The 72,089-nt window shown below is 36.2% G+C and overlaps 1 pseudogene; it reads right to left on the reverse strand.

Annotated features, from left to right (window-relative positions):
* Window positions 45,309–45,615, reverse strand: LOC100525923 (annotated as a pseudogene).

A 72,089-nucleotide genomic window follows, 5' to 3' on the forward strand; every position in this document is an offset into this window, starting at 1 on the left:
TTGGAACTAGAAGATCTAAGCTGGAACATTTCCTCTTCAAGTTTTGGGTCAAAGCCTGGTTTCAAATCTTAGCTACGCCAACTGCTGTTTGACTGGCTTGGGATAAATTGTTAGCCTTTACGAAATGTTACCATTTTTATCTGCAAAATTGGGAAATGCACCTGCATGCTCATAAACATTTGGAAGAAGCACTCTAAATTAAATTTAGATTAAAACAATATATGCATCACAATTTGCACATAACTAGGACAGATAAGAGAGAGAGTCTCAGAGGAAGAGTAGATTAAGAACTGGAAATCAGAGTTGAGATGAGAATTGGGAAGACCTCTAAAACAGAAATGGTTGCACTGAGTACAAACTAGCAAAGAACTGTGTGTAAGATAGGATATAAAGGACAAAAACAAAGCAGAGGTTGGAGATTGGGTAAACCATGGGAAAACTCTAAGAAGTGAGTTGAATGATCCTTCAACAAACACAGACCAAAAAACAAAAACAACATCAAAAAGAAATGTGGGGAAGAAAATGAAGGGGGCCGTCTAAATAAATGACAATAAGAGCAAAGGGAGATTATCTGACAGAGTGCTTCACTCCATTTATTCTTCTCCTTTCCTGCCTCCCTTTCCTCCTTACCCCTCTTTTTATTTTTTGTTGTTATTTGGTTTTTCTTCTTTTTCTCTTCTATGTATCTTAAAGATTCTCAGAATTATTGGACACATTTATTAAAAGAAAACTCTCAAAAACTTTTGTATGCATAAGTGTATTATCATCTTAGTAATTTGTGGTTAATTTTGCATGGGATACACGTCAAGTTACATAGGCTTTAGCTCTAAGGAAGCAGTGACAAATGAGTTTTAAAAATGTCTTTCATATATTAGCACTATCATAATTGTGTGCATTATCAATGATAGAAAAGAGTACAGTTAATTTCCTGTTCCTTATTGACCAGAATCTTCATTCATCTCCATGGATATTTTAATGGGAAAATTGCTCACTCTTCATGACCCACTGGAAAAAAAAAGTTGCTAGAGATATAATTATAGTTAGGTGACATGAGTTTTTGGAAACAGAACAAAACAGATCTGAGTCCCATCTCTGGCATTTACTATTTGCATAAACTCATGATCTTATATGTTTTGTTTGACATTTCTGAGCTTTGAATCCCTTCCTTCTAAGGAAAAAATGTGAATTGGAAGCTCACAAGAATATAATAAAAATTGCATATATTACTGTTCATATAGTATATAGCATAGTCTCTGGCATGTAATAATTGCTCAATAAATGATAGCTATCATTATCTAATAATCTAGCTGATTTATTTTTCTGGGACGTGTGCCTGATGAAATAATTATTGGCTATAAAAAAGATTTCAAGAACTTTTCTTGTGGCACAGCAGGTTAAGTATCAGACATTGTCACTGTGGCAGCTTGAGTTGCTCCTGTGGCATGGGTTCCATCCCTGGCCCGGGGAACTTCCACATGTTGTGGGCTCAGCCAAAAAAAAAAGGTAGAATTAAATAAATAAATAAGATTTCAAGAAAAACTAAGACAATTATTTGTTTCCACAAATAATTTTCAGTCAAAACACCTTGGAAGTTTTACAAATTTACTTCTATTACACTGCAGGTTAATGCAAATGAACAGAGCAAAAAAGAATGATTTTAGGTTTGTGAAGCTCCCTAGTGACATAAAATCAATGAGTTTGCTGTACATCATCTTTCTCCTGCTCATTGTACATACCAGTGGCCTGAGACAGCTATTAAAATCTATTAGCCTGATATTCCTCTTTAAACTGAAGATATATCTGGAATGAAGGATAAAGACTATTTAAGGAGACCTTTACGCAGAGTTCAGGTGGTCCGTTTCCTCAGGTTTACTTTTTCATGGCTAGAGATTTCTTTCCTTGTCATGTTAAGCAGTGCCTCCAGGAGGGAAATGGATTAATTGCAACTTCTTCAGCAAAAGGCATATTGTGAGTCTGAAGCTCCTCAATGTGGTTTAAACGTTCCTTAGGGTGATGTCCTCCAATTAAAATAAGTTGTTTAGAGAGTTCATCTGAAACATTAAAAAAAAAAAAATTAGCCAGTAGCAAGGACCTTCTGGGATTTTCAAACTAAATTTGAAGAAATGGATTTTTAAAAAGAACTTATTACTGGTGAGCTGTGCTCTAACATCACTTGGTTAAATTTGTAGATTTTACCCATTTTCATTACCAACTGCCATGTTCTTTGTAGTCTTGACATAAGTGTGATTTTATGATAGATCATAATACAACAGATTCGTGATGCCTGTACTTCAAGCTTAATTCTGAATTGTTCTATGATGTCAAGCGATAATAAAGTTGATATGATAAATAATAGAGAGTAGAGTGGGAGAGGAATTGAGACAGGTAATCAGGGGAATAAAAATATGTTTTCGTTTGGAAATTAATGGAGCTTGAGATGCTAAAATATATATAGGGAGAGAGATGATACTGGTAACAGGAGCAGTGGAAGATGAAATGTTATGCTTACTGTGATAAAATAGCAGAGAGGATGGAAAAGAAAGACTTCTCTGTGCTGGGAGGAAGTACAGAAGATAGGCTGTAGGAAGTCTATACACACTTGCAGTTAGTCTCCCAAAGAGTCAAGGCTGTGTTTGGATCAAAGTAGTAAGTTTACTGCTCAGCAATAAAAGAAAAAAGAAAGTTTACTATAAATACTAAATTCTAAAAAATACCCATGCTTGAATTTCACAAACATTATGCTTAGCCAGAAGCCGTATATGTAAGAGAATATATCCTTTGATTTCATTGGTATGATTTTCAAGAACAGAGGAGACTAATTGGTGATGTAATTCAAAATATTAGTTACCTTTTTGGGACTAGGTGTCAGCAACCTAGTGGAAAGATGTGGGTTGGAGCTTCTGGGCTGGTAGAACGTTTAAAAATGTTGATTGTTAGTTGGATAAATGGTTGTAGACATATGTAGAAATTCATAGATACTTAGAGCTGTTTACTTTATTCTATGTAAAATAAATACAAATTAAAAAGAAAAAAGAATGAAATTGTAAATTTTAAAAATCACATTCTATATTTTGGTATACATTGTCTTTTTTTTGCTATACATTTTCTGCTTTGAATATTCTTACCACTGATACAGTTTTTCATTTGATGCTTGCAACAAACTGAATGAATGTTTTGTGACTGCATAGAATCTTGGGTGTCTGTTTGTCATTTGTGGAATTAAAGGAGAAAAACAGGCGAGCATCTGTTTATTGCCAGGAAATATATATTGATTATATCAATCAGCATGAGTACCTTATAAAGTTTCTGAGAGAATCCCTCTACGCAGAAGCAGTGAGGTTAAAAAGCATAGCTCGGGAGTTCCCGTCGTGGCACAGTGGTTAATGAATCTGACTAGGAACCATGAGGTTGCGGGTTCGATCCCTGCCTTTGCTCAGTGGGTTAACGATCCAGCGTTGCCGTGAGCTGTGCTGTAGGTCACAGACGCGGCTTGGATCCCACGTTGCTGTGGCTCTGGCGTAGGCCAGTGACTATAGCTCCGATTAGACCCCTAGCCTGGGAACCTCCATATGCCGTGGGAGCGGCCCTAGAAATGGCAAAAAGACAAAAAAAAAAAAAAAAAAAAAAAATCATACAATGTAAGTCCAAACTGAAACCAATAGTTTCTTGCACTGCCGCCTCTCTGTACAGATGATGTCAGACACATAGTTCAATAATGTTCTCAGTCTCTGCGTGGAGAAAGAGGATTTAATTTTGTTCTTTTCATGGATGGGCATATTATGGGATTTTAAAAGTTGACATGTTTACTCATTATTTGTTCATTTTCAAAAAGGACTTGAGGCAAACAGGGATTTCAAGAGACTTGGTTTTTAGATGGTTAGCCCTTTGAGGTTGATGAGAAGATTCATTTTTTTTGGGTCAATGTCTTTAACATCACTCATTAGATACATTTAACTACTTACTAAAACTCTTAAATAATTTTTCAGCCTGGTGGACATAAAAGCTTGAAGGCATGAAACCCTGCATTTTTAGGGAAGACAGGAATGTCAATGTGTACTATTGGCTCTCTATTTCTGTTTGGTCAGAGGAAAAAAGGGAAAATAATTTTGTTCACACATTTGATAGCAGCCTTGATTAAAGTAAAAGACAGTCTAGGGAGTGATAGACAAGTCAGTATAGAATAAAAAGGGTCCCTTTGACAGACATCTCTTCCATTTTGAACCAAACCTGTTTTAACTTTAACTTCCGCCTTCTGGGCCCTATTCTACTCTCTGAAGTCAACCCAAACAAGCTTTTGGTTTTTCCTTGAAGCCCTTGAAAAACAGAGTGGCTGGTATCATTGGGGTGAATGATGCTGAATACTCACTCACTGGTATTCTTGAAACAGTGTCTAGGGAATCCTTCCTCAGTGATTGGCCAGCAGAGATTTAAGCAGTTTAATCTGGATAAAGACTTGTGTGATATATTGCCTTCTAAGGCCTTATAAGGGATTTAGTAAGAAGGCAAAACTGTCATATTTTAGTCTTCCTATCCTCTCTGTAAGAATGTTGCTTGGGTAAAAATGGATCTCCCTGGGTAAAAATACATAGCATAATAAGGTTTTGTTCATGCCTTTTATAGCTTTACTCATACATGGCCATACATTTCTTAAGGAAAGTTTGAGCTGTTATCATCACCCTTCAGTGATGCAGTAAGACACTAAATTTAACATAGATCTCATCAGCTTCTTCTGCAATTGCCATGATTCTGCAATACCACGATTAACCTGTAGCATCACAGGTTAATGTAGAACTAGATATCCTCTTCTCTTATGTAGAACATTCTTGCAATAGTGAGCACGCTCTATCTTTTCTTCCCAACTTTCCCTTAGTTTGTAGCATTTATAGAAAATTATATTAACTGATTTGTATATGGTAGACACATGGGAGGGAGGGGCCATGTGATAGACTTGGTGCCAGTATATCATGATAAGGGTTACGAGAACACTCACAAAATGAAGACACGAAATATCCCAAATTAAATGCATCGATGAAAAGGGAAGATGCCAACGGTTAAACTAACCTTATTTTCCCCATGACTTGGGCTACTATGGATATGGGGGTGGGAGTTCCAAAGAGTAGAGGCCTCATTACAATCTAGCAATACCTAAGGGTATTTTATCTTTGTTACATTAGCCTTATTCAGAATGTACTCTATTTAGGTAAATTTGGGATAGCCATATTGAAATCCTTGTGAGATTCAGACAATATGGCATCTGTAAAACCTTCTAAAATTTTGTAAGTTACATTACCCTAAGATTCAAGGGATTCGTATAGAGGAAAAAAGATACTGGTATTAAAATGGAAATTGATGCAGATTTATAACACACAGTGACATACGAACATTATTTAAAAGCAATGTAGACGAAGTGTTAGGATCTAGTATAAAAATGTGTGTGGCAATAATAATGTTACAGTGATACCTCATGATACTGGACTTTAGATACTCTAGATATCATCATAATTACCATTTATTTGTGGAAGTTGCATTTGCTTGGCAAAAGAAAAGTAAATCATAATCATAAGTGTATGTTCATTCAGTTGATTTCAAACATTCTACCTCTCTCTTATAAACAGGGCCATGTGCTATCAAAGGAAATAAAAATCAGGAAAAAAATGCGTTGGCATCACTAAGCTCACATAGCTACAGCTGCTCATTGAGAAGACAAGTTATTTTACAATGAATATTCTCAGCTTGTATGCATGTGTTGGTATCTCTAGCACAAGGTATCAACAAGCACTGACCTTACTTATTCTTTGTCAAAATTTGGAATCTGTATTCTGTCACATGAGTGTAAACATTGTTAACACAGTGTTATTAAAAAAAATTAGCAGGATCAAGAAAAGAAGCTTCTTTTTTCATTTAAAAATGATTCTGGAACCTGAGTAATCAAAAAACAGGGGCACTGGGTTGCTGGCCTGTAGACTGTGGATCTCTTGTGGTCCACATCCAGATGCATTCTTCCCTGACTCTTGGAGAGTCCATTACCCAGCCAGATCATGCATCAATTTGCAGGAGACGCTGTGCCTGGAACCATTTCACCAGGTTTTTTGTTTGTTTGTTTTGTTTTTTTGTCTATAGATGTAGAGAGGTTATGAAGAAGGCACCTTTGACCTACCTCCAAGATACCAGAAAATACTGACTAATCTTTCAGTGGAACATCATTGCACATGACCATGGCCAGTATTGTGTTCTAATAAGGAAGAGAGTAACGTAGCCACTGTCTAAAGGACTTTCTGTTTGCTGCCTTTGACTTCCTAACTGGAAACGTGCAGTGGAACACACAGTTGACTATGAATGGAAGCACTTAAAACATGATAGTGAAGGAGAAGGTGCAGTATGTCTGCTATTCCATTTATTCCGGTAGATTTCTTTGGGAAGAACTTCATTGAAAGCATTAATGCTTGTGTATGCTATGTATGTATCTACTGTAAGCAGACTGATATTGGTGGTGGTGGTGGTCATGGTCTTTTTTAGTAGCGCCCGTGAGCGTCTCACATCTTTTCTCTCAGGATGCTTTTGGGTCTGTGCTGCCTGTTGCATTCATACTTTCCTGGACTGAGATCTGGTTCTTGGATTTCAAAGTCCTGACATAAGACTTGGAAAGAACAGGTCGTTGATGGTTAAGAATGCTTCAGGGAGAGTAATACCTATACAACCTGTTGGCTTTTAGCATGGGTGGTTTCATTTTCTCCACCTGATGGTGAAAGAGAGTTCAAAGGAGAACTTGAAGAAAAACAGGATACTGCGAATTATGAGTGTTACTTTTGTTGAAGAGGAGAACTCTACATTGACGGTCATTAAAAGTAAGAAAAAGGTCCAGGGCAAGTGTCTTTTGGTTGAAAGGTGATTGTAAAAAGGAAAATAAAAATGTTTCTAGGGATATGTGTCTAAAAGAATAAGGCTTTGCCCTAAATGGTTGAAGTGTAATAGTATCTATTAACAGAGGCCAGCACACTTTCTCATTTACACGCCAGTTAGTACATAGTTCAGTCCAACAGACTGTCGCCACTGCTCAGCATTGATGCCATGGCATGAAAGCAGCCATAGACAACACACAAATGAATAGGTGTGGCTGTGCTCCACTAAAACTTCATTAATTTTTTCAGTTTTATGCCTCTTTTTATTTTTATTTTTAATTTAATTGGAGTACTAACTTACAAAATTGTGTTGTTTCAGGTGTACAGCAAAGTCAATCAATTATACATCCATGCATTCCTTTTCAGATGCTTTTCCCATATATGTTATTACAGAGTATTGAGTAGATTTTCCTGTGCTATACCGTAGGTCTTATTCCTGACCTATTTTCTATATAGTAATGGGTATATGTTAATTGCTTATTTATGCCTCCTCCCCATGTATCCCCTTTGGTAACCATTAACTGTGATTTTCAAATCTTTGAGTCTGTTTCTTTAAAAAAACTTCTTTATAAAAAAATGTAAATTTCATAAAAAATTAACTTTTCACATATAAAATAATCTTAATATTTTCAGCTAGTTAAAAATATTAAAAAAATAGTCTTAGTTCATGGACTAAGGCAGATGATTGATCTGATTTGTCCCATGGCCCATGGTTTGCTCATCCCTGGTCCATAGTAACTGTCTGAAGGGAATATCACAAAGTAAAAGACACAAAAGAAAATGGAAAATAAAGAGCATTTTGGGCCTCAGCTTACTATCCTCAATTAGGTGGTCTTGCCTTTAGAATTTCACATGTATTCTTTGAAATACTTGACATCTGCAAAGTAGCAACTTGCCTTGGTTGACAAAGACTTGTTTGGGGTGTTTTTGGTATTTATGCTTTTCTGCATTAAAGCCAGTATATTTACAACTCAGTAAATTGAATACTTAATATATGCCAGGCAATGTGCCCGGGTTGGACACAGAGAAGTAAGGATGTATTTCCTGTCTTAAAAGAGCTTTGACAAAGTGCGTTTTGGTGTATTGTCTCCCTGCTTACTATTATCAAGGGCCTTCCAACTGTCTCAAGTCAAGTGTTCCTAATAGGATTTTCATTGCCCTTCCAAACTCAGCCCCTGCCCTCCTTTTTGGGTAAAACTTAGGCTACCACCTATGTCTCAATCTATAGGAGGTTTCTCTAAGTTTATTAAACACAACATTCTCATTCTCTACTAGCATCTTTTAGTGTGCTTTCTTCAAAGAGCAATATGCTCTGTCTGGCTAACAACAATTAATCCTTAAGTCACAGTTTAAGTATTCGGGAGGGCTTCTGTAACGTCTAGATAAGATTAAATCTCCTTTCTGTATGTCCCTTTAGCACTCTATACATTTTCTTTCATTCTCATTTGTAATTAATGAGTTAACATACATCTTCTTGACCTCCCTCTGAGCTGAACACTTCCAGATAAGGACCTTGTCTGTCTCACTCCGCCTCGAAGCAGGGCCCAGTATAGAATAGGGAACACGAGAACTGCTCAAAGGTGTTTGTTGAATTGTATTCAGTTAAAGACATCCCCTCCGTTTAATGGTACAGACTAGTGAGTAAACAAAACATCATAAAAACAAGATAGTAACTGTAAAGTCCTGGAATAGTCTGCAGTGTGGAAACCAGGCTTTAAATTATCCTAATAAAGTGACATTCATGGAATTGATGAGACTTGGTCAAGAATCAGTGTTACTATAATTTGACTATATTAAATAATGTCATAAGAATAATCATTTCAAATTGTAAAGTATTTTAAAATTCTGAATTTCATAAAATTAGAGAGGTGTCACACTGTATTACTACTTTCATTATTACTTTCCTCTGCCCAGCAATTCAGATACCAAAAGTAAGTTATACACATTGTTAACTTTTGTTGTGTATCATTTCAGACAAGTCCCCACACATTTATGAAGCTATGTTTAATGGCAATATGAAAGGTTAAGAATCAGTTACCATTCCTTTTAAAATGATGTCCTTTTTAAGGTAGGGAAGTTTATACCACATTAAGTACTTTTTATTTCATTTTTAATATTTAGCCTGAAAATTTTCTCGCCTGATGAGCAACCAGCTTGAAGAAACTCATAGCTGTTGAAAAGAATCACATTTATATGGATTACAAAATTGAGAGGAAAGGACTAAAATGGCATACTTGTTTTGTTTCAGATATGCCTAGCCTTAAAAATCTAAAATCATTTTTTTGGAAATTTTTGGAGAGAGTATCATTTTGAATATATTTATAGTGCACTTGCATAGTGTTAGATAGATTTCATGCAGTTTTCTTTATATCTGTAGGTTAAGTAAATGATTACTATAGTGTCCATGCCTTGCTAGAGTTTAATAATATTATAATATTAAAAAAAATAACTATGTTGCCGTTTTTTAGATTTTATTTATTTTAAGCCATTTACTTAATGCTCCAACTTGTACTTTTTTTTTTTTTGGTCCTTTGGTCTCTATTATTTACTCTTTGATGTACAAAGAAAAACCGATAACTTTTTTATCTTTTCCTTTTTAAAAAATTATTTATTTTTTATGATTTTTATTTTTTCCATTACAGTTGATTTACAGTGTTCTGTCAATTTCTACTGTACAGCAAAGTGACTCAGTCATACATATATACATACATTCTTTTTCTCACATTATCCTCCATCGTGTTCCATCACAAGTGACTGGATATAGTTCCCTGTACTGTACAGCAGGATCTCATTGCCCATCCACTCTAAATACCGTATTTTGCATCTGTTAACACCAGACTCCCAGTCTGTCCCACTCCTTCGCCCTCCACCTTGACAATCACAAGGCTGTGCTTCAAGTCCATGAGTTTCTTTTCTGCTGAAGGGTTCATTTGTGCCATGTATTAGATTCCAGATATAAGTGATATCATATGGTATTTGGCTCTCTCTGAGTTTCTTCACTTAATATGAGTCTCTAGTTCCATCCATGTTGCTGCAAATGGCATTATGTCATTCTTTTTTCTGGCTGAGTAGTATTCCATTGTGTATATATATGTGTACCACATCTTCTTCATTCATCTGTTGATGGACATTTAGGTTGATTCCATTTCTTGGCTATTGTGAATAGTGCTGCAATGAAATTACAGGTGCATATATCATTTTAAAGGAAAGTTTTGTCTGGATATATGCCCAAGAGTTGGATTGCTGGGTCATATGTGAGTTGTGTATTTGCTTTTCTGAGGTACCTCCATACTGTTTTCCATAGTGGTAACAATTTACATTCCCACCAACAGTGTAGGAGGGCTCCCTTTTTTCCACACCCTCTCCAGTGTTTGTTATTTGTTGATTTGTTAAAGATGGCCATTCTGACTGGTTTGAGGTGGTACCTCATAGATGTTTTGATTTACATTAATCAGTGATGTTGAGCATTTATTCATGTTCTTGTTGGCCATCTGTATATCTTCTTTGGAGAAACCCAGAAATAAATCCAGGCACCAATGTTCAATTAATTTTTGAAATTAAGTTGTTTATCCCATTTTTCAATTGCTTTGTTGGTTTTTTTTGCTGTTGAGTTGTATAACTTGTTTGTGTATTGCGGCTTTTAAGCCCTTGTTAGTTATATCCTTTGCAACTATTTTCTCCCATTCTGTAGGTTGCCTTTTTTTTTTTTTCTTCCCTTTGCTGTGCAAAAGCTTGTCAGTTCGATTAGGTCACATTGGTTTATTTTTGCTTTCATTTCTGCTCCCTTGGGAGACTGACCTAAGAAACATTTGTATGGTTGATGTCAGAGAATATTTTGCCTGTGTTCTCTTCTAGGAGTTTGATGGTGTCTTGTCTTATGGTTAAGTCTTTAAGCCATTTTCAGTTTATTTTTGTGCATGGTGTGAGGGTGTGTTCCAGGTTCACTGATGCACATGCAGCTGTCCATCTTTCCTAGCACCACTTGCTGAAAAGACTCTCTTTTTGCCATTTTATATTCTTTCCTCTTTTTTCAAAGATTAATTGACCTAGGTGGCTGGGTTTCTATTCTGTTCCATTTGTCTGTATGTCCGTTTGGTACTACTACCAAACTGTCTTGATTACTGTAGCTTTGTAATACTGTCTGAAGTCTTGGGAGAGTTATGCCTCTTACCTTTTTTTTTTTTTTCCTCAGGATTGTTTGGCAATTCTGGGTCTTTCACAGTTCCATATAAATGTTTGGATCATTTGTTCCAGTTCTGTGAAAAATATCATGGGTGGTTTGATAGGGATTGCACTGAATCCATAGATTGCTTTAGGTAGTATGGCCATTGCTATGATATTAATTCTTCCAACCCAGGAGCATGAATATCTTTCCATTTCTTTGAATCCTCTTTAATTCCCTTGATTAACGTTTTATAGTTCTCAGTATATAAGTCAAGGAGTTTAATTTTTTGGGTTCAATTTTAAAAGGTATTCTGTAATATTTAATTGTCAGTATACAGAATTGCTGTCAGTTTATGAATGTTAATCTTGTATCTTGCTACTTTGCTGAATTTGTTGATAGTTTGAGTAGTTTTTGTGGAGTCCTTAGGGTTTTCTATATATAGATCATGTAATCAACATAGAGTGACAATTTTACCTCTTCTAATTTGGATACCTTTTATTTCTTTTATTTGATGACTGTGACTAGAACTTCCAATACTATGTTGAATAAAAGTGGTGAGAGTGGGCATCCTTGTCTTGTTCCAGATTTTACAGGGAAGGCTTCAGCTTTTCTCCATTGAGTATTATGTTTGTTGTGGGTTTGCCATCAATGGCTTTTATTATGTTAAGATGTGTTTTTTCTATACCCACCTTGGTAAGAGTTTTTATCATGAATGGATGTTGGACTTTGTCAAATGCTTCTTCTGCATCTTTTGAGGTGATCATGAGGTTTTTGACTAAATGTGAGTGTATACAAACCCACATACTCAGAGAAGCCATGTATATGCAAGTGCAGTTTGACTGAACAGTTGAAAATACATATATATATCTTATTAAAATCATTGTCATTAACATAAGTTGAAGCAACTTGTATTTGCATGCTCTCATCAAGAGTATTCAATAATTGTAAAAAAGTGAGGAAATTGAAACCATTTGATTTACTTATAAAGCCTTTAAGGTAGAAAGACTAATAAATGAAACCCCAGAATCTTTAGGACAGCATTCCTGGTAACTAATAATAGATAGGGTCCTATAGTCCTTTATCAGGAAAAAAAAAAATAGATGTTCATTTCTTATCCATTTATTTAAAAATAATTTCATCATTGTCCTTAATACCCTACAACAGTAACCAGTTAAATTACTGAAATTTGTAAAATGTTTAAGGGTTTGAGGATTTTCAAAAAATGTAGTAGTAACAAGATAATTAACGTACCCATTTAAATCATAATGAAGTAGAAAGTGAATATTGCAGAGGGAGACAGTTAAGGAGCAGTTCTCACTAAATATCCAGACTTAACTTTTCATTGTGCTTTATTTGTTTTTTGTTTTTTGTTTTGCTTGTGTTTGTATACACATTACATAAAAGAAACTGTGTTATGCTGATATTTTAGAATTTGCACCTCAAACATCACCAGATAAATAGACTTCTGGTATTCATTAAAAAAAAAAAAAACTATTTTAATGGTTTTCCTTATGAGAATTCTGAAACACTTTGCTTGAGTCATTTCCCCAAGGATTGCTAATGGATGTAGAGATTGGTAGTAAACTACTTTGACTTTCTTCGGAAACTTGATATACTCTTCCTAGTATTAGATGCTGATCTTTGGGCTCACGTTAGGCAGGTAATCATAATATACCATACTCCTGCAACAGTGCTTGATGCAAGAGCTAGGTACATCCCTTAAGCATGATTGATGAGTGTTGTTCCTTCAGGTCAAAATGTGGATACCAGGAGAGAATTTTCGCGATTGCAGGAATTTCTAAATTATAGCTACTGTGTCCTATTCATCATCTGGAGAGAATTTATTGAAGTGCAGAGGATTAGACCATCACTCAGAGAAACGGAGAGAATTATAGAGAAGAAACATAGGCTGAAGGAGATGTATTTTTTACCTGGATGTTTTGAGTCTTCAGATTGCTGTCTCTATGACTTTGATTCCCATCTGTTTTCCTTTGATTTGTGAAAGCTATTACTATGATAATTGAGCCAGAGAAAACAATGAAGTATGAAATGCACATTGTCCTCATCCTTAAGACCATGTTTAAAAGAATTACATTCATTTTAATTATTTTAAAGACTGTATTTTTTAGAGTATGGAGACTTTATTTTATATGGGCAGCGAAGTTGAGAAGAATATAGAGTTTTCCCATATGTCTTCTCCCCCTGCATATGCATAGCCTCCTCTCCTGTCAACACCTTTGATCTTTTTATATGTTATAATGAGGCTAAGGTTGTTTTTTTTTTTTTTTTTCTTTTTAGGGCCACAACTGTGGCATATGGAAGTTACCAGGCTAGGGGTTGAATTGGAGTTTCAGCTGCTTGCCTACACCACAGCCATAGCAACGCCAAATCCGAGCCACATCTGCAACCTAACCACAGCTCACAGCCAGCTCACACCCATTGAGTGAGGCCAGGTATCAAACCTGCATCCTCATGGAAACTAGTTGGGTTCATTACTGCTGAGCCATGATGGGAACTCCAAGGCTAAGCTTTTTTTTTTTTTTGGCATTGCTACAGCATGTGGAAATTTCTTGGCCAGGGAACAAACCTGTGCCACAGCAGTGATGCAAGCTGCTGCAGTGACATTGCCAGATCCTTAACCTATTGTGTCACAGGAGAACTCCCTAAAGGTTTAATTTTAAAAAATTTTTAGTAAGTTTTTTCAACATAATCACAAAGCAGTTTAATTCAGATTGGTCTTGTTCCTTTTCAGATATTGATTTCTAGGTGATAACTGCCTTTCAACTTTAGAAAACAGAAATTTGGATTCATCACATGTTGTTTTAAAGCTTTCTGGTGATACTAGAGCAGTGTAGTTGTCTAATATTGAAAAATAAGAAGCATAAAACTGAAGACATTCTTGAGATTCCTTTGTAGCCAAGGAGTGGATGAATAAATTATAAAGGAGATGTAAAAGAAAGGCTTGAAAAATTAATGGAGGTGTAAGTGATCAAACTAGCTGTGATCTGATGTGGGATCATTTAATTCTGATCATATCAGAGGAATAGCACCCATTTGTATTACCGAAAGGTGCCAGGCAACACCATCTTAAAACACCCATATTTATAGCATGTTTTACAACTATATAAATTCATAAACAGAAAAATGATACATCTTAAAAAATCAAAGTTACAAGCTCATTGGTTTGATTAATTAAAAATTGCTTTATCCCCATAAATTTATAAACTGATTGTCTTAGTACAGAAAACATCAGTGGGAAATTCCCAGTAAAAATAAATGAAAATTTGTAGATCTTCACTGTTTCGTGATTTAAACAAAGGTCCATATTAATCTTGATTTTTTCATGGAGAACTCACATGGATTAGATGGTGCCTTGGCAGTGGAGTTCCCTCTAGTTCTGCATCCTCCAACAAATATGTCAGTGTGGGAGTTCCTGTTGTGGCGCAGTGGAAAAGAATCTGACTAGTATCCATGAAGATGTGGATTCGATTCCAGGCCTCCCTCAGTGGGTTGGGGGTCCAGCATTGCTGTGAGCTGTGGTGGAGGTCCCAGATGCGACTTGGATCCCTCATTACTGTGACTGTGGCGTAGGCTGCCAGCTGTAGCTCTGATTCGGCCCCTAGCCTGGGAACTTACATATGCCAAAAGTGCGGACCTTAAAAAAAAAAAAAAAAAAAAAAAAAAAAAAAGTCAATGAAATGAACATTGAGTTTTTATTTATGCAAACAGAGTGCCAGTGCCATTCTGATGTTGGGATGAAGAGCAAGTGTGCTAATAATGAGCAAGCCTGGAGCAGCTGTGTGTGAATGTGTGTGTATGCCCACTCGTATGTACATCGTGCATAATTATCTATAGCTTTCATTCTTGTTCTGAGAATATTAAGTCTAAGGTACTGATGCCTGTGAATGGTATTGGAGCCAATCAGGAAGTTCAAATGTGAGTTACAAATCTGCCCCAAGAGCCACCTGGCTGGTGGTGACTAAAACATAGGTAGATGTTAGAACGCTGAGTATCAGGTTCAGGCTGGGTAAAATGAAAACTTAAGGGCCAAAGTCTAGATTCAGTGATGAGAAATCCCAGAAGCTTGCAGATACAGTAAAACTGGGTTCCAAATGATGAATCATCAGTATCAATGCTGCAAAGAACCAAGGCATTTAATTTGGGGCCTCAAGAATTGCAATCTGGGGGACAAAGATTCAGGTAAACCAAAAGAGTGTTCCAAGGAAAAGTCAGGGGCTTACAAAGGCAAAAAGCCACCACATTACAAAATTGTCTTATAAGAATAAGGATGGGCTTTGATAGCAAAAGAAAAACTTTGTTCGTAAAGGATAGGCTATTGTGGGGTTACTTGGGATAAGAGTCATAAATAGATAATGTATCATGAGTTATTTAGAATAAGGATCTACTAAGTATCTTGAGTTTGTGGAATGTGAGGTGATGTTCTGGAAGCTTGCAATAAGATACTATGTGGTCAAACGTTCTGGTTCTGTTCAGGTGGAGATGTGCACAAGGCCTCCTTCTTTCATGGCCTTACAGCTCCATGTTTGAAACCTCACTTAGCAATACCAACTACGTTTTGATATTTTTCATGCAAGAGATCTAGAGTCAGGGAGTACAGCAAATTGTGGGTCAGAATTCAGATAATTAGGCATGGTTTCTTTGGAGTCACAACAGGAAAAAAAACTTGGATGCACAAGTCCTACTCACGCAGTGGAGAGTATGTAAGGTTTCATGATTTGGTGTGTTGGGAAAGGGAATGGGCAGTAGATGAAGTGACTGCGCTTGAATCTGTAAATGGCCCAGACATCTGATATTTAACAATGCCGACAGGCAAAAAAAAAAAAAAAAAAAAAAAAAATCAACTGGTCAGCTTCATCACCTTTTTGGGTCATTAGATTTTGCTTTGTATTATGAACACTACCTCAGTAATGAAACGTGAGACCATGGAGTGCACAGTTGTTTCCCTGCCCAGTCTCTCAGTTTTGATCATACTTTTATGTTGAAAATACATAAGCCCAATCCATTTGTTTCTCTTACCTGTCTCTTGATTTCTAACTATTCCCTTTCCAAGCTGTCTCGAATGAGAATTAATTTGGATGGTGCCTTTCCAGAGATGGCAGAGAGAATGTCTTCATGCATGAGATTTCTGCAGTTATTTTCAAAGTCCCAACATTATTGCTTCTCAGCCCTCTTGCAGCCCTTGAGTCTTTGAAGGAAGGAGGGGATGTTACAGAACAGGCACTGTGTATCAAGCAAGTAGAACTCTGGGTGGTTTTGTCATCTTCCTGAGGAGAGAAAGAAAGAGCTGATGTTAGCCCCCTCAGTAAGATCGGGTGAGAAGGCTTTTGCCCCTTTCCACAGCCCCAAGTCCCAGAGAATGTGTGGATCATATAAAGAAAGTTCAGCCAGTTCAAATAAAGAATAATTCATTTTTATTAAATCTTCAAAGCAAAACCTTTTGCTGAAAGGTTTGACAAAGACAGCAACACTTTGTTCCTCAGTAAAAGTTTTTAAAAAATATATCTCAGGAGATCCCTTTGTGGGTGGCTCAGTGGAAACAAATCCGACTAGTATCCATGAGGATGCAGTTCAATCCCCAGCCTTGCTCAGTGGGTCAGGGATCCGGTGTTGCCATGAGCTGCGATGTAGGTTGCAGATGTGGCCCAGATCCCACGTTGCTGTGACTGTGGTGTAGGCCATAGCTGTGGCTCTGATCCGACCCCTAGCATATGTGGAACTTCGATATGCTGCAGGTGTTACCCTAAAAAGAATAAAGAAGCAAAGATTCACAAGTAACCTTTCCTTTGCCTCTAGACCTATGAATTCATCTTTGACGGGCTTCTCCACCTAGAGCAATAAAATCAAACTTGAATATTGGATATTTCAGTGTGATTAAATGTAAATAATAGAGCACTTATCTTCCTCAAAGTATGGAATAATATATAGAATATTTTGTGCAAAATCAGGTGAATCAAAAGAAGAAAACAACTAAATTTTTTCTTTCTTATCTTCTAAGTAAGTATTAATAAGTTTAAATATGCATGTTTTTATTGCATATATATTTAATGTTAATTTCATATGTATATGTATACATACAGATGTAAAAATATATGAACAAGAAGGAAGAAACTTTCTCATGCTAACAAGAAAAGGTGATCTTCAACTAAATAAGGAGGAATATTAAGTGGTTTTGGAACTAAGCTTTTCATTTAATGTAAGATCAGAATCTACACAAATATATGTGGAGTTTCTTTAAAACCAAAGCAATCAAATCACACTAAGATACAGATATGAGGATGGATGAAAAAGGCATGAGGATGACTTTCCTTTTTACTTGGCCGCTGTAATTTTGAATTTTATATCAGATATGTGAAACATTTATTTTAAAATTAAATATGTTAATTTTAAAAGAGACTAAATGAGGTTTAGGGGGTCAGTAATTCTGAGAATGATTCCTGACTCTACGATTGCATTTATAATCACAGGTCCCTAAAAGGGTACAGATTAGACAACTGAGAAAACCAACAAAAAGTATTATTGGTAGAAAAATGCTTTTCACAACGAAAGTGAAAGTATTGTGAGGTAGAAAACGGTTAAGATTCTGGCCAGTATTGCTGGAGCCGTTGCACAGGGTTGATGAAACTCAATCAAAACAGTTTGAAATTGCTTTGTTGCCCTTCCTTTTATTATCCTTTTTTTAACATAATTAATTATAGCCCTGGATTTAAACCCAAAACTTTACCAACTGTACATCTCCAACATCACAGCTAAAGATAGCTCAACTGAAACCCCCAGTGCTGACTCTTTCGTCTTTAAATTCCTGGTCCCAGCCCCAGTGGGCTTCCTGGCACTCTTTCCCCTGATTCATTAATTATCCCATCATCCAAAGCAATTATTTCACATCTTCTCCTCTTTGCTCAACCTTTAGTCCTCACTCTCAATTTATGACCTGGGTTCCTGGATTCCTATTTCACTGAGAAAAGTCTAACAATTAGAAGGTAACTTCTACATACTGGCAATTTCACAGCTGCTAATCCTGTATATCTGCATCCGTATACTCTGTTTTTTGTTTTTTGTTTTCTCCTATATCCTGTTCTGTGAATAAAATCCTCATTGTCCTCAGGTCTGTCGTTTTTTTAATGCACAAATTCCCATGTCCCTCATTATTCAAGAACATAAATAACTCACTCCAGCAATTGCTCTGTCACTCCTTCCACCACCAATCCCTCCCTCTTTATTAGGTAATTCTCAGTGGCATATGAAGAGCTATAATTTCTTCACTCTAAACAGAAATATAATATCTCTATATACTTAATCTCTCTCCAGCTACCACACTATTTATCTTCTCTCTTTAAAGGTAAGACCATTAAAAAGGTTCAGCTTTTGATGCTAACTCTTGTAGTCATCTCTTAAACCCACTTTGATGAGGCACTCATCTCCACGATTTCATTGAGAAACCTCTTACAGTAAACATAATGTAAATCCCAATTATCAATCAAATTTAACTTATTTTTATTTGGCTTATCTTTAACAAACAATCCTATATAATTATAGTACAAAACTCTTTGGACTATCCTAACTAGTTGCTAGCTGCTGATTCTCGATATCCTTTGCTACATCTTCCAAATAGGTACTTAAAAATAGTATAAAGGATTGAGGCATTGAGTCTCTTTTCTATCTGTAATTACTCTCCAAGTTCCACATCCACTCTCATACCTTAAAAAATCTTACATTGATATATACATTATATATTATTATATACATTATTATATCCTCACCACTGACATTTTTCTGGGCTAAATGTACAACTTCTTTCTGTACATTTCCACTTAGCTTGCTAATAGATACTTCAACAATAACTTATGAAAATCTCATGTTTAGATTTTTTTTTTCCCAAGCATAATCCTGCTTCATGCCACACCATGTTAGTAAATGGCAATTCTGCCTTTCAGGGGATTGTATTCTTAGAACTTGAAAACATCACTGAAGTATTTTTATCCTTCACAAAACACACCTGAATCATCATCAACTTCTCTGTGTTATACTTTGAAAAAAATCTGAAGTTTCACTATTAATCTCCTCCTTTATTGCTACTATCCTTCTCCAATCCATCATCAGTGGTATCTGGCTCACTGCTGTCATCATATAGGTGGTTTCCCTCTCTCTAGCCAGAGGGTATGGGACACATTTTAACTCTTCCTAAGATCGCTATGACTCTGCTAAAACAATTTTTTTCATGTTTCTAAAAATTTATATATTGCCTGTGGTCAAATAAAACAAACTCAGGTTTTTCATACTATATTGTCGTAACAATTTTGTTATTCAGCAAGATTTTCCTAAGACTGAGTATCAGATTTGTAAGAGTCAGTATCACAATGGAGACAACACATAGGTGTTGTAGCAGAATGGGGGAGGGCTTGAACCTGTGATAGGTAAGAACCCACTGACCAACATATTATGCTTAGACTGGAGACAGGGCTCATGGAGGAAAGTGTTGTCAGTTTCCATATGAGCAAAGTAATGAAAAGAAATTTAGCTTGTCATAAATAGCCAAGTTAGTTCGTTTACTGATGAGTGGAATTAGAAATTTTCTTTATATTGATCTGTGGTTCCTTCCTGACATGCAGCTGCCAAAGACTAGATGAGGACTACCCCAATAGATGGTGGATTCCTTAACATGAAAAATGTTCAATAGATAATGAATTCTTAGTGCTGGAAATATTCTCAAACACTGGAATAGCAGGATGTTTCAAATGAGGTTTAAGCATTAATATTCAATCAGACAACATACAAATTCCTTTCTACCTTGTAATCCAATGTTAGGACTCCACTCATGGAAGTATTAACTATGGCAGCAAGTTGTGTGTCCCACACTTGCTTTCAAGAAGCTGACAGTCTGGTCATTAGATCAATAAAGACATCACCATACAATAAAAAATGCGGTCATGTTTTAATTTTCTGTTCTTTGCATAACAAGTACCAACATTTGCAACACAAGCAGAAAAATATTATTATCTTACAGCTCTACAGGCTAGAAGTTTGCCACAGATATCACTACATTGAAATCAAGGTAATAAAAAGGCCATATTACTTGCTGAAAGATGTAGGGGAGAAAACGATAGTATCACCATAGTCAAAATATGCCTTGTTGCCCCAGAGAAGTAACCTAGGGATATTGGCAGCAATTATCTATGAAACTTTAATAAAGCTAGCACTACACTGTTTGTTTTATAGACTACAATAAGAACTTCAGTGTAATTTAATAAATACTTAATATTTTCAATGACTAGGGACAGAATGATCAACCCAAGCCATGATCTCTACCCTCCATTGGCTTATATAGCAGAGGGAAATGTAGGCAATTAAATGAAAACCATTACAGAGTAAGATGATCAGGGAACACAAGTGAAGACAAAATAATGGATAGTGGGCTGTGTTTCCAAAGAAACCATTACTACATAAAAGGAAGGAAAATGATACTCCAGATAGAGGAGATCTCTGAAGTGTGTAAGGTGATAAAGGTTCTTAGGTTTTTCCAGCTGGAAGTGGATGGCTGGTGTAGAAACTATGTGATACAGGGAGGATCATGCCAATGAATGCTGAGAAGTAGATTAAGATTGACATAGCATTAGGATTAAAGCTTAGAGGCATTATTTTTCCAAACATAAAGAGCTATTGGGTAACATCTTTGCCAACACAAGCATTTTGCTAAAATACAGACTCCTTTACATGGTGACCCAAGTTCTGGACTATGGAAGTCACTTAGCTTGGTGTCAACAGTGTAAGAGATAACACACAACAGAGAAGAAATCAAAATGTTACTTTTTTCTCCAGTCTACATAGAATTTATAGTTAATCCAGCGGAGTTAATGCTTCAATGACAACATCTGTTCATTCATTTGTTCATTCATTCTTCAGATAGCAAGGATGTTAAAATAATCAGAGACTATTTTTCTCACCTCACTTGAGAATATGATATGCCAAATAACCTACCATTAAGGAAAGGTTTGTCTGGATATATGTCCAGGAGTGGGATTGCTGGATTGTATGGTAGTTCTATGTATAGATTTCTAAGCTATCTCCATATTGATCTCCATAGTGGTTGTACCAGTTTACATTCCCACCAGCAGTGCTGCAGGGTTCCATTTTCTCCACAGCCCCTCCAGCACTTGTTATTTGTGGACTTATTAATGATGGCCATTCTTAACTGCTGTGAGGTGGTATCTCATGGTAGTTTTGATTTGCATTTTTCTAATAATCAGAGATGGTGAGCATTTTTTCATGTGCTTATTGGCCATTTGTCTATTCAGGTCTTTTGCCCATTTTTCCATTGGGTTATTGGCTTTTTTGCTGTTGAGTTGTATAAGTTGCTTGTATATTCTAGAGTTTAAGCCCTTGTATTGCATCATTTGAAGCTTTTTTCTCCATTCTGTAAGTTGTCTTTTTGTTTTCTTTTTGGTTTCCTTTGCTGTGCAAAAGCTTGTCAGTTTGATTAGGTCCCATTGGTTTATTTTTTGGTTTTATTTCTGTTGCTTTGGGAAAACTTTCCTTAAAAAAGATACATGCACCCGCATGTTCATTGCAGCTCTATTCACAATAGCCAAGACATAGAGACAACCCAATGTCCATTGAGAAATGATTGGATTAGGAAGATGTGGTATATATATACAATGGAATATTACTCAGCCATAAAAAAGAATGGCATAATGCCATCTGCAGCAACATGGATGGAACTAGAGACTTGCATACTGAGTGAAATAAGTTAGAAAGAGAAAGACAAATACCATATGATATCACTCATATCTGGTATCTAATATGCAGCACAAATGAACCTTTCCACAGAAAAGAAAATCAAGGACTTTGAGAACAGACTTGTAGCTTACCTGGGCGGGGGAGGGAGTGGGAGGGATTGGGAGCTTGAGGTTAATGGATGCAAACTATTGCTTTTGGAATGGATTTACAATGAGATCCTGCTGTGTAGCACTGAGAACTATGTCTAGATACTTACTTTGCAGCATGACAATGGGAGAAAAAATTATGTATACATGTATGTGTAACTGGGTACCCATGCTGTAGAGTGGGAAAAAACAATAAAAAAAAATAGAATAACAAAGAGGGAAAAAAAATAACCTACCATTAGGGTAGCAATGAGAAAATTCATATAAAATCTTTAGCACAGAGGTTTACTCACAGTGAGCCAAGTATTTCTTTACAACATAAAAGGATGATTAATTACTTACTCATTTGTGGTTGTAAAGGGAAATAGACAAATATCAGAAAGCTAAGTGATATGGATTCAATTTGTAATACTAGATCAACCATTTAGTTGATTTCTCTGACCTTGGCCAATTTTGGCATTCCTTTCAAGCCTCTACTTTCTCAGTTTTAAATGGGGATAATTACATTTATTTTGCACAACTGGCTTGAGAGTTATATATAAAATATATTATTCCATTTAATTCAATTCAAATGTCAATATATAGCAGGTTTTTAAAAAATGACCATTTAGTAAATTGAAGTTCATTTCTCCTTAATTCTTTCCAATTCAGTCATCAGCAGTATCAAACTTTATCATTTAAATGGATGATAGGCAAGGTTTTATAAGCGGTTACTGCAGTCTTTTCAGATGCTTGCTCTCATAATGATGGATTATCACTACATAGAGGTTAAAATGAATGATGGAAGAAAGTTGGACTCCCTGTGGGAGTTTCCAAGAAACTGTAAGAATATATCCAAGACTGGCTTCATTCAATACAAAAGATACATTAATACCTGTTAATGTATCTTCTTTTTTCCCATTTGATGGACCATTTATTTTATATAGATTTTCATTTACTCATTAAAGTGGTATGCACCATTAGCTTGGACTTCTAAATAGCCGCATAATAAGCTACCTGCAGACAGTCTCTGGAGTCCTCCTACACATGCCCAGAGTTCAGCCAGCAGAATTTCCTATCAGTATGTGGTCTTTTGATTATGCACACATTATATTATTTTTTCATCTGGTTCTAATAGTCTCTGTTGACAATCAGTATGAAAGGACTTTGATGAAAAACATGCAAAAAGAGGTGGTTCAATTTTGTGTTTCCCCTTTCTAACTTGTGCTTTTTTGGCCTCAAAACTTCCTATTGGTAGTCTTTGTATTTAAAATCATAAAATGTTCCATGACAGTTCCACTGAAGAACTATGTTTTTTTTTTACAATAGATCTGTGAAAATTTTTTTTAAATAAGAAAGGTAATATGAGCCCATCTTAGGACTTTTGAAAATCACAGAAGTATATAAAAGCAAAATGGTACTCACCTTTTCTCACACTAGTATTGCCATGTTTTATTAAATCATGTGTTCTATATTATTTTATTTTAAAATAATTTTATATTATGGATATGTAGCATTATAACTTTGCAATCCATATTTTTTGGGGGTCTCTTTTTAGGACTGCACCCATGGCACCTGGAAGTTCCCAGGCTAGGGGTTGAATCAGAGCTGGAACTGCCAGCCTATGCCGTAATTGCAGCAATGCCGAGCCATGTCTGCAACCTATGCCACAGCTCACAGCAACATCTGATCCTTAACCCGCTGAGCAAGGCCAGGGATAGAACCCACATCCTAATGGATACTAATCGGGTTCGTTAACACTGAACCATAACGGGACCTCAAAAACACTTTTTGAGTTTTGTTCAACAGAATGCATGTAACCATGGCAAAACAAAACAACCAACAAGCACAGAAACAGTACCACAAAAAACAAATCCCTTTGGGGTAACATTATTGTACACTCTCCTCACTGTCAAAATCAGAGCCAGGCAGCTATTATGGCTATGAAGAGAAATTTCATTTAGGACTATTGAAATAGGGGGAAAGAGACCAGGGTAGACCTGGGCTCCATTCCCAATATAACAAAGACACTGGGGGTGTATAGCCAAGGAGGAGGTGAGTTGTTGGATGAAAAATTACTGAGAGAAAACATAGGTCTGGGGGAATTCTGTCTAAGCCCACCTAACAAGATTCCTGCTGAAAGCAGATCAGGGAACCAGATACCAAGGGTGGGGAGTGAGGAATTTTGATGAGATGTAGAGGGGGCTTCTACATCAAGGGTAGGGATTCTTGCTAAACTGACTTGGCATGGTTCTTGCTCAAACTGGATTTTACAAGGGTAGGAACAGATGGGCCTCGGAGAAGGTTCATGAGGAGAAATGTTGCCAAGCCAAGAATCCCTGTCAGGGCAAAAAGATCAATGTCAAAGTAAAGATATAACACATATGCAATGTCTATAATTGTCAAGTGCAATTTATTTATACTCTTACTATTATTTTTGAGTGCTGTGTGTCAGTGACCTATATGTCAAAGTGCCTGATTGAAATCCCTTCCTTTTTTCTCCAACCAGCTCTACATATTCAGTTGTATTATAGTATTATCTTTTCCCTATTACAGTAAGGAAACTGTGTGATGAGATGTTAAATAACTTGTCTATTGTCACTCCACTAGTAAGAGTTAGGACACTGTCACGTGAGACTTTAGAGTCAACTGCCACATGATCGTGCCTACTATATTGGGTAATTAAAATTGTCATGGGAAACATGATCAACTATTCTTAGGTGCTCCTGTAAGCTGAAACCTTACTCACAAATGGCAACCACATATACTGAGGTTGAGAAAATCTAGGTTGGGGAACTTGTAAGTTGCTGGCTCTGTAATACTCTTCTTGTGACTGGCTCGTATTGCTGTGTGGTTTTCTGAAAGACTGGAATAATAGTACAAGAGAGAGAAAGAAGCTCAGGGGAAGCAATAAGTACAAGGTGCAGCAAAGGATACTCTGACTTTGAGTTGTCATTTCTCAGAAATCTCTTCTGAGCAGAGGGCTCTGTTAATCATCCTTTGGTTAGAGCCTTTTCCATTTGGGAAGTATCATCATATTCAAACCTCTGAAGAAAGTTTGATGCTCCTCAAATTACTAATAAGCTGGACACTCAGAAAATCCAATCACCTTGTCTGCAGACACAATAAGGAAACTATTATTTGACCAGGAATTACTTAATTTAGCACCACCTACGTGCTGGGCACTGTGTTAAGATGCGTGAGGAGTTTCTGTTAAACTGAGAACATGTTAGAGTCTTGTTAGAGTCGTGGTACTGTCAATCAAATTATTTCATAATTACCTCAGTTATGCTTCTGTTTTGCACAAGTATTTATAGCAATGGCCATTTCAGTTAAATTGTGAGATGCCTGCCATTTTTTTTTTTTTTTTTTTTTGTCAGGGATTTCATACAAGGTGAATGCTTCTGAGGTGTAGAGAATAAAACTGAGCATTACATTAAAATTCCTTCAGGTGATGTGACTTGAGTGGTTTGACATGGGAGTTGTTAGAGGTATATACATTATACCTTTGTGTTACAACTACCACAATAAACTCTAGATTTTCTCTTTAGGCTCTCTGTGGTCCCAGTAGTGTAGTTTAGCAGCTCCAATAATGCCACTACCTAGAATTTTTCGTATGTAAATGGTCCTTATTAATGATTGTGGCAGAATGCAAATTATGCACTTGATGGCACCTGAACTTAAGTCAAAAATAGTGTAGGTCTTTGGATCTAAATTCCATCACCTGAAAATGGGAGCCAGGCATCAGCTAAAGCGTTATGTCTAAGAAGGCTTAGATAATCAGTGGAGGCACTGAATGCATCACCTTCCTTCACCTCCCTCTAGTCATCTTTTCTACTCCCACTGCATGCTTTGTATTCTGAGCGTCCCCCCACTTTTTTTTCTAAAAATGTTCATTTCAAATAAAAATGCATTTTTTATGCTCAGCCTCTTGTTCTCTCCCCAAAACTACATTTCATCTGATGTCCTATATGTTTGGTACACTGAGAGCCCTAGCAGAAGATAGGATGGAGGTAGGAGGGTAATGTTGCGTTGTTGTATAATAAAGAATTTGTCAGGAGTTCCCATTGTGGCTCAGCAGAAAGGAATCTGACTAGTATCTGGGTTCATTTGAAGCATGTGGGTTCATTCCCTGGCCTGGCTCATTGCATTGGGGATCTGGTATTGCTGTGAGCTTTGGTGTAGGTAGCAGATGCAGCTTAGATCCCACATGTGCTGTGGCATATGGTGTAGCTCCAATTCAACCCCTAGCCTTGGAGCTTCCATTTGCCACATGTGCAGCCCTAAAAAGCAAAAAAAAAAAAAGAATTTTTCTGGTGTTCCAGGGAGAAAACTTGTAAAACATAGGACTTTTCATGTAATAGAAGTATATTTGCTATTCATGGGTGGGCCTTGGGACCACCCCTGAGTTTATGCTAATAAAGTAATTTATGGTGGGCCCCTAGACAGGTGGACTTTCTAGATAGGATGAGGAATGGCCTCTTTGGAAAGATCAGCCATGTGATTCGAGGGTTGGATCTTTGTGCTAAGTGACCTCCGGGGAGGTCAGGAGGATTGGAGATTGAGTTCAGTCATGTGGCTAGTGATTCAATGAATCATGCCTAGGCAGTGAAAGACCAATAAAAACCCTGGCCATCTGAGCTTGGGAGAGCTTCCTGGTTGGTGAAAACATCAATATGCTGGAAGAGTGAGGTGTTCTGGTTCCACAGGGATATGGCATGGTAGCTACATGTTTTTGGATCCTCCCAGACTGCTACTCTGCATCTCTTTTTCTGGCTGGTTCTGATTTGTATCTTTTGTCATAGAACCATAATCATAAATAGAGCACTTCTTGAATCTTTGAGTGATGTTGGTGAGTTGTCAAAGCTGAGGGTTAGTGGGAACCCCCAAAGTTACAGCCTGCTGGTCAGAGTGTGGGTGGTCTAGGAACTCATGACTGGTGTCTGATGTGAAGGCACTGTGTTTTTACCCTGTGGAATCTACCCTAACTCTGGGTAGTTAGTATTAGAATTACAGCACAATATGGAAGATACTTAACTGTTGTTTTTTTCCCAAAGACACACACATCCTTGAACTGTTAGTGTGTGTCCGTCAGACTGCTTATGTGTGCTTTTTCTTTTTCTTTTTTTCCAGCCGTGCCTGCACCATATGAAGTTCCTAGGCCAGGGATCAAACTCTTGCCATAGCAGCAATTTGAGCCACTGAAATGACAAGGTCTGATCCTTAACCTGCTGTACCACAAGGGCCAGAATCTATAACTTTCCTGGGAGAACTGTCTGAAGAATGATAGGGCTACCTTGACCATGTGAAGGGTTAATTGTAACCCCTCAAAATTCATATATTGGAGCTTTAACTTCTGGTACCTTAAAATGTGTCTAGATATAGAACCTTTAAAGAAGTGATTACATTAAAATGGGGCCACTATGATTGGCCTTAATTCAATTTGAGTGGTGTCCTTATAAGAAGAGAAAATTTGAACACAGAGAAATACCAGGGATATTCACAAACAGAAGAGTATGTGAAGACAGAGCAAGAAGGCAGCTCTCTGCAAGCAAATGTTGAGAGGCCTCAGAAGAATCCAAACCTGCCAACATTTAATCTTGGACTTTAGCTTCTACAATTGTGAGAAAATACATAGTTGTAATATGAGTCTTCTAGTCTGTGGTGTTTTGCTGTGGTAGTTCTGGCCAACTAATACAACCACATGTTCAGAAATACAGGGACTGTATAAAAATGCAGGTGCTTATGGTTGACCCGTAACTAAAGGCTGACTAGTAAAGACATAGGAAAGCCCAATTATTTTGCCCTGAGGCATAATTAATATCCTACACTCCCTCACAGGTTCTGCTGAAACTGGAACTTTGCCTGAAATTGTAATCTTGTTTGTCTTCTTTTCCCCAGTCTATTATTGCTTTGTCCTGGGAGCATTTTGTTACTAAATTACCTAAATATGAATCCTAATTTCAAGATCTAACTTTTGGGTAATCCATTTTAAGAGAGAGTATTTATTTTGCTGTCTCTCTTCTTATGGGATCACAGGCTGCTTGGCTCCTGATCCAAATGTACTGCCCCCTCCCAAGGTAATCACATTGTGTAAGTCTTCCCTTCTGAGTGTATTGGCTTCTCCTTCTAGCCACCCCTCTGAGCCTAGAAGTGGCAACAGCTCAGTTAATCAAAGTACCAGAGTGCAGCTCTGTTCTCTGTGGTTTCCCTACACTGAGGCCACGTTATGTCAATACAAAAATGGAAGGTGAGGGTACCTAAGAAAATCTTGGTATTTATAATCATCCACTCTAATTACAAAGTCTTTAAAATTTTTAACTTTTGTTACATTTATGTCTTAGTTAAGAGAAGCATAGTAAACTTAGTTCCTTTTGTGGCTCAGCAGGTTAAGATCGTGACATAGGGTCCATGAGGATACAGATTCGATCTCTGACCTTGCTCAGTGGGTTAGGATCTGGTGTTGCTGCAAGCTGCTGCATAGGTTGCAGATGCAGCTTGGACTTGATGTTGCTGTGGCTGTGGTGTAGGTTGCAGCTGCAGCTCCACTCCACCCCTTCAACCCCACTTCCATATGCTGCAGGTGTGGCTGCAAAAAGAAAAAAAAAAGCTTAATAATAGATAAATATAAGATAAATCTGTTGTTTCCAAAGCTTTGGTATCTAATAGGTAAATGACTAGGGATAAGTACAAGATGTGCAAGTACATCTTCATCTGCAACATAAGGATAATAATGTTACCTATTTCATATTTTTTCTTAAATTGAGTTAACATATATTAAATATTCATACTGATAAGTGCTTAATCATAACTTCTTTGGTTATTATCTATTGAATAGCTCTATTTTTAGAGTATTAGAGTATATTATTTTAACAGAGTACTTTAGACTGTTAGAGTATTGGAGTCTTTTGGAGTATTCTTGAAAGCAGTGGTAGGAAAAGCCCTTTTCTTTTCTCAGATTTCTATGTCCTAAAAAGTGAAGGCATGTCCCTTGCCTTTTCTTTCTTCTAGATATTCATGATTGGATACATCTAGGAAAATAAATCATAAAACAAAATCTCAGAATAGTTCAGGAGGTAAACTTTACACATTATTCTTCCAGAGCAGAACAAATTCTAGTATATGGTCCTATAGATGCTTGTATTTATTCAGTACTTATTTGTGTGTATGGCATCAGTCTAGGTTCTGGGACTATACCGGTAAACAAGGCAGCTAAAGTCTGGGGCAGTCATAACACACACGATACGGGTAAACAGTGGAAAGCTTGTAAGACCGTCACTTTTTCATTTGAGAAAGTGACTAGGCTGGGAATTGTGGTTTCTCTTCATATGAGAAGTCAGCAAAGGCCTCCAGGAACAAGCGGCATTTGGGAAAGGCTTGACATCTAGAGACGAGCCAGTCATGAAACGGGACGGGGTGAAGGACATTCCAGGTAGTTAAAAGAGCAATTGAGATGACCCTGACCTAGGAGAGAAGATGTTTTGTCAGGAAAATAAATAAATAAGTAAAATAAATGAAGTAACGTACTGATGAGAAAGCAGTAAAATTCAGAATTCCCTGACCCACATAAGAGTTCTCTTGAGATACTCCTTATATACAAATAAAGCAGTTGACTTTACCTGAAAACAAAAGCACGTAAAAGGCATCACCTTATGTATCATTTCCAATTTTCCTCCAATGATCTCTATGTAAAGTGGGCTGGTCAGATTACTGGCAGAGAGAGCCATGCACATAACTTGCAAGAAATTTTCTAATAAGCTAGAATTTCAAATATTTGGACATACTTGTTTAAAAACTGCTGAATACTCAGGAAGACCAGAGAAGCACAAAGAAGCCACAGGAAAAGTAAAATGTCAAATAGCTGCTCACATTGGCCCTGAAATAACTCCTAGATGGTAACTTTGAAATATGCAGCAACCCATTCATTCCATATTCCTCCTCAGATCTGTGTTCTTCTCCAGTTTTGTACAGATGAATTTAAAATTTTCCCAGATAAGATTTGGCTGTGAGCTTCTAAATGTTCATCAAAGATAACATTGAAAAATTCGATTATGCTACTTTTTTTTCCAAAAGGAAGAAAACTTTGCCATAATCAGTGGAGCTATTTTTAAATTGCAGGAGGGCAGGAATGAAGGTACAAATTAATGAGCTGATGTCATATTAATGTAGTCTTTTTGATCTTGTAATCATGAGCTCTTTACAAATCATGTTTGGTTTCAAGATTGTGATTTGAGACTCCTGGTTGCAGACATATAATTTAAATACCATTAAAGAAAGCTCCAGATGTTTCAGGGGAAATATTTCTTATATTTAAGAATGAAACTGCAGAAGACAATTCTGTCTAACTATCCTTATGCCCATGGACAATTTGCTTTATCTCTCAAGGTCTTAAATGCTTCTTGTGAATTGATTTCTAGGGCTCTTTCCATTTTGGCATTATATGAAAATTATCCATGATTGATAAATCTAAGAAAATAAATCTTCCAAACAAAAGTATCAGAATTTCAGGTAATATACTTTGAAGTATTATTCTTTTTTAAATTAGAAATTCTAGGCAATTTTTTTTGGGGGGGGGTGGGGTGGGAGATGGTGACTTATCATTCTACTTTAAGATTCTTGTTGCCTACATGCTAATGTGTCCACAGAAACCAAACTTCAAAATGTAGGTCAAGCCGCTTTGTGATAAGGGTGCATTGGAAGTAGGACCTTTATTAGTTTTGTGACAACTCTTTCTAAATCTTCAGGCTCCCTTGACGAGGTAGGCAAGCTTTTACAACAAAAATATTTTTGCTAAATGTAGAAACAAAAAAAAAAAGGTGAAACAAGGAAAAGAAAACAACCCAACAACAAAAAACTTGACATTTAAAAGTTATTTGGAAACAAAACAAAAATCTGAATTATAAAAAAAATCAAAATGACTGTGCCATCAGAAACATTTCCTAAGAGAGAAGGCGAAATAATATTTTTAGATTTTCAGAAATGAATGCTTTTCTTCTCTCCTGAATATTTTTCATTAGGTAGAAGCTATTTATTTATTGAAGGTCAGGAATTTTAGCTTAAATGCTAGAACAATTGGATAGAACATGTAATGTGATTTCTTCAAGGACCACTCAAGGAATTATTCCTCCTTTGTAGTTTAAACACTTTCAGTGGTGCTTTTATGACAGATGTGTGGTTATGAATATTTATAATATTGCCAAAAATGAAAACTAAAATGTTTTGTTCCAGCCCTAGAATGAAATGTATATGATACTTTTGGAAGGAATAGGGGGAAATTGCACATAAATATCTTTGAGGTTGAATTTGAAGTCTGGATTATTTTTCCTATATAAGGAACTGCCATTAAATATTTCATAGTAGGTTTATTAATTATTTTTTAAAAGTAGATTACTTCAGTTATTCTTGATAAAGGTGATCACTAGTAATGGAGCCTATTGTTTCACAGTTAATTCTGTTAAAAATGTTAGGTTTTCTGGAGTTTTCTTGTGGTGCAGGGGATTAAGGATCTAGTGTTGTCATTGAAGCAGCTTGGGTCACTGCCGTGGCACAGGTTTGATCTCTGGTCTGGGAACTTCCACATGCCATGGGCACGGCCAAAAAAACAAAACAAAACAGAATTTGTGGTCTTAATTCAAAAACAGAATTTGTGTGTGTGGTCTTAATTCAAAACAGAATTTGTGTGTGTCCAAAAAGCTAAACAGACCAAAAGTAGCTGAATATGAAATATAAAATATTAGATAAGATCTTAAATCAGGTCATATTACTGACATCTTTCAAATTCCAAAGCTGACTTTCAAATATAATATTGTAGTTTTATTGACCAAGAGGCCATATAATTTTCAACAGCCTCAGTCATAAGCCCCTTAAAGGACCAACACATCATATTAGTTATAATCTGATCAAATGCATATAGCGCATGCCCCCTTTATAGAGAGCACTGTTTTCCCTTAGGTTCTGAGTTCTGGGGATTCAAGGCTGAGTTGTGTGCGATGCTTTTAAAAGAAATACACTTTCATCTCAGAAAGCAGGTACAAGACTGATGATGTAAGGAAGGAGGAAGAGCCAACATAAGTTTGTGTAATAAGGCTGGTCCACTAAGTAGGACTGATTACTGTTTCTCATAGTTTAGTGCATTGGGAGGGAGGAGGGGTCTACTGGGGGGGAGAAGGAATTGAGGAGACTAAATAGACCAGCATTTATTTTCCATCTGCCAATGATTTCAACCACAGAACCTTAATTCCTGTTTCTGCTTCTGGGTTTGTTATATGTGGGAGCAAAATAGGTTTCCCCTGTGTCCACACATCAGCATTAACAAAGGAAGCCTCAGGATGGAAAGGGGTAAGAGGCACAGGGGGCCAGCCTGCAGGTTGTATTTTTATGAATCACATTGGAGCCTGCATAGAACTGGTTACAAAAGCAGTAGCTAGAAAAAGTGACAGATGGGTGCTGAGTGAATTAGTTGTTCGATTATATGCAGTGAACTTGGGCATGTAAAAAATCCATATAAGAAGAAAGGTGCCTGGTGTGTATTTTAGTTCTAGTTTTTCTCTCTTTGAAGCCGTTCAAGTATAGCAATCCTTTCTCAGCTGTGGATTTCTAGGTCACATACATAAACTGTTTATACTTCCGCCACAACAAAAGTCTGGGATTAGCCATGCATAAGCAATTGCAAGTTAGAGTGTAGGTGTTCACAAAGCTGTGGCCATGCTTTCTCAGTACTACTGTGTTGAGTTACTCTCTCATATCCACCTTCCAGCTTTTGCCTCCTGCTCCCCATGAGATGTGTGTTACAACTGATTCCACAGCGATGTGGAATGTGGAGGTGTGTCTCTATGTTGGTGCCATATAAAGGTTCAGTTTTTAAACGTCACCATTCAACAGTATGTCCCACTCAGTGATATATAAGATGTGATTTCCAATTCGGTGTATCAAATCACATTAGTTATTTAATCAATTTAATGTAAAACATTGGTAGAACGTGGCATGTAAAGATGAGCATCGAGAAAAATGAAGACAGCTTGAAAAGTAAAGCCAGGGCATTGGGAGAAATGGAATTAGGGTCAGAAAATAGGAAGTCGAGACAAAATTAATGTACAAATTCATGTCTTATTTTCTCCTCCTTCTCCTTTTTTCCCCCCCTCTTAGCTTAAGGTAGTTTACACCCCTTATTATCTTAATTACCACACTTTTAATATACTTTGGTTAAAATATAAAAGAGTTCTGAGTTCCCATTGTGGCGCAGTGGGAATGAATCCAACTAGGAACTACGAGGTTGCGGGTTCGATCCCTGGCCTCACTCAGTGGCTTAAGGATCTGGCATTGCTGTGAGCAGAGGTGTAGGTTGCAGACACGACTTGGATCTGGCGTGGCTGTGGTGTAGGCCAGCAGCTGTAGCTCCGATTGGACCCCTAGCCTGGGAACCTCCATATGCTGCTGGTGCAGCCCTAAAAAGACAAAAGACAAATATATATATATGTATATAAAAGATTTCATGAGTAAATATGTGATAGAATAATATCTGGCCATGAAAACTGAACTTGTGTACAACCCCGAGCTTTTATTCAGTCAGCCATGAATTTACAATATAAAAACTGTTGTAGGAATAACCCTGACTCAAAATTGGCAATTTGCAACTTAATATTCTGGCCACATAGGTGGAGATGTCATCCAAGCTAAGGCAAAGAACAGTCTTTACCTGCATTTATGTGAAGGAATTCTTCCTAGTAGTAAAATCAGTTGTCGTGTGCATTTCATAGTGAAATTTGGTTATCCGGTAGGAAATGGTTCTAGCCATCTGGGATCAGTAGAAAACGGTCATAACATTAGTCATGAATGACTAGTACCATTGACACAATTATTTTTTTTAAAGTGAGATTTGATGGGGAAAACAGAGGAATCCTGCCGTTATCTGGAATGATACTCAAGCAAACGACAGCATTTTCAGTTGCTCCTGCAGTCTTGGCAAAGGAGTTGTGTCGTGACTGAGATCCAGGCACAGAGGCCCCAGGATACCTATTACATACCTTCAGTCTAACCCCTACACTATTGGAACAATATCTAATATCTTCTAGTAGCATTTGGTTCTAATAATCTTTTTTTTTTTTTACTTTTTTTTTTTTTTTAGTTTCTAATCTCCAAAGATCTAGTCCTACAGTCTCATCATTTACCCACTACTAAGATATGGGAAAAGAGGAATCGTCTTTTTTTTTTTTTTTTTGACAGAAAAACCTAAACTGAAGTTTTAGGAGCAATCTTTTCTTTTAAATGTTATACCTCATTTAACTCAGAACATGAAAAATGGAAAACATATTATTGTGATTGTTTAAAACCTGGAGGTTTTTTTTATTCACTCTCGCATTCATGTAATTCTGCTACTCCTAATTATAAATATATTTTCTCTTATATCAAACACTTTTACTCTTTTTTCTCTCCAAATTTCCAAAAATTAAAGTTTCATTACTTTATTGCACATGCCAAAAAAAAGATACTCTACCCAAATTCTTCTTGAAATTAAAAATATCTTCATTTATTATTCTATGAGTGATCTAGAGACAAAAGAATCATTTTTAAAGCTTATTAATCAATTATAATAAGCTTTTGCAAACACAAACTTAGCATTTTTAAATATTGGAAGATTGATGTAAAGGAGACACAAACTTCTTATTTTCTAAATAGCATGTTGCTTAATACTTCAGGAAAATAGGAAAATAACTGTTTCCCAATAAGCAAACATCATAAAATATATTTCCATAGTTCATTTGATGAGGGATTTGGGGCAAAAGGTAGAGACAGGGGAAAAGGAGAAAGAGGGAGGGAAAGAGAGAGAGAAAAATTCTTTTCCCAGACAACAGTCTCTTATGAAAGGGTGACAATGAAGAAAACACTAGTTTTCACAGTTGCCCCTTTCAGTTGGATAAGGGCTACCCTGTCTTCTCATGACAGAAGGCAAAATTTAGATCTCAAGGGGAAAAATCAATGAAAACCCTCTTTATGAGGTTTTCCCTATGCAGATAATCCACAGTGTTCTATAGAAATTAAGACTCTGAATTGCATTAGAATTAAGACCAGATAATGCAGCCTGCATTTGAATTTTAAATCTGCACGTGGTTTCCTGCATTTATTACTAAGCTTTAGCTTATAGAAGAGCAGATGGTTCCCTGTGCTCCAGATCAAATACTGTCAACTACTTATTTGATCATCTGCATTGGGTTTTTGATTTAAATAATTGAGCTTTTGCAGTCAGTGCTTCTGAAATCTGACCTGCTTCTTGCAGCTTTTCCAATTGCTGAGACCATTTCTGGCTCTTGACCAAGGTCTATTTACATCAGCTTTTTGAATACAGTTAATCTATGAATAGAAATTTAAAAGAAAGTCCTTCAAAAGATAGAGCCTTCCATATTCTGTTTCGGAGAATCAACTAGATAACTCTGTGCTTGATTTAACAAACCTTTATCCACAAAGAAGGGAAAATGTATTGATTGGTTTCCTGAGTTGTCTTCTATGGTAGATTATTTGCATGGTGCAATCATTCTCCTTTCTGTATTCACTCCCTTTGGCTCTGTGACCTGGAAGCTTCTCTTCTGGAGAAGGAGAGTGTATTTCCTCACCCCTCGAATCTGTCCAGGCCTCATTACTTGTTTTAATAAGTGGGATGTAGTGCTAGGGATATTGTGGCAATTTTGAGCCCAGAGGATGATCCCTGGAGATCCAAGTACCTGATCTGTAGTTGATCACAGACATTTGCAGGAACCCTTCATAAGAACAGCATAGCTGAGCACAGTCTAGATTGCCACTCCACAAAAAATAAAAGCTAAATAAATTGTTATTTTAAGACATGAAGCTTTTATGCTGTTGTATAACAAAAGCTAGGTTATACAATCTCTATTTTCCTCTGAGCAGTTTTTTTCCCCATATGGCTTAAGAGTTCAACCATGGGTTTAAAACCTAGCAGATATTTAACTGTTTGTTTAATTTGACAAATTTAAAAAAATTTTATTGGAGTATAGTTGACTTACAATGTTGTATTAGTTTCATGTGGACAGGAAAGTGAATCAACTATACATATACATATACTCATTCCTTTTCAGATTCTTCTCCTATATAGGTTATTACACAGCATTGAACAGATTACCCTGGGCTATACAGTGTGTCCTTATTACTTGTCTATTTTGTACATAATAGTGTGCATGTTTTAATTCCAAGCATCTAATTTATTCCTCCTCTACCCCTTTGTTTCTCCTTTGGTAATCATAAATTTGGTTTTGAAATCATTTGAGTCTGTTTCTGTGATTAAGTTCTTTTGGATCATTTTAAAATTAGATCCAAAATATTTCTGATCTCATATAATATTTGACTTGAATAAGTGAAGTCAGACAAATTTTTTTTCAACCCTTGTGTGCCTCCATTTACTCATCCAGTGAACAAATATTTAAATAAGCTTATACTATATGCCACTATGTAAGGCACAGATAACGTGGTAAAGGAGAAAAACCCTCATGGACGGTAATTTCATTCTTGAAAGACAGTAATATCCATCTCTTAAGATTGCTACACGGAGTAAAGTAGGTGATCACCCTAGCATGTGACTGTCAGTTGCACCCAACCCACTTCCCAATCTCTTTCTAGTAGAAAAGACACATTCTGTAAGAAATGATCTCTGATACAGCTTTAGACCAAACTGCCATTTACCTGAAAAGAATAGGGTCAGACCAAGTGGGACTGAGATCTTGACTCTGCCATTATCATCTACTACCTTACCTCTCTACATTCTGCCTGCTATTCAGTGTAACAGTGCTAATACTTCTAACGTATTTATTAGTGTAAGCCTGGACTGTCTTCCTCAATTTATTTGTCTTAACATTCCATATTGATGGAATCTTTTCAATCACTACTATTTCTAATTAATATTCCAACAAACTGAATCCAAAGCGTGAAACCTTGGTTATGTTGTTCTTGATATATTTTTCTTCAAGATGCTTAAAAGCTTGTGACATGGACTCTCTTTTTCGGTAGATTTAGTTGCTGCTGTGAAGACTGTTACAGAGCCAGTCCCCACGCGAATTTCACAGATTGCCTAGTTGAACTGAGAATATGATCAGAACATCCAAGAACTTCAGATCATTAGTCATTTCATGGAGGGGGAGCAGATGGCTTCCCTAGTAGAGGGGTTTTTTTACCTCCCACAGAATTTGGACACCCTTGAAGAAGGAGGCCTAATTGTTCAGAGAAGTGTGCTGGAGTTACTCTAAATGTGAATTTGTAATTCTCCATTTTCTCATGATGCATGTGGGTATATAGGAAAGGGCTGCCAAAATAAGAACCATCACATTTATGCAAGCCAGGTATCATATATATCTGGTAAGAGTGCAGTACCATACTGTGATGCTCTGTTCTCTGAAAGTATTCTAAAGGGGAAAAACGTATGTAGCATGCACACAAACCGTATAAACTAGGGCATTATCACTATTTGGAGCTGAATACTTCTCTGAGGGGGCTGTCCGATACATTGCAAGGTATTTTTCACCACCCCTACTGTCTACCTCCCAGTTGCTAGTAATACCCCCTCCACCAGTGATGATCAGACATGTCTCCAGATTTGACTCATGTCCACTCATTGCCCTTGGTTAAGCACAACTGATAGACAAGTATCAGCCTATCAGGAGGAGAAAGGAAGTGCGTTCATATTTGGCATCACCAAATAAGAGGAGGGATGACAAAAGACATGGATTCAACTCAACATTTATTTGTTTCTATATATGAGAGCTAGAGATAATGAAGAGAAACTGAACCCAGGGTCATTTTCTTCCTTTAAACACAACATCTACCAAAATAGAGAATCAAATATAATCCTGTTGGGCAGTGCATCACTACTAATAAAAATGGGTAATGGGTGTGAAGTCAGAGTCTTACAGTGGTATTGAGGATGGGTTCAGGAAACTGACTACCTAGGTTTTAATTCCTGGGTTTTATCACTGTACAGGTATATGATTTTGAAATGTTTATGCCACTTGTATTAGTTGTTACAAAGTCCCACAGATGGGGTGGACTAAAAATAATTTTGTGTTCCCACATTCTGGAGGGTGGAGGTCTGAAAGCTGTGCTCAGGGTAGTTTCTTCTGAGACTTCTCTCCTTGGCTTAGAGAAGGCAGTCTTCTCCCTTTGTCTTCACATCATCTTTTCTTTGTGTCTCTGCATCCTGACTTTGTTTTCTTATAAAGATACTAGTCATATTGGATAGCAACCCACCTAACAACCTCATTTTACCTGTTCAAAGACCCAATCTCTAAATACAGTCACACTCTGAGAGACTGGAGTTTATGACTTCAACATGAATTTGGGAGGAACAGAAGTCAGCCCATAACATTTCCTCCCTAAGTGTCCATTTCCTTATGTATAACATGGGGAGATATAGTATGTGCCTCATAGTTGATTACTATGCAAATTAAGTAAAGATAAATAGAGTTATTTTGTGTGTGTGTGTGTATCTATATATCTCACACTTGGCATAATGTCTAAAATGTATCACGCATAGAACAAAATTAACTATTATAATATCATTTTGTTCTGGCTAAATGAAAAATAGTAATGAGAAGAAACATTTGAGTAGAGCTGGAAAAGCAGATGTAGATGAGAGAGCATGCAATTCAAGGAGGAGGACAATTAAAACAATGTATAAAGGCACAGAAGTCCATTTCAGAATTTAACAGTATGTCCTTGATTCTCACACTATTTTTAGTATTATTGAGAATATTTTTTAAAGATATGTCTTACCTTTGACACGATTGTTTTGTTTCAATTCACCTTACTTCCGATGTGTTATTAGACCATTTTCTACTATCCCTAGCCATATGACTCAGGAGCTCAGGTGATTGCATTTCACCTGGAATAGGGCAAGAATTGGTAGCAGTGAGAGTGGAGGTAGGCAGATGATTAACTGATAAGGATTTTTTTGTTCCTCATAATGTATTAAATGTTTCTTTGAGCCTGACCATAAAAGACCAGGTGTATAAATAACTGCACTAAGCAAAGCAGGAGAAAGATTCAGACTGTGGGAGCTTGGAATCAACCAGGCTGAGTTGGTGAGTTAGGTCATGTACAGGAAAATTCACACTATTGAGCCCAGTCCCTCATTCTACTCTTGGAGAAATAAAAAACATAGTTGTTGAAAATATAGTAAGAATGGGATGCTGTTTTCTGTCTCTGATCTCTTTGTTGAGAGCCAGTAAAATGGTATAAAAGAATGCTTATATGACAAAGATTTAAGTAGCTGATAGCAAATGAGCCTGAGGTTTTAAAGTTAAAAAACATGTAAAGATAGTTTCATCCATATAAACATTCATATATGCATGCATATATACATATTCTTATATTTTTAATCATAATACATAAAATAAAAATTTGTAAATATATAGAACATATATTAAAAGGTAAATTCATATTATATCTGTACATCACTAACAATTATTATACAGAAGAAATATTTTCATGAGTCACAAGTCAAATTTCAATTTGATTTCTAAAACTCAGAGGCATTTTTTTTTTCTGGTAGACTAAAATACTCTTGAAGTCAAGGCTTCTTTACAAGTCCTATTTTACTGTCCTCATAACCTCTATGCTTTCTAAGAGTTTGGTGATTGTGGTTGAGTCATTATATTTCTTCAATTTACATATCCCTAATTAAAAATTATTATAGTCGATTTACAATGTTCCGTCAATTTATGCTATACAGCAAAGTGACCCACATATCTATCTATATATATTTATATACACACACACACACACAGTGCATATTATCTTCTGTCATGCTCTATCACAAGCTACTGGATATAGTTCCCTGTGCTAGAAGGACCTCATTGCTTATCCATTCTTTCCCCCTCCCCCTTGGCAAGCATGAATCTGTTCTTCATGTCTGTGAGTCTGTTTCTGTTTTAGAGAAAGGTTCATCTCAACCACAATTTAGATTCACATATAAGTGATATTATGTGGTATTTGTCTTTCTGACTTAACTTTACTTAGGAGAATCTCCAGTTGCATCCATGTTGCTATGAATGGCATTATTTTATTCTTTTTTATGTGTGAGTAGTATTCCATTGTGTATATGTACCACATCTTCTTAACCCATGTCTGTCAATGGATGTTTAGGTTGTTTCTATGTCGTGGCTATTATGAATAGTGCTGTAATGGACATAGGGGTGTGTGTTTCTTTTTGAATGAAAGTTTTGTCCAGATAGATGCCCAAGAGTGGGATTGCTGGACCATATGGTATTTCTGTATTGAGTTTTCTGAGGAAGCTTCTTACTGTTTTCCGTAGTTAGATATGCCTAATTTTGAATGTCAACTACAACTATTCAAATATTCATATTACTTAAATTTCCTGATTCTTAGTTTGTCTTGCTTCCCTATAATGGTGATAACGTTTTGGTCTCAAAGCTTTATTATGAAGATTAATATAAATAATAAATGCATAAAGAGTACCTACTAAAATATCAGCTTCATAGTACGTATGAGATACATTATTCTTCCTATCTCCTTTATCCTTGTTGGACAGGTAAACATAAATCAATGTCTAATGACATGTAGTAATAGGGAAAATTACATTTTCACATAAGCAAGTTTCCAATAATTTATTATAACTTAGGGAAAATTCTTTCGTGGAAACACATTTCAAATTATAATTTGACTTTATATAGCCTGGGAACCCTAAACACATCATAAAACACGAAAACAAATATTTACAAAGACGGAGGCACAAGAGCATTTCCATTACCACTGCTTTTCCCCAGGGGACCCACCTGACCTGGAAAGGTTTCTGTAAGTTTCTAAAAGGAAATAAAATATGTGCATTTCCTCTAGAAGGATAAGAGAAAACATTTCCCAAACACTTCAATGCAAGAAATAGCATCTAGTCCTTTGGTACTTTGGGGTACACCCCATGCAGGGGTGAAGCCACTTTGTGGACACACAGACTTACTGTCCACTTGTGTAGAGAACCGAGAACCATTTTATAAAGAGAAGGAACAACTAGAACAAACCAATCCTAAGTTTTGGTCAACTTTTGCCTCACTGTACTTTTGCATTCCTGTTTTCTCAACTCATTCATCAGATTTTTTTCATTAGTTGAGGATCTGTTTACTATAGTAAATATTCTATAATAATGAACTAAATTTGGCTTTGTTGTACTTACTCATCATAATCTCTACTCTGATTTTCACACACACGGACCGCTATGCGCATGACACAACATCCTCCCTTTCGCTGCAGGTCCTCTTCATGTCTCTCAAATAGTGCCTTCACAATTTCTGCTAGTTTTGGGGAATATCCTCAAATTACTTTTTTGACTATTTTGTCCTTAGAATGTCTAAAATGTAGCATTTGAATATCTATAGAGTAACCATCACTGTACTAGTTTATTGCATATATTCTTACTGAAACCACATAATAACCAAGAGAGGTATCTATTATTGGCACCATTTCAGAGATCTAGGTCAGAAATAAGACTTAAAAAAGCCAAGTAACCTTTTCAAATTCACGAAGTTGATAAGAGATGTGTCTGACTCCTGTGCCTCTAATCTTTCCACCATTCCTAGCTCAGGCAGAAAAAAAGCAAAGCAAAACCTGGTAGATGGAACTGAATTCAGAAACTGACGCTTTGCTGGCTAATAATTCCAGGTCTATTAAGAATGATGAGGAAGAAATCCCTTTAAATTCCCATGAAGTTTAAAATCTATATGTACCACTGCATAGCAACAGCAGTCTTCGTTTTAATTTACTTTTATTTAGGTCTATCTCAAAGGATTTTGATGTGAAAATAAATTCTCTAAAATTAAGCTGAGACAGAGTATTGAAATATAAATGAAGACACATTGGGAAAGAAATGGAAGTGCAAAATTGATTTGTGCAGTTCCATCTTTGGTTTCCTTTCATTAATTGTTCTGTCTGCTCTTGTTTTTCATGGTATGCCACACACCAAAAGCTTTTCACAATGAGACTTGACAAAGATGGCACTTTTCTTACAGACCTATTCAATTCATAATAATGTGTCTCAAAATCAAACCTGGGGGAAGAGAATTGTGAAGGGATGAGGTCTAATGAAGGGACTTTCAGGCTGATGGGAGAACTGGGTGGATATAAAAAACAGGTGCATTCAGTGTCAGGACAATGAATCAATGTGAAAGAGACAGATTTTTATCTGTGATCTTAAGTACAGTCTTGTGTGTGAGTAACTAAGTCCAATACAGCACAAGAAGCCATAATCGAAAAGAGAACCTGAAAAATGCAAGCTGAGTATTAGTGAAAAATGTGAGCCTGGAATGAGGGAGATGCCCACAAGAGTGGTCTGATAAATTCTGTGGAAACTGCAAGTCTAATCATGCTGGTTCAAGTATACATGTCTCTGGTGGAGTACCACCGACAGCCTGCAGTTGAGACCCTTTCAGCATCGTTGGCAGTATATTTATGATCCTGCCATTGCCTACATGTCTGGACTCAATTCTAACTCAGTCCTCCTTACACTTTTATGCTGCAGTATAACTGGTCTGTTTAAACTTCCCCCAATATATTTTCTTATTTTACGATTTTTTTTTCATATGTTACTTTCTCTACCTCACAAACATGTCTCCTACCTATCCTACCTCTGCTCTAAAGATCGAATGTTTCCTCTGCTGTGAAACCTTCATGAGACTCATTCAGGTAGATAATAAAACTTCTGTTCTGTCCTCCTAAGATATCTTATATTAATTTCCCAAATAGCGAGATAGTATTACATTGTATCTAATTGTGATATGCCTGCCTTTGGTCTACATTTGCTGTATTTCTAACATAAAAAGTATCATACTCTCTTGAAATATATCTTAACCTGTTTGTCTATCCTTAGTTTATAGTTTAGTGTCAGCCAACACAATGCTTCAACACTCTCCTTCCTTTTCCTGTGCCAGACATCACTAATCTATCTAAGCAGGTTACTACTGAAACGGGAAATATGGTTTCTTAATCCTTCAGGGTCCAGCACTTAAGACAGAATTATCCGTCATAGTTGATGATCTTAACACTTATCAGAAATTGCCTATCAGAGCTGAAAGTACAGTTTTTAAAATTAACATATATTGAATATTTGCTATGTCATTATGTTATTTTATGTAAAACTATTTGCTATACTTAGCCTAGAAAAATGTTAAACGCAATTTTGTTTGACTGATTAAATTTGTGGTTGATTAAATTATCATTCAATCAATATCTAATCAATATATGTTTCCTGAAGTTTTTTTTTTTCCTTTCTTTTTTTTTTTCCCTTGTCTTTCTAAGGATGCATCTGCAGCATATGGAAGTTCCCAGACTAGGGGTTGAATTGGAGCTGCAGCTGCTGGTCTATGCCACAGCCACAGGAACACTGATAAGCCACAATTCTTGACGTGTACCACAGCTTGCAGCAATGCCAAATCTTTAGCCCACTGAGTGAGGCCAGGGACCAAACCTGTATCCTTATGGATGCTCATCAGGTTCTTAACCTGCTGAGCCACAACAGGAACTCCCTGAAGTGCTTTTTAATGTCTCTGCTTCCTACTTGACCCATAAGCATAATGATGCTTAAAAGTCCTTTCTTAAATGCACTTTCCATCACCTGCAAAATGGAAAATGGCAAACAACTTTAGAAAAATTTAGACGTGAGATATTAAAATAGTTTGTATTAATTTACTTACTTGCATAGAATCTTTCTTCTAAGACTAATGGGAAGAGATCACAGAGTTTCCAGAACATCACAGCAGTAAAGAACCTGCTGAACAGGGCTATGATCAAGTGACAGATCGCCTCCTTTCTGTGCTTCCTATGTGCATGCCATTTAAAAGTTTAGTAGTATATTCCTAGACGTTAATTAAATCTCTTTTTTCCAGACCCATGTCTAAATAGGTTTTCTACCTAAGCCAGCCCTCACATCTCTGAATTTGTGCGTTTCACAGTGAATAGGTCAGGCCTGTGTATATGTTCTTTAAAAATGGCTTCTCTGCTTATGGACAGTCTTGATGTGGAATTGGAATGCATTGTCCCTAGACCACATGACTTTTCTTATTTCTGCTCTGGGAGTAAATTTGTCCATAACTCCATGTTTGTCCTGTTTTATGGTGGCTAACAACCACCAAATTGCTAAGAAATTCATTTGTGCTCAAATAATGACCACCAATAAGAGCCCTTCAGAGAACTGATTTGGAGTATAATGTAGGTCCATTGCTTGTACTAATCAGTGAACCAATGATTCCTGTAATTCCCTCTGGTGTTTTAAAGACAAGGAAAAAAGATTACATGCACTACAGATGAGATATAAAATCTTCTATTGGAGGTTAGTGGCGAGATATAGTCTTTTTCTTGAAAGGAGAGAATATATACATATGTATATGTATACACACATACATGCACATATATATATATATATATATGTGTGTTTATTGGAATTAATAAAATTACCTATTTCTACCTCTACCGAGTAAAATCACTGGATAATTATCCAAGGTGTTATTCCAAGTAGTTTGTATTTTTAGCTAGTAATATGTATATATAATAACTTTTTTTCTTTCATAACTTAGATTTTATTGGTTGTTTTGAGGATCAGTACACAGACATTTCAATTTGTACACAATTCTAAACATACGTACCAAAAATCTAAATAAACCATATAGTTGTGATTCTTTTCTCAACAGTTATTCCAGTGACTTTACAGCCTAAAATTTGGAGGCAAATTTTCCTTAACAGGGTATCAAGTACCAATGTCTTCAAATATTGATATGCTGTTATATCATAAGTCCCACTAATTCACCATTTAATATCACATACACTACATACTCAAATGTTCAGTCTTTCACAGGACATTAACAAAATTACTGGAAAAACTGGACTCCCACAACCAAAGGTGTTACAGAATGCACAAAATTTTGACAAGGAGAGCCCAGATCAAGCAGTGGTCTGCTTTAGGAAACAGTTCTACCAGAAACAACATGGAAAGAGAAGTAATTTAATGTGTTCAAGGTGTTAAATGCACAACGGACTCCAAATTGCCATTTGGTATGCTTTGTATTATAGGATATAAAATCTCCCCCATCTATGGAATGTTAAGCTGACACCCAAAATAATCAAAGCCTCCCATATTCAATATCCCACTATTTTCTGGTTGTACCAAAAAATAAACAACCAGCAAATGGTTTCACCTCTTAAAAAAAAGCATTTACATTTAAAAAATGGGATGAGGCGGGAGTCCCTCCTTCTTAAAAATGTTTCTAGAGCTACTAAAAAACGTGCATTTACAAAATAGTTGATAGAAATATTCCTCTGGATCATACAAGAAGGGACACAGGGACCACTGACGTGACTGGGTGTGTGGTGTTAATCAGACTTGGCTTCTTTCTCTCCTGCTTTATCAGAGGCTGGACTCTCCTGGTTTTCAGTTTCTCCATTTTCTGCAGGCAGATCTTCTTTAGTCTCTTGGTTAGTCACTTTGGCTTGTTTTCCTTTTGCTCCCTTTTTGCCTTTTGTTTGTACTTTTCTGTCTGAAGATTGATCCTTTCCTGCTGCCTTTTTTTGGCTTTGTTTCCACTTTTGCAGGAGCAGGATTAGCTGACAACCTCTCCGATCTCCTCTTGGGCTCCTCATTTGCCACCCCCTCTGCGGAACTGACCTTCCTCTTGGGCATCATGGTGGCAGGGTGAGCATGTGCTGGGTGTCTGTGGTTCAAGGCTTACAAAGAGCCTTTGCGAAGCTGGGCTGCCTGGACACTGCCGCTCCTCCTGCCACCAGACCTGCTGGGACCCCTATAATGATTTTATAAATAAAGAACATGCAATGTGGAAATGTCATATGCATTTCTGAAAATCTGAATTACATATTGAATTTCATATGTACTTAGGAGGGAGTGTAAATATGGTCTTTGAAAAGCAGGCTTTTACTTTGGCCTGTTACCATTATCTTTTTCATTGATCATCTCTGAAACTTTAAATATGTAGTCCTTGAAAGGTACATCCTGTTGCCTGAAGGAAAATGTAATTATTAGACAATAATGCAAAGACACAGTTGAGAATACAATGCAAAAAGATTCTTCTCCCATTGGATCCCCAGGGGGACCATTTAGACACCAACTCATATAATGATTATAGATCCCCTTTTGCCAGGATTATCTCCTTTGTTTCTTCCTAGTTACTTCCTAGTCCATCCAACGCATACTTCTTGGTTTTCCTCACCTTACTTCTTTCTATGGGTTATTTTTAGCTAGTTTATTCTTTATAGATTCTTTTCCTTGATGGATTTGAAAGGTTTTATAGGTTTTTCAGTTTCCTCCAGCATTATCTTGTTAGAAGAAAAACTTTTCTTTTGCTACTAGCTGGCCTTTCTTACGGTATAAATCTGGTACAAGTATTTCTATAATCAAAGTTGTATATGATCCCAAAATTGGGGTGTTAGGAGAGATGGGATAGGGATAAGCACTTCAGAAAATATAAAATAATCATAACCTTTTCCATCATGAAGTTTAGTAATGGCATAGATCACAATGCAGTGTATTCACTCTGGTTAAGAAACGATAGAACAGTTGTGTCTCCCTTATAGTATAATATTTCTATGATTACAATATATTGTTATTTCAAATGCTTGAGAATATAGCCATGTTAATAAGTTATCAAGGTAATCAATATTTTCTTTGATAAAACCAGCAACTTGGGCATATATCCAGACAAAGCATTCATTGAAAAAGATACATGCACCCCTATGTTCATTGCAACACTATTCACAATAGCCAAGACATGGAAACAACCTAAATGTCCAATGACAGATGAATGGATTAAGAAGATATGGTATGCATACACAATGGAATACTACTAGGCCAGAAAAAAGAACAAAATAATGCCATTTGCTGCAACATGAATGAAACTAGAGACTCTTAATACTAAGTGAATTATGTCAGAAGGAGAAAGACAAATACCATATGATATCCCTTATATCTGGAATCTAATATACAGCACAAATGAACCTACCTATTGAAAAGAAACTTATGGACACGGTTTCTGATTACCAAGAGGGAGGGAGTGGGAGGGACTGGCAGTTTGGGGTTAGTAGATGTAAATTACTGCATTTGAAATTGGTAAGTAGTGAAATTTTGCTGTACAGCCCAAGGAATTATATCTGATTACTTGCAGTGGAATGCAATGGAAGATAATTTGAAAGAAAGAGTGTATATGTATGTATAGCTGGGTTACTTTGCTGTATGGCAGAAATTGACAGAACATTGTAAATCAGCTATAATAAAGATATTTTAAAAGACAAGTAATTACAAAACATAAAATAGGAAATAAAAATAAATAAAAGTAGATTGTGTCCACCAGGCACATCCCAAACCTTTTGACACAGAAGTTAGGTTCTGATTGAAAGCCATAAATTGGTAGCAAGAAATCTCATGCTGACTCTGGATAGATCTTTCTCCTTGCTTCTGAGGGTTGTCACTGCTGAAGAATAAAGAAGGTGGATTTGGAAGCTTGGAGGGTCTGAAGCAATTTGTTTTCTAGAGCAAAACAAACATTTCTTTTTAAACTTACTTCAGCATAGAATTCATTAAACCAAACTAATACAAGCATAGAATTCATTAAACCAAACTAATACAAGCACTAACTAACTACAAACAAACAAAACAAACTAAGAGACAAGCACTTAACTAAAACCCTAATACAATATTTTTACAGGATGTTTTTCATATCTTAAAGATATAAATAAATAAAAAGTCATGTACTAGTTATACCATTAAAAAAAAAAGAGAAGGGATAGAGTGATTCACCTTATCTACATAGATAAGGGAAGTTATCTAGAAAACAAAGGGACATATTCATTGTTAGCTAGGCTCAGAAGCATATACAGTGATCAACTGGGTATACAGAGTAATACATAATGGCAACTTTTGATAATTACGTGTAGTGAGAATAATCAGCTCTAAGACAAAGATAGGAGAAACATTGGCTTGTACTGTGTGAATTTTGAATTACTTGAAGTAAGGAATGGACAGCATTTGGAAGTATTAAAAAATGTGTGTTGAAGAAGAGACTGTGATAGAGGGGAGAAGAGAGAATACGGAAATCACATGGGAGTCAGCAGTGTAAACTTTGGTTTCATTCTTTTTACCGATACTGATGGTGATGGTAAGGATGATGGCCACTGCTTGCTGTAGAATTATTCGCCTAAGTAAACTCTTCATGGAGAATCAGCGTGGTAGAGCTGCTGTGATTGATGTTGAGTGGAGTCTGTTATAGCTTCTTAGACTTGACCAGTTGTTTCCCTGTCCAAAATCATCACCACACAAAAACTCCCACTGACTCTAATAGGAGCATTTCATCAAATACTTCAGACTTGCAGCACAGAGGATAAGACATCCTATGGAGTAAAAACATGCTCAGATTTTCCACTTATTGGGGAAAATGAGTTGAGGAAAGAGGAGAGAGAAATGAGAGGAATGTAAATCCAGTGATTTTTGTTAGAGAAGCCTCAGGGGAAATTACTGATCATCTCAACAATAAAACTTTTGATATCAGAGGTAGAAGGATAAAGGTGGATGATAAGCAACATACATGTAACTTGTGATTTTTACTTGGGTTTTACTACTTGTGCAGTAGTGGACAAGAACTAAGGAGAATCTTGGTGGACAAGAATAATAGAAGGGGCTTTTTCTGAGGTTCCTGATTTTAGGTGAATGACAGTGTTACTCTAAGAGCTGAGCATTTCCTTTTGTTATTTTTCTGCCAGGGAAAATCAAAAATCACTTTACTGAATGCAACAAATTTTGCATATTGATTTATTTCATTTTTATTGGAATACATTAAAATGTATCTTTTTATTGAGCAGAAACTGTTGTTCACCACAGATTCTGAAAAGATTGCCAGGAGGCATTTGTGTATTTAATGTTCCTTCAGTTCAAATATACTTAATCATAATTAAACTCAGTTGAATGGCTTTTAAAAGAAGTTAGTTGTTAATGTGATTGGCAGTTTTCTGTGCCTTTGACAACATCTAATGAAATATGCCTGGGTGCTGTGCAACACTGACAAATGCCAAAATTCATCTCCTGTGATCTCTAACTAATGTAATGTGATTATGTCAAATCCTCTGTTTTTAAGAAGGCATGTTATTACTTCCCATTATCTAAATAAGAATGATAAATGTTTAAGACTTTCATTAAATATAAACAATCTTGAAATTGGTATCCTTCAAACACTTTTGTTAAAAATGAGAGCAAATATTGTTTTGTAGGAGAAAATAAACAGACACACGATACATCATTTTTTTTCTTCAAAAGTGGTATTAAGTCATTATATAACGGATGTTTCAAATTCATAAAGAGGAGACAAGATAGAAAGTGATACTGTAGACATTATTCAGGGGTCACAAGCTTGCAGCTTACTTGCCACCACTAGATGACAACCTTGCGTATTTGTTTTTTTTTTTTTTTTTTTTTTTTTTTTTTTGTCTTTTTGCTATTTCTTGGGCCGCTCCCGCGGCATATGGAGTTTCCCAGGCTAGGGGTCTAATCGCAGCTGTAGCCGCCAGCCTATGCCAGAGCCACAGCAACTCGGGATCCGAGCCGCGTCTGCAACCTACACCACAGCTCACGGCAACGCCGGATCGCTAACCCACTGAGCAAGGGCAGGGATCGAACCCGCAACCTCATGGTTCCTAGTCGGATTCGCCAACCACTGCGCCACGACGGGAACTCCAACCTTGCGTATTTGGGTAGTCACTAGTCCTGTGGTTCTTTTCTGGTGGGAGTTAGCATATTTCACCATATTTTCTAGCATTTGGAAAGTAGGAAAATATAAATATCTTTGGGAAAACTTGCATCATGGTTATCAGTTACTGTTCATTGTCAGTGGGATTATTTATGTAAAGTAGAATTATTTGCTCAAAATATTAATATGAAGAGATTTTTCACATTCCCTCCAGTTTTGAAAATTTTGGTTTAATTTCTGATTTTTGCATCTCAACAATGTATGAATTTCCATGTAATTGATTTTATAGGTAAGGTGACTTAATAAGATGTTTTCAACTCTGATGCTCCTCAGTTTATACAGACACAACATGTTTCTTTCTGCTTTGAGGAAAGAAAGATATCCAACAAGATGTTACTGAACCTATATAGACCCGTCTCTTACTTTAGGCTTGAATTCAGATGATGGATGGGGATTAATTATGGAAATAATGACATAGCTTTTCTCATAACATCCAACATAAAACTTGACCTAGGCTTTTTCCATGCCTCATGCTAATGAGGCTTTGGATAAAAGAGAATTTAGAGGACAAAGATAAGGAGCAAGCGGCCATGTTCTTTCATTACAGAGGGAACACTAATGCACACATTGATTTATTAATTCATCTACTTAGGAAGACATTTTTCAGCAGTAGCCAAAAAATATCTTAAAGTCCATGTATATCAGGGGTCCTCAACTGGTGGCAGTTTGCCCTCTTCTCCCCAAATCCAAGAGTATTTTTTGATCATCACAACTGGAGAAGGATTGCAGCTAGTGAGTTAAGTCAGAAGATACTGCTGAGCATCCTACAAGGCACAGAACATCCTCCCACAGCACATAATTGTCCAAACTAAAATGTCAATACAGCCATGACTCAGAAATCTGTTTCTGTCTGCTTCAACTTTCACACCCTGAGAAGGCATTATAGTGTCCATGGAAAGTAAGGACTCTGGAATTAAGCACAGTTAATAACTATATGATATTTAGCATGTTGTCTTTTAAATTCTCTTGTTGCTATTGTTGTGTGTGTGTGTGTTTACTATACTTCTCAGTAGTTTTTTGTGACATCTAAGTGACAAAAATATCCAAAGCATTTAGAGGAGTACTTTGCATATATTTTATGTACTTTCCCTTCAGATTTCACTTCAATTATTAAATCTTAGGATGGCCCTTACTGTCCTCCAGCACTTTGGTCACAATGCACCAGATACTTACCTTTAGAGAAACTTATCATAATGGTACTTTTATATTGTTCCATATTTGATATAAATTTCTTCCCTCATTAAACTATAAGCTCAGATATTTTAGAGGCATTCTTTTTTTTTTTAAATCACAAGGAAATGCCATGGATCATTTTTTTTTAATATAATGATTTTAATTTTTCTCATTATAGCTGGTTTATAGTGTTCTGTCAGTTTTCTGCTGTACAGCATGGTGACCCAGTTACACATACATGTATACATTCTTTTTGCTCACATTATCATACAGGAAGCACAGAGGGCCCCAAACAGGCCCACACCAAGACAATTATAATAAAAATGGCAAAAACCTACAGGTATTCTTATTTTTGTTTACTCTTTTGTTCCAAATATCTAGCACAGTTGCTGTATTATTGCAGGTGCCTGACAACCTGTTGCTGAAGTCAAGTGTTAGTAAATCATTGCATTGGATAAACTACAGAATATGAGAAGGAAAAACATTGAAAGGGGAAGGAAATGATGCAGGAGGACCATAGGAAGTTAATCAATGTTTAAAATATTTTAAACATTTAAGTAGACATTTAAACATTTAAACATGTAAGAATAACTCTGGACTGGGAATCTGGAGACTTGAATTCTAATTCCAGTTTAAATCTATACTAATTTCATGAATGATGGCAAATTTTATAACATCTAAAACTCCATTCTAAAGTTTCCCATTCTAAAGTTTGCAAACGAAGCCCTGATTTTTTGAGAATCAAATAATAAAGTAGACAAAGGAGTTTCTGGGTCTGCATGTAAGGAGCTTGTAAGTTACTGTGTCATCGTAAAACAGGGAAAAACCTGAACAAACTGAAAAATCAACAATTCTAGGATCTGTAAGAGAGGCAAAAATACAGAGCAAGTTGTGGTCCTCAAAATTGGAGGGAGAAATAGGCTATTACAGGGAGTTGTGGTTTACCAAGGCAGAAACCACTGGAAAATTCAAAACAGTGATGACACCAAATACTACTAAGGATATGGAGCAAAAATTGTGTCTTTGACTATTGATGTATTACCTCAAAATAATATTGTGGTAGATAGAATAAGATGCTTACAATAGTTTTCCACTTTTGTTTCAAGAGATGGATTCTATTAGCCCAGTGCCTTGAATATGAGCTAGAATTAGGACTTGCTTTGACCAAAAGAATGTGGTAGAAATGCTATAATTAGACTTTCAAAACCAGAGCTGCAGACGCCTTGCAGCTGTGTCTTTCTGTCTCTTTGAACCATGACTGTAATGCTGCAAATGAAATGGAGATGAAAGACCATGTGGAGAGGAAGGCTAGTAATCTCAGCCCCTCTGGCTGTCCCAGCTAAGATCCCAGACATGTGAGAGAGGCCATCTCAGAACATCCCACTCCAGCCAAGCCACCCGCTGGCTGAATACACATGAATGGGTCCAGGTGAGACCAACAAGAAAACTACCCAGTCAACTCAGAGAATCACAAAAAATCATAATTGTTGTTTTAACACAGTTTTAGATAGATTTTACACAGCAATAGATAACTGAAACCTCTTTTCAAAATTAACCTGCTTAATAAATGTTTAAAAATGTGGGCAAGATATAGGGTATTCTAGAAAGGTATTTTGAGGATAAAAGTACGGATGGCCCCTGATTTTAAAAACCTATTTCCTTATGGGGTAGAAAAGAGAAAAAAATGTAAACCATCAAAATGAAATGAGATGAAATTTTGACAGGCTTGGATTAAAAATGAAATGTACAATCACACTATGCATGCATATTTATATGCTTGTCACAACATAAATATATAGATAGCTATTTTATATATATATATATATATATATATATATATATATATGGGGTGTTTTGACAGATGTGACAGATATGTATACCTATATATCCATTGCTATTAGTGTTTTTCAAACTAGTGTGATGGATGCTTATTTTCTGCATTTCATTATTTTTTATCACAGTATACCTGAAGAACAACTGCATCTTGTTTTTAAAATAAGCAAACCATTTTGCTTTCCTATTAACCTCTGACAGTGCAAAGTAAAATGATTCATTAAATACATAGTTTATGATTATTTATGAGATGCTAATTAGATGTGTGGTGTGCTAATTATTAAGAAAATGTACATAGGAGCATCTCCAGGTGTCTATCTGCTGTCTCCTTTCCCCCTCTCTCCCCAGGTGTAGTTACTCTTCCTCTGGAAGAATGTAGGGTACTACACCATTTCTTCCCTGCATTAAAAGAAGTTCAAGAATAAAATTCAAAAAGCTACTACATGTTTTAGTTAAAATGGAGAGTAAAAAGGATAAGAAAATAAAAATAGAGGAGTGTTTAATGTGGTGGAGAATCAAATATTCATAACATTTTTTTTTCCCACTGTACAGCAAGGGGGTCAGGTTATCCTTAGATATATACATTGCAGTTACAGTTTTTTCCCCCACCCTTTCTTCTGTTGTGACATGAGTATCTAGACATAGTTCTCAATGTTATTCAGCAGGATCTCCTTGTAAATCTATTCTAGGTTGTGTCTGATAAGCCATAACATTTTTAAGTGAAAAAAGTTTGCAATATTTTTATCCAATGCAGCATATAACTATCATGTTGTAAAAAGATTAGGAAAAAAAACTGCAAAAAGATAGGAAGATGCTAGATCTTGATGATTTCTCAAGATGACAGATAGATCAACATATACATGTAGCATAGCACTTATTGTCTAATGTCTTTGTGATATGTCTCAGATGTCAACCTGTTAGATATGCTGGCTTCATATTTTTCCAGGGAATGTTTTCTTAAATTGTTACTACTGTTGTTCCTAGAGTGAGATCCCATTAAAAAAGGCTCTTGATTTATTAATGATGGCCATTCTGACTGGTGTGAAGTGGTATCTCATGGTAGTTTTGATTTGCATTTCTCTTATAATCAATGATGTTGAGCATTTTTTCATGTGTTTGCTGGCCATCTGTATATCTTCCTTGGAGAACAGTCTATTCAGGTCTTTTGCCCATTTTTCCATTGATTGATTGGCTTTTTTGCTGTTGGGTTGTATAAGTTGTTTATATATTCTAGAGATTAAGCCCTTGTCGGTTGCATCATTTGAAACTATTTTCTCCCATTCTGAAAGTTGTCTTTTTGTTTTCTTTTTGGTTTCCTTTGCTGTGCAAAAGCTTTTCAGTTTGATGAGGTCCCATGGGTTTATTTTTGCTCTAATTTCTATTGCTTTGGGAGACTGATCTGAGAAAATATTCATGATGTTGATGTCAGACAGTGTTTTGCCTATGTTTTCTTCTAGGAGTTTGATGGTTTCTTGTCATATATTTAAGTCTTTCAGCCATTTTGAGTTTATTTTGGTGCATGGTGTGAAGGTGTGTTCTAGTTTTATTGCTTAGCTCACACCAGTCAGAATGACCATCATTAATAAATCCACAAATAACAAGTGCTGAAGGAGCTGCACTGTTGGTGGGAATGGAAACTGGTACAGCCACTATGGAGAACGGTTTGGAGATACCTTAGAAATCTATACGTAGAACTTCCATATGACCCTGCAATCCCACTCTTGGGCATCTATCCGGACAAAACTCTACTTAAAAGAGACACATGCACCCGCATGTTCATTGCAGCACTATTCACAATAGCCAGGACATGGAAACAACCCAAATGTCCATCGACAGAGGATTGGATTCGGAAGAGGTGGTATATATACACAATGGAATACTACTCAGCCATAAAAAAGAATGACATAATGCCATCTGCAGCAACATGGATGGAACTAGAGAATCTCATCCTGAGTGAAATGAGCCAGAAAGACAAAGACAAATACCATATGATATCACTTATAACTGGAATCTAATATCCAGCACAAATGAACATCTCAGAAAAGAAAATCATGGACATGGAAAATAGACTTGTGGCTGCCTGATGGGAGGGGGAAGGAGTGGGAGGGATCGGGAGCTTGGGCTTATCAGACACAATTTAGAATAGATTTACAAGGAGATCCTGCTGAGTAGCATTGAGAACTATGTCTAGATACTCATATTGCAACAGAACAAAGGGTGGGGGGAAAACTGTAATTGTAATGTATACATGTAAGGATAACTTGATTCCCTTGCTGTACAGTGGGAAAATAAAATCAAAAAAGAAAAAAAAAGGCTCTGGATTGTTCTGAATGAAGGCTGGTAAATTAACAGCACAGACTGTATTTTTTCCTTTCTGCGTGATCCTCCACAGTATTTAGTGGTCATGAAAATTCCCCATAACCATTCTAACTGATGAGAGTCACTTGGAACACTCATTTAATGGATGTCTCTGAAGGTGCAATTAAAGCGTGCAGTCAGGAGGATGTAAAGACCAGAAATCCAGGTATTACCATTTTTCTTATTGCTTGTCTAAACAAGCAGACAGGTGAATGTCTACTCCATGTAAAAAAAAAAAAAGAAAAAAAAAAAAACACTTTGGGAGTCGACAAAGGAGAAGAACTTAGAACTAGAAGGTAATAAAGAACAGGAAATATATGGGTGTTAATGATTTCACAGAAATTTGTCATGAAGGGTGGTTTAAGTAAGTTGATACCATATTCAAAGAGTCTAGGGTTTTGACCATTTGTGTAGAACCCAGCGACACAAGACACAAATACATACATCAAAGTGGAAAAGATTTGATGTGGAGAAATGAATAAATGTGTCCAAAGTCAGTGGATCTCAAACATAAACACACAACACAAACACCAGCTGCGGGGGGGGGGGGGGGATCTTCACTGCAGGGTTATTCACATTAGCCAAGACAGAGAAATAACTGTCTGCAGATGAATGGGTAAAGAAAATGTCACACATATACCCATGCATAATTGAATATTATTCAACTGTAAGAAGGAAGGAAATTGTACCATTTGAGGCAACATGGATGAAATGTGAGAGCATTGTGCTAAATGAAATGTCAGAAAAAGACACTCTATGATCTCACTTCTATGTGGAATCTAAAGAAGTTGAACATGGAGTTCCCATTGTGGCTCAACAGGCTAAGAACCAGACAAAGGGTCCATGAGGATGGGTGTTCAATCCCTGGCTTCGCTCAGTTGGTTAAGGATCCAGCATTGCTAAAAGCTGCAGATGTGGCTTAGAACCGGAGTTGCTGTGGCAACGGCATAGGCCTGCAGCTGCAGCTCCAATTAGACCCCTAATCCAGGAACTTCCATATGCCACAGATGTGACCCTAAAAAGAAAAAAATAAAGAAGTCAAACTCAGAAACAGTGGATTGGTGGTTACCAGAGGCTGGTTGGAAGTGGGGGTTCAGGAAAATGAAAATATGTTCATCAGAAGGGACAGATTTTCTGTTCTAAGGTGAATAATTTCTATGGATCTAATGTACAGTTTGGTGACCAGAGTAGACCGTACTGTATCTAACATTTGAAAGTTGCCAAGGGAGTACATTTTATAGGTTCTCACCACCACCAACCAGCACAACAACAACAAAATAACTATGTGAGGTGATGGATGTGTTTACTAACCATATTGTGGTAATCATTTTTCAATGCATACACCTGAATCCAATTAGCCTGTTGTGCACCTTAGTCACACAATGTTATATGTCAATTATAGCCCCAAAAAATTGAAAATAGTTTTTTTATATAATTATTTTTATTTTTTCCATTATAGCTGTTTTACAGTATTCTGTCAATTTTCTGTACAGCATGATGACCCAGTTACACATACATGTATACATTCTTTTTTATCACATTATCATGCTCCGTCATAAGTGACTAGACATAATTCCCAGTGCTACAGAGCAGAATCTCATTGTCAATCCATTCCAAAGGCAATAGTTTGTATCTATTAATCCCAAGCTCCCAATCCATCCAACTCCTTCCCCCTATTCCTTAGCAACCACAAGTCTATTTTCCAGGTCCATGATTTCTTTTCTGTGGAAAGGTTCATTGGTGCTGTATATTAGATTGCAGATATAAGTGATACCATATGGTATTTGTCTTTCTCTGACTTACTTCACTCAGTATGAGAGTCTCTAGTTCCATCCATGTTGCTGCAAATGGCATTATTTTGTCCCGTGTGGCTCACAACATAAAAACAATTTAAAAATAAACAAGTTTTGGAGGGTTTTTTTGAACTCTGATCATTGAGTTCTACCCCCAGAGATTCTGATTCGGTAAATAGAGAATTTACTTTTTAACAAATCCCTGATTGATACTGATGCTCCCAGTCCAGGGACAATACTTTGAGAACCATAATGCCAGCACTATTTTGCATTTTATCCTGACGATATTGATACTGACAGATATTAATTTTAATCATGCTTTCCAGCAGGATATGTATTATTTTTAATCCCTCTTTTACCGTATCTTCAGCATTTCGAAATTGTTTTTACATGACAGCTAAGTCCACTTTTATCCAGGATCAATTTAGGTTGTTCCGTGAAATATTCTTAGAGCCCATAGCTATCAGAACACTTACTATCCTGAGAATGCCCTAGTTTGTTTGAAAGTAGACTAAATATAGTGCCAATAACGTAGTCTGCGATTTTGCATGTGATAGGGCCAGGAAAGATTGAGAGGATGTGAAGTTTGCCTTTAGACAGACCATATGCTCTTACTGATGTCGCCTAAATGTGTATTATCTGATTTAGCAAAGAACAAACTACTGTTTAACATCATGCTTGTTTCCACAAAATCCCTGGGGATTTCCCTCTGCAGGAGATTACTTGATGACAATTAGGAGGTGAAAAAGTAGCTTTTATATTTATGATAACAAATGGTTTTGTTTACCTCTCTATTTTCAGCATCTAGAGAAGTGCTTGGCACATGGAAGGTGCTCAGGAAATATTTGCTCAGTGAATTATTGAAGGAATGTCAGGCCTTATTTCACATGTTTGCGAATTTGAGCATGGCATTCAAACAGTATATCAGAATGGATCTTTTTCCTCCCTAAGTGTTACCCTAAAGAATGACTTCATTGAAAGCCTCTCTGCGTCCTTACCCATTGTGCATCCTCCTTGTACAAATGCTTACACCAAGTACATTCACCTTGTACTGGAGGGACCCTCACTGCAGGGTTATTCACAATAGCCAATACTATTGGCTGTTGGCTATTGTGAATAGCCATTTCAAAGATTCTGGGAGTTTCTGCCATGGGGCAGAGGGTTAAACATCTGACTGCAGTGCCTCAGTTCACTGCAGAGGTATGGGTTCAATCCCTAGCCTGGCACAGTGGGTTCAAGGATCCAGCATTGCTGCAGCTGCAGCTCAGATTCAGTCCCTGGCCTAGCAACTCTGTATACCATGGGTGTGGCCATAAAATAAAATATTAAAAAAAAAGAAGATTCTGTCTCCTTGCTTCATAGATGATAACTTGAGAATCATAAAATAATAAAATTCGGTAACTATCTCAAATATTCTGTGAAATATATTAAAATGTTGATGATCTGGCATTGTTACATTTTTCTCCTTGGTGCTGAATATAGATACTAAGTAAAATGAGTATGATAAAAAATGCAGGTAAAGGAACCAGTATCATGTGTGTTTGTCTTATGTTAGACACATTTAAAAATTTTTTATTTCACATGGGAGTATGTGAGGAGGTATTTTTAGTCCCATCATATTAATAAGGAATCTGAGATTGAGAGACTTTAGGTAGATTTGTCATGGTAATATAACTATGATGGAGAGGATTTGAGTGGAAAGAACGAGTGGATTAAAGATGCATTGCTGTCATTTATGTTTTAACTACTGTGGATAGCCCATTTATCTAACAGGTTATCAATGATTGTAAAAATACAGATGAAAATAAGAATGCTTTATTACATAAAGGAGCCTGTTGGTAGAAGACACTCTGTCTTTATTAAAAATATTCTTTGAGTTGAGACAATTGTTAAAATTCGGGGAGCAATGTTTTTTAAGCCTTATTACAGTCTTTGTGCTCAGCTCGACTTAAAGGAAGATGAGTACTGTGTGTTTAAATAGGTGAATGGAGAAACATACACACAAAATAATTAGATGTTGTTAATAAAAAGCAGAAATGAAATTGGAAGCGGTTAGAGTTGGAGGGGAATTAACAATTCTAAATCCTAGAAATTATTTATATGTACTATATATGGTATATATTACACACAATTGATTATATACATGTGTGTAGTGAATAATTCTGAATAGTTAATGAAAATATTAGTGATTTTAAAAAGAATAATGAAGAATTCATTCAGAATTCCACTTAAAGAGACAAATACATTATTTAAAATAAAAAATGAATGAGATAGTTGGAGCAAACGGAGGACAGATTACAAATTCCAAATCTTACTGACAGGTGTTTCAAAAAGCGGAAATGGAGGAAAGATTGCACAAGAAACATTTAAAAGATTTAAATTTGTGTCTTCTTGATTGAAGGAAGGCGTTGGTCCTTAGCTCAAAGAAACTGACTGAATACAATGCAGCATAACTAAGAATAAATTGTAGCCTAAACACATCCTAGTGAAACCATGGATTGGTAAAAATTTTAAAATATATAGGAAATCAGGACAGATTATTATAAAATTAAGTAGACTGATAGTAAAATTTTCAGCAACAAGAAAAAGGTGCTAGAAAATTACAGGGTCCTATCTACAGAGCTTGAGAAAAATAAGATACAGATTAGCTAGTTTACTTTGCCCTTAATTTTGAAAGACAAATGCATTTCCAGAGTTATGCAAAAGACATCCATCCAGAAATCTTCATTGAAAGAATATTAAATAATGTACTGCAACAGGAATAAAAGGGAAACTAGAAGAAAGTGATAAAAGTTTGGGAAAAGCTAAGCAGAACTAAGTGAATTAAATTTTTTATGTTTAAAAAAAGGTTAAACTAAAATTTTAGTTGACAAGCTGGAAATTTTAAAAAAGACAAAAGGCAAAAAAATACCCCAAAAAACTATATGGCTAAGTTTGTTAGAAAAATGTATAGATGATTTCATATTTAAATGTAAGTTATTCTTTAAAGAATGCGTTTTATTTTCTTTTTGCTTTTATTTTATGGCCACACCCACGGCACATGGAGGTTTCCAGGCTAGGGGTCTAATCAGAGCTATAGCTGCGGGCCTACACCATAGCCATAGCAACGTGGGATCCAAGCCACGTCTGTGACCTACACCACAGATCATGGCAATGCCGGCTCTCTTCCCACTGTGCAAAACCATGGATCGAACCCAAATCCTCATGGATACTGGTCAGATTTCTTTCTGCTGCGCCATGATGGGAATTTCCAAGAATGGAAATTTAAACTTCACTTCTAGAATCTGTAGACGAAAACATGGAAAATACTGAAATTTTGAATCAATAAAAGGTATAGGAGAAGTGAAGGCAAAAAACAATGAACAGAAAATTTAAGTACAAATATGTAAGCAATTATAAATAGCATCATGTTACTAATTAGAACCAGAAATTATCCGATTGGATTTTTTTTTTTTTTTTTTTGTCTTTTGTTGTTGTTGTTGTTGTTGCTATTTCTTGGGCCGCTCCCACGGCATATGGAGGTTCCCAGGCTAGGGGTTGAATCGGAGCTGTAGCCACCGGCCTACGCCAGAGCCACAGCAACACGGGATCCGAGCCGCATCTTCAGCCTACACCACAGCTCACGGCAACGCCGGATCGTTAACCCACTGAGCAAGGGCAGGGACCGAACCCGCAACCTCATGGTTCCTAGTCGGATTCGTTAACCACTGCGCCACCATGGGAACTCCTGATTGGATTTTTAAAAATCCAACTATTTTGTGTTCATAAGAGATACAATACTGCAAATCACACAAGAACACTAAAATAAGACTTTTGGGAAAATATATGTGCAAACACTAAACAAATATAACTGCTGTGACAATATTAATACCATGATTGAGCTTTAGAGAAAAGCATTAATGACATGAGAATCATGAAACTCCTATGTTTACTAACGGCAAATTTATAAGTTGTATGTTTATAAAATAGAAATACTGTTAAGTAGTTAAAATGAATACAACATAGCAACATGGCTAATAATTCCATATAATACTGGGCATTTAAAAAAGGTAGCAAAATACTACACACAATATTATATGAAGTTAAAATGATTCAAAATACTGATAATATGTGTGTACACGCTTGAAGATAAACACTAAATTCAGTGCAGTGGTTACTCTGCAAACAGGGACTCATGTAAAATTTTAATCACAAAAGATTTGAAAATGCTCTTATAAAAATCTTAGAAATTAACAAATCAAAGTCTAATAAAGCAGAGAAGAAATAGTGAAATCTGTTTTAAGAGCTTACACCTTGTGAACATAGTCTGAGTATGTTCGTGTGAGTGTGTGTATGGGGTGAGGGATATTTGCTATTTGAGTCTTCAGTACGTGTATGTGTCTCTTGAGACTAGGACACCAAACCATAATTAGCAATCCAGGCCACTAGGCAGATGAATGAGGAAATCAATATGCGAAACTCCTTTCTTGAGAGGTTTCAAGTCTCAGAGGCAGTGACTTGAGCTTTGCTGGGCTTGTTCAGCCCTTTCCTAACCCTCCTTCTGCTCTGATTATTCTCAGCAGCTCATTCCCATCAGTCACCCTCCTCACGGAGCTCCCCGGCAATCACAGAAACCCAGTTTGCATCTGTCAGGCTCTGCCTGAAAAAGTCTGCATTCATGCAAATGTCACTTCTCAGCCTGTAAAACCCGGAGAAGGGGCTCTCTCATGCAACAGATGGGCCACAAGCAAATCATGAGAGAAGTGGCCTTGGCCTTTTCCTGTTTCAGTAAAAGGAAATGTTAGTTATTCACTCTTGCCCCCCAAAGCTTTTTTTATAAGAATGTTCAGTTTAATATTGGCACTAACTTGCATATTTATAAATAGAACAATGACAGCCTTATTCAGATGATGGCATCAGTAGAGAAGTAACATGCCATGTTAGAAAAATCTAAGATTTTGGCATCAAATCTGGTTTTAAATCCTCAGTCAGCCACTTGACAGTGAACGTGGAGAAGGCCTACCTCCCAAGCTACAGGCTCTTCAAACCGTACTGGTCCTGCCCAGACTGATTTTGTCCTGCCCGCCTAGACGCATTTTGCTTGAGACACCCCTCACTTTGTTTTTTAGCCACAGTCACTTACGTTTCCTTTTATACTGCTTCTTTCCCGTGTCTTTACACAAGCTGCTCCTCTGCCTGGAATGAGTCCCAGCCCAAATCTCACTCCACTTCACTGAGTTAATCTCTTTCCTCATATTACATTTACTCATCACCTTCTCAGAGGTACCTCACCAACAAGAATTTCCTCTATAAATGCATTCTCAGAGCAACATATTCATCAAACAATATCCCCAAATTGCTTTTATTTCTGTGCTTATTTTATTAACGTGTCTACTGAATAGGTGTAAAGCTGTGAGTGTGGGGACCATGTTCATTTTTTGTGTTTCCAGCCTCTTGTCGCTCTTTAGAAATTTAGAGGTTCTCCCTCAAAACTCCACTGTTACTTGACCCAATATGCCATCTGGCATTGGCTGTTCCTACCAGGCTGAGGGTATGGGGATAGTGAGTCACCTAGAATAAAGGATCATTCTGTCTTAACATTATAAAAGTAGTGGAGAGTTCCCATCACCGTTCCCCCAGTTTATTTTATTATTAAAGTCTTAAAATGGTGTGGCATATTTGTCACAATACTGACGGTGTTAGTTGCAGTCCATGCGTTGTTAGTATTTCTTTAGTTTTTACCTAAGGGCCTGTTTTTATTCCAGGATCCCATCCAAGATACCGCTTTCCAGTTGGTCATTGTGTCTTCTAAGTATCCTCTAGGCTGTGACAATTACTCGTTTTTTTGCTTTTGATAACATTAATCATTTTGAGGCATCTTCGAGGTTAGGTATTTTACACAGTGTCTTCCAATTTGGGTTCATGTGGTGACTTCCTCACAGTTAAACTGGAGCTAGGTGTTTTGGGGAGGAAAACCACAGAAATGGATTGCATCCTTATGTCAAGGATACATGCTGTCAACATGAGTAATCACGGTTGATGTGAACACTGATGGTCTCATTCAGATTTTCCTATTGAACAGTACGCTTTGTCTCCCCTTGCTATACAAGGCTTTTTAGAAGGAAGTCACTGGTGCCATACACACTTAAAAGGTATGGAGTTAAGCTTCACCTACTTTAGGACTGAACACATAAATAATTCGAAAATCTTCTGTATGGAAAATCTGTCTACTTTTCCTTATATATTTAGTCAGTCATTTGTATTGGTGCAGACTTGTGGATTTTCCTTTGTTTTCACTATGGAATTTTTTTTTTTTTTTAACTAAATTGTGCAGTTCAAAAGAGCCAACAGGGACATTCTTAGGTGTGCTCAAGACTGATATTCCAAATACTGGTCGACAGTGTCATAGCACCTCAACTCTGTTAAATATAACTTCACTCCATAACATGTGAGAACATAGACATACTGACCTCACCTCACAAAATATGTTTATTTCATTTCCCATACTGGAAAGAGGAGTTTTTAGCCCCTTCTTTTCCTTGTCTCTGAATTTCCATTACTGCATAGCAAATTGTTCCCATTAGATACACGCAAAATACATCACCTATTTATTATGTTCCTGAATTATGTAGATATAGAATTTCAACAGGGCACAGCAGAGATAAATTGACTCTGCTTTCATGTATCTGTGACCTCATTTGGAGGATTCAAGGCTGGGTGGGGGTAACTCCATATCCTTGGGTCGAAATCATCTGACCCCTTCTTCACTTACATGTCTAACAATTTATACTGATTGTTAGCTGGGAATTGAGCTGAGTCTGTCATTCAGACCAGCTACATGTTGCTTCTTTAGGTAGCATGAGATTCCTCATAATGGTGACTGGATTCCAAAGATGAGTTTGTCAGAGAGAAAGATAGAAGTAGTGCCACCTTTCAAAATATATCCATGGCTGTTGCAGTGTCATTTATTTCCATGATTCCCTACCAGTTGACACAGTATCAAACATACATTCAGTTTCTAGAGGAGGGAATATAGATTTCATTTCTTAATGGTCCTGGAAAGGTTCTGGAGAACCATGTTGGATTATTAATAGTTATGGAGCCATTTTTTGAAAAATAATATCTCCTACCCTCTCTTAGGGTATTTTGGGATTACTGGGACCATTTGGGATTACCAGGTTCTGTAATCCTGAGTTTATGGTGGCACTTGGCCAGAATGTCACCAATTGATTAACTCTCTTTAAATGTCTAGTCAGTAAGTTTGGGTCATTTTGTTTAATCAAATTTACTGATCACGGCTCCTACAAGTCCTTGTTCATTTTTCATCCCTGCTGCCCCATTTCCTTGGAATTCCAGAGAGTTTCTTCTCTAAGGACATCATTATAGGAAAAAAAAAATTACAATAATTTTTAAAGATGGCCCCAAAGAAGTGGGAGAATAGAGTTTTTCAAGTAGTTTTTAATTGAAAAATACTAACAAATATATGGAAAACAAATGTACCTGACTGACCAAAGAAGTACAATAGACATGTCAGATTGGAGGATGATAAAGAGAATTTAGCCGACCTTCACCCAGATGATTCTACTGTGAGCAGATTAATTTACTGTCAAGAAGAAGCAAATCTTGATTCTACAATGTTAATGACTGGGTGAAAGAAAATTGTAGTGAAACTGTGAACATAGATAATCCAGGCTAGTGAATCAATGCCAGTAAAAGACTTAGAATGCAAATTACTGATTTCCCCCAAATCTCTAACAAATATAACTTAACCAGAACTTACTTCAAATAGAGTAAACAGCAAATGTCCTATATAAATCATAAAAGAAATGTAACACTTTAGATGGAGACTATTTAGCTATATAAATATTCCTCTTGCCTCACAAATCCTGATTTCTTTGATTCCTGCTTATACTGAAAACATATGCAGAACTGTGTATGTTTAGCTGTGATGTTCAATATTATTAATGTTCCTCTTTAAGTCAGTTTTAAAAATTTCCAAATGAATTTGAACACTGCTTGAATCACTGTACATACATGGATCAGAAATGTGCAGCAATGCCCAGTTGGCACATTAAAGTGTCCTCCGTTTAGTGTTCCCTTACATGCCGTAGACCACTTTACTATTGCTTTCCCTAGATATGTTTATTCTGCATTTTTAAAGAGTGCTCTGTATTTCTTAAAAGAGTTTACCAGAATTTTAAATCACATATTTGTGTATTTAGGCATTTAAAAATTGGTTTTCCCAAAAGGCTATAGCCTTAAAACTCCATCATTAGATACACACAAAATATGTGCTGGTGTTGTAATTTGCATAAACAATCAAGTATATACATACAAATAGATAGTAGACACATACATTTGCGTGTGTGTGAGAGAGAGAGAGAAGAGAGGAATTCCAAGTAAAATGTAGGAGAAATTTTTTGGAGTTTTGTGTTGTAGTTCATAGAAATCATTCAAAATATAAACACCTATATTGCCAACAAATTAGTTAAGCTTTTTATCCCCAGAATATATATGTATTGCCTCATGTGGATAAAGAATCCATTTTAATAAAATGTAATCTTAAACCCTCATGTAAATGAGAATGCTCTATTATTAGATACAGAAAACATTTTGAGTTTATTTTCATATAATGTTTTTATTAGTGATATATTACCTCAGATTACTCAAGAAAAAGTATTTTAGTTTGAATATTCAGGAATTAGCCACCTGATATTTTTTATTCCAGGACACCCAAACACCTTATAATCATCCAATGGGTAAAATTCTTAAGTAATAATTTTAAAGTCACTAAAGTCTCAATTTTACAATCATGGATATATTACTTTTAACATATTAGAAATTATATCTAATCTTACATTTTCTCAAATATATTAAAACCATTTTACAGTATTGTATACAGTATTATATTTTAAATAATATCTTTTTAAAAAACATGCATGTATGTTACTATATGTGTGTTATTTTTCAGAATAGACTGAGTAAGAAATATTTAGCTAGGACTGAATATAAACTAACAACCAACAATACATCAATACATTGCATTTGGTATATGTATTAGTATAGACTATGTAAAAAAAAATTTTTAACCCTGAAATGCTTTTATTAAAAAAAAAATGGAGCTTCTGCAAAGTTCAGTCACTGAACATTTTCCATCCTCCAGGGATCATTTTGATTTGATGTATTTAGAAAGTTTAGTCCTATGACAGTGCCACAACATGAGCAATTTTATTGAAATAGAAAGCAAAGAACAAAAATATTCAATGATTATTTTATTGATGTGAACGGAATGAATTATTCATGGTTTCCAAGTATCTGTGAATATTTCTAATTACTGCTTTTAAAGTACATGAGACCCACTGAAAGTACATTATCAATTTTGATTGAACACCTGCTATCCAGTAGTATAGAGCAGGCATCAGAACCACAGTTGTGTGTGTGATGTGTTTGTGTGTGTTTCTGATTTTCTAGGTAATCATTATATCCTGTGCTTTGTTGGCCTCTGGTACAATGCTTTGATAGTTGTAAAAATAGATCATTCAAGGTGATAAAACCAAATTATTCCTAACTTGAATGCATTATGCATCTTCTAACAATCTCTATTCATTTGCAGCTATGAGACACATTTTGAAACATTTTTAAATGCATTCTGAGAAGGTTTTCTGGGGTAGGGACTCACTTATATACCTCAGCGACTAGTGTATAAAAGCAAACTATGATGTCTGCCCCTAAGCAGTTCTTTGGACCCAGGCTTTTTGGACTCAACACCCTCACCCCCATCTGCACCTGTGATTCAGCCACTGATAAAGTGATCATACCATCATCCACCTAGTTCATCGGCCAAATATTTTTGTTTTTTTAGGGCCACATCCATGACATATGGAGGTTCCCAGGCTAGGGTCTGAATCAGAGGTGTAGCCTCAGGCCTATGCCACAGTCACAGCAATGCCAGATCCAAGCCATGTCTGCGACCTACACCACAGCTCATGGCAACACCGGATCCATAACCTACTGAGCAAGATCAGGGATTGAACTTGCGTCCTCATGGATGCTAGTCAGATTCATTTTTGCTGAGCCACAACAGGTACTCTGAGGCCAGTCTTTTTAACTCAAGAATTTGAGTGTCAAGCTTGTAGGAGTTCTGTGCTATTCTATTGCCTTTATTGTTTCAAAATTTTGTCCACATTTCATTTTCATTTTCATTTTTCTCTGTATTTTTCCTCTGCTACTTCCTTCATTCAGGCATTTTCACCTGGAATGTCACTGAAATTGCAGCAAGTGTTTTTAATTGTATGTTTTGTTTCTTACCTCTTCTTATACCATTTCCCATATCATATTCAGGGTGGTAAATTCAGTACAGTGCCTTTTATCATTCCACATTCCTTTCTGAATTTTTCACATCCTATGGCACTCGGTTGAGGAAAGGCTTTTAATATGTCTTACAATGTCTACAATTTCTTCTTTGATCTGGGCTTTTTTCTGTCTCTCTGCATTTGTTGCTTAACACTTTTTTCCCTCTCAGTCTAAGATTCCCATATCAGTAAACACTTTTCAGTGTTGTCAAAGTACCATACATTCGTTTAGATGCTTTTGCTCCTTGCTTTCTTTACTGTGATTGTACTTCTCACTGTGCATGCACTTGGATGTCAAGCCTTGTTGTTCAACACTTAGGTATTCCTTCAGTGGATATTTCTTAAGTGTCTTCATTGATTCCTAAAGACTGGGTTACATATCCATTCTCTATGGTCCTAGATGCTCTTTATTGACTCCCATTTATAGCATTTATTTCCCTGTCCTATAATTACTTGACTATGTTTTTCTCCTCATGAAGACTACAAATACCATTTAGTACATAATGTGTCATCAAACACGTTTATCTAGAACCTTGTCATCGCTACTAACATATACCTTAGGCCTTAAATTTATGGTAAAATTCGGTACATATTAAGTTTAGAGATAAAAGGATGTTAGTTACTAGCCTGTGAAAATAATGTATTTGGCCAAATAATAGCTGGTCTGTGCATTTGAATGGTATTCAACAAATTAAATCAAATGAGTGCTATGCCAAATACATATGAGGCTAGCTTTTGATACAGGAAAAGCTTACCATTTTTCTTAGTTTGTAGTTCTTAAATTTTCACAAATAATTTTTGTCAATTTTTTATAAACATAAGTGGATCCTTGAAAAGAAACCTTCTCAATTCTGTTTTTTAGCATGACAGCATATTAGAAATACAATTAGACATAATGTCTACCATTCTAGAAGAATTCTTTGGTGCTTGACTCTGAAAACAATAAGAATCCAAGTGCTAAGGAAGAAAGTAAAAAAAAAAATCAAATCATCTGTACTTCTGGTGACCATCCAAAGTTTAGTTTACAAATTAAAATTATATCTGAAGGAACAAGTCAATAAATACTTTTTAAAAAATTATTTATTTATTTCCCACTCTATTGCATGGGTACCCAGTTACACATACATATATACATAATTTTTCCTCCCATTGTTGTGCTGCAAAGTAAGTATCTAGACATAGTTCTCAGTTATGCTGCTACACAGCAGGATCTCATTGTAAATCCATTCCAAGAGCAATAGTTTGCTTCTGTTAACCGCAGCTCCCAATCCCTCCCACTCCCTCTCCCTCCCCCTGGGCAACCACAAGTCTATTCTCCAAGTCCCTGATTTTCTTTTCTGTGGAAAGGTTCGTTTGTGCTGTATAATAGATACCAGATATGAGTGATATCATATGGTATTTGTCTTTCTATTATTTCTGGGTCTATGAAATATAGAAATATTGTATTCTCTCACTGGTGAAGAAATATACTTGGGAATTTTCTCAAGAGTTCAATAGTGCTTCAGTAACAAAAGTCTAATCCTAGCATTGGGTGAATGTAATAATTTGTACCAAATGATGCAGACATTTTATTTTTTTCTATTTTTCACAACCATTTGGCAAGTCGGGATTAAATCCCTTTTCCAATGGGGAGTTAAGTCTCAGTTTAATTTTCAATTCCAAAATTTGGAGTAAAACTTGGATATGGACCCAGTAAATTCATGTTTTTTCCCTACTACTCAACAATGCATTCTGCATGGCCACATTACAAGATAAATATATGTATGTACACAGCTAGCATGCAGTTGATTGTATTCAGTCAACCCTTATTTTACCTAATAATGTCCCCAAAGTGCAAAAGAAGTGATGCTGGCAGTCTGGTTATATACCAGAGTGAATCTGGAAAGTGCTTGCAAGTGAAAAGGTCACAGTTCTCGACTTAATAAGGAAAGAAAAAATCATAAAGTGAGGTTGGTAAGATCTATGGTAAGAACAAAGTCTTCTATCTGTGAAGTCATGAAGAAAGAAAATGAAATTTGTGCTGTTTTTGCTGTGGCACCTCAGACTGCAAAAGTTCTGGCCGTGGAACATGCTTATTTAATATGCAAAAGGCATTAAATTTGCACAGTAAAATATTTGGAGGAAGGGGGCACCATATTCACACAACTTTTATTACAATATATTGTTATAATTGTTCTATTATGTTTTATTGTTAATCTCTATTCTGCCTAAATTAAACTTTATCGTAGGTAGGTATGTTTAAGGGAAAAAACGTAGTATGTATAGAGTATGGTACTATCCATGGTTTCAGGAATCCACTGAAGGTCTTGGAATATATTCCCCGCAGATGAGAGGAAACTGCTGTATATAAAACTTGTGCTGAAATATTCAGAGGTGATAATTACACAATAAATGCCATAAAAAATATCCCTTCAAGGAATTCCCTGGTGGCTCAGTACGTTAAGAATCTAGTGTTGTCACTGTTGTGCCATGAATTTGATCCCTGGCCCAGGAACGTCTGCATATCACAGTCATGACCCCCCCCCAAAAAAAATATATATATATCCCTTAAAGACAATCAAGGTACAGTTGAAAAAGGTAACAGATTATTTGTTAATTTCATATCTCATTTTTATATATTAAACTTCTATAATCCAATTAAATAAGTAATTTGCAAATTTTGATAAGCTGTTGGGTTCTTTTAATGTCAGAAAACAGGTATTGGACCACTCAGTAGTTTCATTGATATCTCTGCTCAGGTTCACCAATATGGAAATATCTGTATTTTTCCTGTATTTATGTGGACTTACTAAACTAAATGGGACTAAATTACTACTTGCTAGACAAAAATAGGGTCAAATTTAATTATAGCCTCTCAGAATAGAAAAGAACACTGGGCTTCTTTCAAAATTATTTGGAATAAGAAAATTTCAGCTTCAGAAATGCCTTTGTGTGGCCATGTGTAAATAATTTAAATTTTTTAATCCCAGTTTTTATCTTTTAAAACGACTTTAAATAAAGGAATGTTAAGTAAATTATGTCCCACCTATACATTAATGTACTAAGTAGACTTTGTACATATGCTAGTAAAATTTATAGAAATTCCTAAGTATAAAATATCACAGTTAAAACTCTCTCTCTCTTTCTATATATATATATATATATATATATATATGTGTATATATACACACACATTGACAAGCAACATTACAGAATATTATTGTGTCTGGGTAATGAGCTTATGGGCAATTCTTTCTTTTTTGTATCTTCAATGTGGAATATTTAGTAAATATTCTATTTACAGTTGAGAAAGAATACTTCATTAATTAAATGTAAAATTAAAGATTTTCCATTAAGATGTGAGAGCTTGAGGGCTTGATAAGGAAAATTTATTGTTGTATGATTCTGATAGTCATAAAACTTAACATAATTTTTAAGATTCATTATAAAAGTATCTTTACTCATCTTATCATAACCTTTGTAAAATCCTGGAATTATACGCTATCTCACGGAGTATTTGGTCCCAGAGTCAAAACTCTTAGTCTTTAGGGTCCAAAACAGTTAGTAATGAGTATCAAGAAGGTCAGAGGAAGTCAAGGGGATCCATTAGTGAAAGTAATTAAAAACCCAGTTAATGAGCAGATAGCTATTAAAGATCATAGGACAAAAAGATGATATTACCACTTTGTTTCTTTCATTCTATCCCTTTGAAGCAGAAAAAAATAGTTGGAAAATATGTAATTTATCTCCCCGGATCTGTAGAGTAAAGCTTCTCCACACCCTGGGGCAGAAGAGGTGGATAAAATATAGTAAAATTGTGCACATGGTTAGTGTTTTTCTTTATTAAGCTTTACAATGTCTTTTCTATATAGAAGAGGATTGTAAGTATAGAACAGAATTTTAATTTCATTTTAAATATTTCCATTATAAAATAAAAAAATATATGACAGTGATGACCAGTAGGAATATGATGAAAGCCATATATATGACTTCAGATTTTCTAGGTCACATATTAGAAAGTAAAAAAAAAAAAAGAAAAGTGAAAATATTTTAAAATCCAATGTATTACATAATTTTAACATGTAGTCAGTGTATAATGATGGAGATATATTATGTTTTGGGGAGGTTTGGTACAAATCTTTGAAATCCAGTGTAACTTTTAGACATTTAACTTACTGACTTTGGACTAGTCACATTTTATGTCCTAAGTATTCACAGGTGGTTCAGGAGTACCCTATTAGACAACACAGAATGATAAAATACTTCATAGTCATGTGTCCACCACCCAGATTTAAAATAATTTGATTCTCTAAAGAAAAACATGTAGAGAGCAAGGTGGCAAATGTTAACACATTAAAGATAAAAATGAAGCCTTCAGAGTTTCCTGGTGGCCCAGTGGGTGAGGACGGGTGTTGTCCCTGCTGTGGTGTGGATGGATCCCTTGCCTGGGAACATCCACATGCTGAGGGCATGGGCGGGGGCGGGGGAAGGCCTTTAATCACCTGCTTGTGCCAGACAAAAAAAAAAAAGTTGCCTTTTAATCTCAGCCTCCATGGAGTTAATGAGTATTTGACATTCATGTATCCTTTCCTTCTTTTTATATTTAAGGTTTTTTGTTTGCTTGTTTATATGTTTTTTTTATAATTTTTATTTTCCCACTGTACAGCAAGGGGGTCAGGTTATCCTTACATGTATACATTATAATTACATTTTTCCCCCTCCCTTTCTTCTGTTGCAACATGAGTATCTAGACAAAGTTCTCAATGCTATTCAGCAGGATCTCCTTGTAAATCTATTCTAAGTTGTGTCTGATAAGCCCATCAGGCAGCCACAAGTCTCTTCTCCAAGTCCATGATTTTCTTTTCTGAGGAGATGTTCATT

This window comes from Sus scrofa, chromosome 6 (assembly GCF_000003025.6).
Source record: "Sus scrofa isolate TJ Tabasco breed Duroc chromosome 6, Sscrofa11.1, whole genome shotgun sequence".
NCBI classification, from domain to species: domain Eukaryota; kingdom Metazoa; phylum Chordata; class Mammalia; order Artiodactyla; family Suidae; genus Sus; species Sus scrofa.